Genomic DNA, 70,640 nt, shown 5'->3' on the forward strand with positions numbered 1-70,640 from the left:
GTGAAATGGCACACACACTAAAACTTATGTTAAGGATGAATAATATATCGGAGACCTTGTATATAGTTATTACTTTAAAGTATTACTTATGTATTTATGTATTTATTTTTGAGGTGAGGGAGGGGTAGAGAGAGAGAGGGAGAGAGAGAATCTTAAGCAAGCTCCATACCCAGCACAGAGCCCAATGAGATGTGGGCTCTGTCTCACTACCATGAGATCATGGCCTGGGCCAAAATCCAGAGTTGGATGCTTAACTGACTGAGCCACCCTGGTGCCCCATAAAATATATTTTATTTTTTTTTAATTTTTTAAAAATATATTTTAAATTTAACTAAGTTTATTTAAAAAAATTATCTGACCTCCCTCACTCTAGTAGCAATCATTACTGCCTTGAACTACGCCATTTAACAGTTGCCTGCTCCCAAACTCTTCCTAACCCCGGTCCTCTGAGATTTCTTCCAATTTGGGGTCTCGAAGCCCCTGTGGATTTACTTAACTCCCTTTACAGAGCACTAATTACCTTCTGAACTTAGGGCAGCAATTCTGTGAGCTTCCATTTTACCGAAGGGAACACGGATCCTCACAACGGTATATGGATTTTCAGGAAGGGGAAGAGACCATGCACCAGCCAATGTATTAGTCACTGTACAAATATTAACTCATTCAACCCTCAGAGAAAGGCACCTATTTCTACCCGATTTTTCAAATGAGTAAACTATGGCCCTGAGAAGATTCTATCTTGCCCATGTTTCCAGAGTTGGTAATTGGTGGCTCTCAGATTTCAACCCAGATATTCTGGCTCCAGAGGCAAGGTTTTCAGTCATTGCTTTGCTATCTCTCATTCTTATTAGCAGTAAAAACAAAATATTGATTATCAATAATACCTAATATAACACAGAAATGTGATCAACAGTGGTTTATATTTTCCAGAGCTTTTTGTCAGGCGTTTTCACTTACAAGAGCTCATTTATTTTTGAAAACTCATTTTGCTGAAACAGCAACTGAGGCCCAAGCACTCACAGATGGTGCCTGTGAAACGCACTGTGGGAACCCCAGACTCATTATTGCTTAATAACACAACGTAAAGAATAATAAAAGTGTCCACGGTCCTTAGAGATGAACAGTGTACTTTTATACACATTTTACACGGGATAACTGGCTCAGAGAGGCCAGCAACTCATGCAAGACAGCACTTAATCAAGTAAGAAATAGCAAAGTTACCACTTGTTTAATAGTAGTAACAACGCCTTGCTCTCCTGGGCTAAAGAAACGCTTTCCTTACAGAAACTAAACTCAGATCGCAGGGAGGTGTTCACTTCACCCAGTCCCGCTGCAGCTTCATGGCCCCGGGACAGGTGTTCGGTTGGTTTGGCAACCTAGGCACCCGTCCGAGAGTCCTGTCCCGCGGGCACCCGGGCAGGTGGGCCGCCGCGGTCGCCCCCTGCTCCGGGTCCAAGCCGGTGCTGTGTCGCCCCCACCCCCGCCCAAGGCCGCTGTGAGACGATACTGGGCTCTCTCCCAACACCTCCAAAAGCTCGGCGAACCCCACCGCTCCCAGGCGCCCTTCCAACGACCCCCTGCGTTCCTTCCCAAGCACCCCGATCCACTGTCCCGGGCCCCCTCCCCGAGCGCCTCCCTCTGCTGCCCCGCGCCTCCTCCCGGATCGCCCCCGCCGCCCCGGGACCGCTCCCCGAGCGCCCCCCATCGCCCCGGACCCCCTCCCCAAGCGCCCTGGGCTCCCTCCCCACCACCACCCCGGGCCCCCTCCCCGCCGCCCTGGGCTCCCTCCCGAGCGCCCCACCACCACCCTGGGCCCCCTCCCCGCCGCCCCGGGACCGCTCCCCGAGCGCCCCCCATCGCCCGGGACCCCCTCCCCGAGCGCCCTGGGCTCCCTTCCGGAGCGCCCCACCACCACCCCGGACCCGTCCCCGAGCGGCCCGGGCCCCCTCCCCGCACCCCTGCCGTCCGGAGCGGCCCGGGCGGGCGGCCGTGGCCGGCGCGAGGCCCCTCCCCGGCGGAGGCGCTCGGCGCGGAGGAAGCGGAGGCGGCGGCAGCGCCGAGACCTCGCCGCGCTGATGGCGTCGCCCGGGTGAGTGAGGCGCTCAGGCCGCGCCGGGGAGGGGGCTGCGGGCCGCGGGGTGGGGGCGTCCGGGTGCAGGTGCGGGCGCGGGCCGCCTTCACTGCCCCTGGCCCGCAGCCCCCAGCCCGGACCCCCGCCCGCCGGGCCCCGCGGGCCTCCAGCAGACCTTGGGCGGGCGCGGCCGGGCGGCGGGGGGGGGGGGGGGGGGGGCGGCGGGCGCGGGGGCGCGGGCCGGGGGCGGCCGGGCGGGGGGCTGGGAGCAGGGCGGGGGCGCGGCCCGGAATCCGGGAGCCGCTGGGCCCCGAGGGCCCGGAGCCCGGTCGGCCGGCGCCCCCGCCCTGCCCTGCGCAGCTGTTTTCCACTTGCTCTCCGGGAGCGGATGCCGGGCCCTCCCCCCACCCCGCGGGGCGCAGCCCGAGGGTCCCCGAGGGTCCCCGTTGGGGGGGGGGGTTCCCGGGGGTAGGGGAGGCCTCTGCCCGGCCGGCTGGGGCTTCGGGTCGGGACTCGGGTCAGGCCAGGGCCGCGGGCCCCGATAGGGTGGCAGCCCCTGTTCTGACATCACCGCTTTTAACCGCCTGGGTGATAAAATGTTCTTTCTTGAGGAAAAGATGGTGACACACAGAGTTCGTAATTTTTGAAAAAATTCCTTACTTGTGAAATAAAACCTCAGCAATGAACTGTAATTAGTTTTTGCTTCCATAATATAAGTGGTCATGAAAGCTGGGAATGACAGTTAATCCAATACCTCAGTTCACAGAGGAGGAAAATTAGCCTCAAGGTCATTGCTTTAGTTGGTAAAATTCTTTTTTTGACTACTGTCTACATTCAGAGGGTCTTAGACCTGGTGGCTGTGGTAGCAGCTCCAGTGGGGTAGAGACGGTGGGTGTCAGGCCTCTTACAGGTGGGGCTGGCTCTGTCCTCAGCCTCCACGGAGCAGGGGGTTTGTGATAACCAAGTGGTGGGTCTTTTCCATCTACCTGCAGGCTTTCTAGGTCTGGGGAGCTCTGGTCATAAAGTGCCCAGGACTCTGAGTTCATAAGTAGAATAAACACTGGCCCATCCCTCAGAAGGCCAGACTGATTCCAGTGGGTTCAAGGTCCCACCATGTTCTGGCCCCTCTTGTTGGGAGCAGGCGAGGCAGGGTGATGTCTGAGCCTGTGGTGGGGCTGCTGTCTGGTCTTCCAAACGTGATGGCCCATTTGGTGTCCCAGCACACTCCTTTTAGACCTGGGTCAGAGGTGGAGTTTATGGTGGCCTGGTAAGCCCTCTCAGAGCCAGCAGGCCCTACCTAAGTGGTGTCCCTGTAGCAGGTGGCATTAGTTTAGATTTGATATTGTACCATAGTGGGTGTCCCCATGAGTCTGCAGTTAGTACTAAACTGTAGTTTTCTGACATGTACTCATTGCAGAGCTGAGGTCACAAAACTTTAATTTTGCTTTATTTTATTTTGTAGAGAGAACTGTCACTCATTGTGGCATGTACGCATTTGGGGACAGTCCATACTTCCAGATATAACCCCTGGGTGTCTACTCTGCAGGTTTCACTGGTAGGGCAGAGTCCAGCCAGGAAGACCTGACTTCCTGGGACTTTCTCGCCTGTCTCAGTCAGCTGACCAGCAGATGTCCAGCCTGCTGGACTCGGTACTGTGGAAACTAGTCCAGGGCATCAGGGCAGGGATGGGAAGGGATCTGTGATTTCTCCTGGGCTGTTCATGGAGGCACCTCTGAATCCCATCTTCTCTCCTAAGTGAATCTCTGCAAGAGAGCTGGGAGAGAAGGAAGAGACCCTTACTGATAGGCTGGGCATTTTGCAGAAGGAAATGGTGAGAAAGCGGGCATCACAGGGAAGGATACATCTGAGGTGACCCCCAGCGCCATGAGTTTAGAGCTATGCAGAGACCAGGGTGCCTGGCCAGACTGTGGGTCTGGCCTCGTTTGTGGGCTTGCTGCCCACCGCTCACTGAGGGGGAGTCCATGTGACAGCAGCGTGGTGGGGCTGGAACACACGGAGCTCCTCACCCTGCTACCGTCAGCTCCATCCTGCCGGCCTTCACTCCTTGCTGCCCCATGGCTAGTCTTCTGTGCTCTGCCTGTGCCTTTGCTGTCAGGACTCCCGGGGGCCGGGGAGTCTGTAGTCCATTTCTGCTAATCCCAATGTGTTCTCTGCCAGATTGTGGCGTTTCTGTGGTGGTTTTTTTTTTTTTAAGTTTATTTTTGAGAGAGAAAGAGAACATGACTGGGGTGGGGGGCAGAGAGAGAGGGAGACAGAGAATCCCAAGCAGGCTCCACCCTGTCAGCACAGAGCCCAACACGGGGCTCGATCCCACAAACTGTGAGATCAGACCTGAGCTGTTGTGGAGAGTCAGATGCTTAACCGATTGAGCCACCCAGGCACCCCTGTTTCTGTGGTTTTAAATGTTGTCTAAATCAGAAGTTCTTAACCTGGGGTCCATGATTCATTGGTGGACTTTCAGGGTTCCTGTGCAGTGTCGGGAGTCAGCGAGTATGTTGGTGGGACCAGGGTCTGTAGCCTTTGTTGTCCACAGCCCATCTTGAAGGGGCTCTTACCTCAGGAGCCTTATAGCCACTCATCTACACTCACTTGGAGGGACAGCAAACCTGGATTACATGGGCAAATATATTTACATTTCAGATTGTTAATTGCAGATAATTTAAACAAAAATATAAAACAAAATCAAAATCAAATGTGATCCAAATTTCCATAAACTACCACTTTAAAATTTTTGGTGTATTTTTTTTTAGTGCTTATTTATTTTTGACAGAGAGAGACAGAGCATGAGCGGGGGAGGGGCAGAGAGAGAGGGAGACACAGAATCTGAAGCAAGCTCTAGGCTCCGAGCTGTCAGCACAGAGCCCGACATTGGGCTTAAACTCACAGACTGCGAGATCATGACCTGAGCCGAAGTCGGACGCTTAACTGACCGAGCGACCCAGGCGCCCCAAGAATCTTTTTTTTTTTTTAATTTTTTAATATTTATTTATTTTTTGAGAGAGAGAGAGAGAGAGAGAGAGACAGAGTGTGAGTGGGGGAGGGGCAGAAAGAGAGAGAGGGAGATACAGAATCTGAAGCAAGCCTCTAGGCTCTGAGCTGTCAGCACAGAGCCCGATGTGGGGCTCGAACTCACAGACTGAGAGATCATGGCCTGTACCAACTGAGCCACCCAGGCGCCCCTTGTGTATTTTTAATTAGGCTGTTCTTATCAGAGAGACAGACTTCCAGATACACCTGGAGTGTCGTTCCCTGCCCCCCACCCCCTGCCCCTGTGTCTTAACTAGGCAACTATTCTGACATTTTCCTGTGCATTTACACATTATGTTTGTTCTTTGCTCTGTCCGCCCCCGCCCCCCCCCCCCTTTTTTTTATTGTGGTAAAATACACATAACACAGTTTACTTTTCAGAGCATGTATTTGTTCTGTTTTTACTTAAATGCTCTCATGCTATTTTGCAGCTTGCTGTCCTCAGCCAACATGTCAGAACCAGGATCAGATCTACCTAAATCTTGACATTTATATCATATCATGTGACATGGTCATGTTACATAGTTAAGGAGGTTTCCAGTTTTCTCTGTAAGATGATGCCACACATCACATCTCCCCCGGACATGCACAAGTGTTTTTCTAGAGTAGGTTCAAAGAACTGGGTGTTGTGGTCAGGGGGCCTGAAACTACTGAAGTGTCCTCACAAGGGGCCACACCACCTTCCCTCTCTGCACCTCCCAACACATGACATCAGACTTTAAAAGTTTTGCTTGTCTGATGGAATTACTGAGTTAAGAACTAGGAAGCTGGGGCGCCTGGGGGACTCAGTCAGTTAAGTGTCCGACTTCAGCTCAGGTCGTGATCTCACAGTTCATGATGTTGAGCCCCACGTTGGCTCAGAGGCTGGAGCCTGCTTTGGATTCCGTGTCTCCCTCTTTCTCTGCCCCTCCCCTGCTCATGCTCTCTCTCTCTCTCTCAAAAATAAATAATAAAATCATTAAAAAAAAGTTAAAAAAAAAAGAACTAGGAAGCTAATGGCATATTCACTCACTGGGTCTTTAAAGATAGAAACTTCCTACCTGACTGCTTGTGTTCCCTCAGAAATAGTCCCAGTGGCTTTGATCCCATTGTTGACATTGGGTTCTAGCCATGTACACTCCGTAAGTGAGATGTAACACAGTGAGGCCTGTCCCCGAACAGAAGAGCAGGAGGTGAGCAAGTCTGCTGGGGTAGGTGACCCCCCATCATGCACCAGACATTTAAAAGTATCTGAGACTTTATTTTAACTGTTTATCATTCCTATCCAGGAAGATCCTCTCCTAACACCATCATTTTGTGGGGAAGGAAAGGATCTGGGGCTTCGCCTTCTGAGACGGGTTCAGCTTTCCTGCCAGAGCCTGGCCTGGTCCAGATGGGCTCTTCACACCAGGGGGGAGGAGAGGACCCACAAACACACTGTGGGGTGGAGACGCTGAGGAACTCAGGCAAGGTGTGTGTCTGCTCCAGGAGAAGTCTGTGAGGAGCTCTTTGCCCGCTCAGTGGCTGCTGTCGTTCCTGGGGAAGGGATGTGGTCTTACCAGCGGGCTGCAGACTTTGCCACCCCCTCCCCCTGCCCATTCCCCAAGGAGCCACACCAGCCCTCAGGGTGTCCCCGACTGGAGAAGAAGGGAGAGCGACGAGGGGCGTTGTAGGCAAAGCGTCCCTGGCTGTGCAGAGCAGCTCAGCAAAGCTTACCTAGCCGTGGTGGGGGGCCACGCTTGATCGGGCAGGATGGCTGTGCTGCCGGCCTCTGTCCAGCTTAGGGAAGGGCATCCTACCCAGGACCACGAGTGTCAGGGGCTTTCCAGTCAGTGAGTGTTCTTTTTTTAAAAAAATTTTTAGGGGCGCCTGGGTGGCGCAGTCGGTTAAGCGTCCGACTTCAGCCAGGTCACGATCTCGCGGTCCGTGAGTTCGAGCCCCGCGTCAGGCTCTGGGCTGATGGCTCAGAGCCTGGAGCCTGTTCCCGCTTCTGTGTCTCCCTCTGTCTCTGCCCCTCCCCCGTTCATGCTCTGTCTCTCTCTGTCCCAAAAATAAATTAAAAACGTTGAAAAAAAAAAATTAAAAAAAAAAAATTTTAAAGTTTATTTCTTTATTTTGAGAAAGAGCATGAGCAGGGGAGAGGTAGAAAGAGAGCCCAGGCAGGCTCCACACTGGCGGAACCTGACACAGGGCTCTATCCCACGAATTGAGAGATCACGACCTGAGCCAAAATCAAGAGTCGGACGCTTAACTGACTGAGCCACCCAGGCGCCCCATTAGCTGCCTTATTTCTCACAACAAGTAATGCACACACGGTACAAATCTCAAAAGGTGTGAAAGGACTTTTGTGGAAACGCAGGCATGGTGCCTAGGTCCCACCCAGGAGGCATCCTTACCCCCCGACTCCAGGGCACAGCCGGGCTCTGGGTCCTCCTTGTTTTGTTTTAAACCTGACGTGCATTTTGGAGATGTCCTGTCTCACTTTTCTCTTTGGAGTCTTGGCTTTTTCTTGTGGATTTGTAGCTTTTTGTACATGGAGAAAACCGGCCTTTTGCCATTTGTGTTACAAAGACTTCTGTTGTCGTTTGCCTTGTGACTTTATGAAGCCTTCCCGGCTCTGATTTTTAAGTCTTTAATATTTCCTTTGAGTGCACTTTTTGTTTCCTTTTCCAATTTAAATCTTAGGTCTAGTTGATACTTTGGTGAAGCGGCCAGGGTTTGCCGTTACCTTTTCCACGTTGTTTTTAGCCCCCAGACACTGTGAGCTCCCAGGGTCAGGGACCAGATTCCCTGTGGGTTTGGGGCCTGCCCCTGGGCCTCCTGCCACCCAGCGGCCTGTCTGCTCATGAGCCGGGCCTGCAGCCTTCATTTCTGGTGGCTGGTCCTGTGTCCTACTCTCCGGCAGGTTTTGTCTCTTTCATTGCTGTTCTTTTTCAGAATTTTCCTGATATTGTACAAATATTTCCCCATAGAATCAGCTTATCTGTTTTTCAGCCTAGATGCACAGACAGGTTAACTCAGGGAGCATTGACTTAGAAAATCACGTTAAGCCTTCCTTTCTCAAATAGGATACACCTCTTCATTTGTTCAAGTCTTTTATGGTCTTTGGGATCTGAAAGTTCTCATACAGATACTGCCTGTTTGCTGTGTGGATTCTTCACTCCTCTCGTTGACGTTGTAAATGTACGTTTCTAACCTGCTTGTCTACAGGATGTTGGCCGTGGGTTTTGATTCTTTTATTTGCAAGTAGATCTGGAAAACTGCCGCCCCAGTGAGAGAATTTGGGAAGCTGGGGATGCACAAATAGTTTCTTTACACTGGTCTCTTGAGATGCGGGCAGCTGTCCGGCTGTCTGCTGCCTGCACTGTCTCACACGTTCTGCCTCGTCTACTGAACCCTTCACAGAGACTTTGAATCCAGCCCTGTGTCAGTGTCTCTGGTGCTGCCACCACCCAGGTTTGACCTTTGTCACTGGACAGGCGTGCCACCTACACTCAGCACTTCCCCCCTCCCTCCTCCCCTGGAATAAAAGTGGATCTTGTCTGTGGCCTGAAAAGCTCAGCCTCACCTGTCCTGCTGCCTCCTTCTGCTCACCCTGCCCTCCTGCTCATCCTGGGCCCCCCTGCCCTGCCTGAGCTCTCCTGTGCCCCTCCCCCCACTCTGGGAGTCCCCACCCCCTTTTACCCACAGCAGCCCCAGCCCAGGCCTCAGGGCATCTTCCAGTGTGCCTTCTACTTAAAAGTTATTACTTGTCCATCTCCCCCAGCTGAGAGCAAGGATGTCTGTGTCCTTCACAGAATGATCCGAAACTCCTAGGGAAGTCCCTGGCAGGGAGTAAATGTGAGGGTAAGTCCAGGAGAACATTCACTGCCTTATATGAACTTGCTTCCCACATGTAAACTTCCCCGGACCCTCACAGCACCCTGATGAGCTGTGCGGGGCGGGGACGGCCAGCCTTGGCTCAGAGGTCAGCCCGTGTGTCTTGTGGGGTGTGACACGGCTCCTGTGTGAGCTCTCGGAGGGCTCAGAGTCACTTCCTCTCGCTCAGTGAACCCAGGACACAGCCTCGTTGCACGCAGCCCTGTTCCTGCTCCGCTTGGGGGTGCGATGATTATGGCCCCGGGAGGGGGGCTGCTGAGGGGGTGTGCTGTGATATCCCGCCATCTGCTTGCGTCCCCGCCCCTAGGCGCTGCCACAGACCCAGCTCCTCTGTTTTCTCAGCCAGTCATGCCCCTGCACATGATGAGAGTTGAACACTTCAATGTGGGTGGTCCCTGTGGAGCTGGGATGGCCTCTCCTGTGGCTTGCATGTTGTTAGAGGTTGAATCGTGTCACCTCCAAAACGTGTGTTGAGGTCTAACCCCTCATGCCTGTGAATGTGACCATTTTTTGGAAATAGGCTCCTGGCAGCTGTGATTAGTTAAAATGAGGTCATGCTGGGCTCGGTGGGCCGTCCTCCAATGACTGGTGTCCTTGCAAGTAGCAGAGAAGGGACGCACTGGGGAGAACGCTGCATCCAGCCATCAGGAGCCACACTCGTGCTCTATGAACTCTGCTGGGGATGCTGTCACAGGGGCCACAAAGAAGAGAGAAGCGTATTCCGCCACCATTCCAGACACCAGGAGTCTGGGATGAGGGTGTGGGCCCGGTTGGTGCCTCCCTGTCCCCTGGCTTCTGGTGGCTGCTGGCGATCTGTGGATTGTAGACACAGCACTGCGGTCTCTGCCTCCCCTGCCCACGTTTTCCTCGCTGTGGACCAACCACACTTTCCTAATAAGAGGACCCACCCTACCCAGTATGATCTGGTCTTAATTTAACTAATTATATCTGCAAAGACCCTATTTCTAAATAATACCACACTCAGTACTGGGGTTAGGGCTTGAACATACCTTTTTGGGGGACACATTTCTTTTTTTTATTAAAAAAATTTTTTTAACGTTTATTTATTATTGAGAGACAGAGAGAAACAGAGCGTGAGCAGGGGAGGGGCAGAGAGAGAGGGAGACATAGAATCCAAAGCAGGCTCCAAGCTGTCAGCACAGAGCCCGACATGGGGCTCGAACTCACCAACCATGAGATCATGGCCTGAGCCGAAGTCGGTTGCTTAACCAACTGAGCCACCCAGGTGCCCCTTGGGGGGGACACATTTCAACCCTAAACACACACCAGGTTGGTTTATAAAGGTTTATTACTAATTTAGTGAGGCTTCCTAGGCAGAACAACTGGCTTCGAAGTTTATTTTGTTTCGGGGGTGGTAATGGGAGGAGGGCCCCCCACCCCTCCTCCAGGGCCAAGGAAGAAGTCCCTAGGCTTACTTGTCAGCTGGCCCAGGTGTGGGGCAGGAGGGCGACTGGCGGGTCTTACAAGTTGTCAGCATAAAACAGCAAAAATTGAGCAGATTCTTTATTATCCAAAGCAATTGATAGTAGGCTGCTGGCTGCATTACAGTAAGCAAATGCACCTGTATTTCTCTCATATCCTGCTTGGGATGGTTTTCTGTGCCATCTTGCTTTACTGTCACCACCTGGTGAAGGAGTGGGGTTTGTTGCTAGGAATTAGCCCTGCTCACCAGGTTTCAACCATTTATTCTGGGCATTGAAGACCGCTGCCCGAGAAGTGTGCAGCTCTGACGGGGTGCAGGCCCGGGCCGCTGCTGTGCTTGTGACATGGGCTACAGCTCGGGGCTCCCATGAACACCTCCTGCCTAGGATGCCAGCAGTGAGAATCCAGGCTGCCTCCTATGCTTCTGGCTGACTAGGGGTGAGTCCGGTTCCCATGACCCCTCTTTGGGGTCAGTTAATTGCTGCAGTGACTCACAGAACTCAGGGAAACGTGTTACTTACTAATTACCCATTTGTTACAAAAGGAGTGATTCGGGAATAGCCAGAGGAGGATCTGCACCAGCCAGGTGTGTGGGGAGGGGCACGGAGTCTCCCTGCCCTCTCAGATCTCGTGCTCACCAACCTGGAGGCCCTCACAACCCCGTCCTTTCTGGGTTTTCTGGAGGCTTCATTACACAGGCATGAGTGATGAACTCATTGGCCACTGGTGACTGATCCAACCTCCAGCCCCTCCTGTCCCCGAACTTAAAGTTCCAATCCTGTAACCATGTGGTTAGGTCCCCAGGCCACCTGCCCCCATCCTCAGGTGCTTTCCCAAACTCACTCGTTAACATTATAAGAGGCACCTTTACACCTCACAAAGAAAATCCCAAGGGTTTTTAGGAGCTGTGTGCCAGGAATGGAGACGAACCAAATAAATTCTTTTAAATCACAGAATCACACTCTGCACAGACCTCGTCTCCAAATGTAGTTGCACAGGGGTGACAGCTTCAGCAAAGGACTTTGAACACAATTGAGGCTGTGAAAGCGTTGAAAGTAGATCGAAAGGTAAAAAGTGCCAGGCGGAGCCAAGCTTCTGATCCCTTGCCAGGCTGGGCCCTGTGTTCCGTTCACAATACAGATGTGCAGTTTGTGGACAGGAATACAGGACAGAATCCCTGTGATAATATCACTTTTGTTGCCTGCTTTCTTGTGTTGGAAGGAAAGAGTTGAGGTTCAGCTCTTGTCCCAGGAGCCCGTGTGTGGGTGGGAGGAGCCCCCGACTGTAAACGCCTGTCCTTTGGTCCGCCCCTCTCCCAGCCTGGACCTCAGACGTGTGTGTGCGGCCAGGCCATGCCTGCTTCTACTCTGGGAGCCAGTTTATACCCGTCCTGTTGTCTATTTTTAAGGTTACTTTTTTTCTTACTACAAAAGCAATGAAAACTCTCATTTTTTTATCAGCATCGGGGGCGGAGCTTAGCGGTCTGTGCTGTACAGTTGTGTTTCCAGGACTCTCCTCACAGCAGGCAGAGGATGAGACGCCCAGAGACCCGGCGTGGAGTCTCCTTCCGGACTGCGGGTGTGACTTGTTTGCTGGGGAATTAGCGGGGGCTGGATGGTCTGAGGGTCCCTTACATGGAGTTGAGTGTCCCCATGCTCCCGGAAGACACAGCAGTCTGGTCTCCCTGGGGCACCTGCACATCTTATTCTGGCCCAGACCCCTCTCATTGCATCATCTTTAAGTTCTTTTGGTTTTATTAAATCAATACATGCTTCTTTCACTTAAAGAATGTAAATAGAACAAAATAAACTTTGACATTTTTTATTAAAATAACTTGTACCTAGAGATAAATGATAAAAGTGAAAGGCCCTTTATCCAGAGTTTTCTGTTTTTAATATTTTAGCTCACTTACCATTTTCATTTCTCATGCTCTGGCTCTCGCTGCATGTGTGTTTATGTACACACACGAGTACACTCATGTGTAATCTTTCTTACGCACTAGAGAGTCAGCTACATGCAGCATCCTGTTTTCTCACCAGATCCTTTGGGGTTTCCTGAGAGCAGAGATACTCTCTTACAGCTGTGGTTCAGTCATCAACATCCATGCTTTCAACACGCATAGTGCCCACATTTCAATTCTGTCAGTTGACCCCAAAGTCTCTCCCTCCAGTTCAGGATCTAGTGTGGGGTCAGGTCCTGCATTTTGTTTTCACATCTCTCCAGCACCCTGAATCTGGAACGTTTCCTCCACCTTTGTTTTGTCCTTTGTGACTTTGGGATAACATAGTCCTCCCCTCCAGGTGACTTTCTCTTTTGGATTTGCCCCCACAATTAGACCAGGACTTTTCATTCTTAGCCGGAACACTGCCTGGTGACGTGTTCTTTCTCAGGGTGCGATGGCTGGGGCACACAGTGGCCATCTGTCATGTTGTCACTGATTTGATCACCCAGTCAGGTATTGCCCAAGTGTGCATCGTTGTAATTACTAGGTTTTTTTTTTTTTTCTCCCTGACCCCTAAGAAGCAGTCTGTGGGGAGACATTTTGAGAGAAACAGAGAGAGCGCTTGAGAGAAATAGCACGTGTGCACTCAAGGGAGGGGCAGAGAGCAAGGGAGAGCGAGAATCCCAAGCAGGCTCTGAGCTGTCAGCCCAGAGCCCGAAATGGGTCTCAAACTCACAAACCCTGAGATCATGACCTGAGCCGAAGTTGGACACTCACCGACTGAGCCCCCCAGGTGCCCCTGGCCTGAACCAGTCTTCATTGAGATTGAGATGGTCACAGAATGATACTACTCCAGCTGCAGCACTTGACTCATTGGATAGTTGTGAGCAAGAGCCCTCCTCCCTCCCCCAGTTTGTTTATGTATACCTACACGGACTCATTCAGTCCTGCTTTTCAATGGTTTTTCATTAGTTACTGTATTTATTATGCTCACACTCAGATTGTCCCAGACTTGGCCGTGGGAGCCTCTTCAAGCTGGCACCTATGTTCTGTGACCTACCAGCATTTTTTTGAGCACTTCCTTGTTTTCTGAAGATGCTCAGACTTCTTTTGTTCTTTCCCGGCCATCCCTCCAAGGAGACCTGTTGTCTTTTAGTGTGGAATGGCACGGAAGGGGGTTGGTGTGCTCACTGCCTCCCTAGAGTATCTTTGGCCCTTTTGGTGGACGGAGCTAGGAGAGAGAATGCGTATAGATGCAAACGCGTACCCACACGCTCGCGTGTAGAAATCGTGCCGTTGCGCTGGCCTCACTGGTTCCCGTGTGCCCCTGGAAGTTCTTGTTCTAGCTTCTTCTTTCCATATTTGTGTGTCCCTTCTTCACCAGTGGAACCCCTGGCTCCTGACAAAATCGGCACATTTACTCAATTTTATAATATATTTAAAATAGTTCATTCTTAAACGGACTGCACTTACCAAACTTAAAATAATTCAGGACCACCCCTGTCTGCCCACAGTGTTACTCTTGATGAATATCCTTCTAGATCTCCTTATGTACACCTGTAGGGAAATACACAAATACAATTTTATTGAAACATCATACTATACATATTGTTCTGTAACTTGACTTTTCCTCCTGCTAATGAATATATCATTAACGTCATTCTGTAACATCGTCCAACGTCTCTGTGTCCACAAGGTGCGATCCATACAGTATTTTCTAATGAGTACAGAATAAGACTGTACCATACTTCTCTGTAATCGGACTTTGATTTTAAAAGGCATCCAGTTTTTCACTATTATATGTAAAGCTGACATCAACATCTTTGTAACTAAATCTTAATTATTTCCTTAGGCTAGAAGTGGAATTACTGGTCAAAGGGTATGTATATTTTTCTGTCTTTTTGAATGACGATGTGTGCTCTGGCCTGCGGTTGCAGAGAGGGCTGGTTTTTCTCGGCCAGGGCTTCTCTGTGGTGGCTGCACGTTGGAATCACCGAGGGAGCTCTTTGAAACAGTGCTGCCCGGGCCTAGCCCCCAGGTCTGGTTTCCATGAGCTGGGGCGCGGCCAGGATTTGTAGTTTTCAAGTCCCCCCAAGAGGTTCTGACGTGCAGCCAGCTGGACAGGTAGAATCAAGTTGTGGTATTACTTCATTATTTTCATTACAGTTTTCCTTTGGAATTGTTTCAGACGCTCAGATTTGGGAGAAGTGGCCCCAGAAATAAAAGCATCTGAGAGACGGACCGCGGTGGCCATTGCAGGTAACGGGGGCCGGCACCCGCTTGGAAGCTGGTTCTGGTGGCGTCCTGGGCAGGGGCGCACAGGCCTCAGAAATAAATAAGCCTAAGGCTTTTGTTTTTCCTTTTATGAAAAGATTCCATTCAAGGGCCTTTTAACTTCATATATTCAAAGTAGGGTTCAGTTTCCAACAGGTGATTATCCCATAGTTTTCCGGGAACGTATCGTCCAATTCAAGCATGTTGTCCCTGCCACCCTGAATCTTGGCTTTGGGGGACTGTCTACTTTGTGACCTAGGCACTTCTGAGTGTTGTGTTGGGACAACAGGGATAAAGCAGAACTGTCCCAAGCAGACCGATCCGTGGTCTTCCTGGCTGTGGTTCACACGGCTGGGTCTTTTCCTCAGTGGGTTTGGGGGCTGGGGCTGGGACTGCCTCTCGTGACTTCACCTTTGAGGTATGGTGGCCACACATCAGACACCTTTTCTCTTAGAAATCCATGTTGGATCTATTGCTAATTCAGTGCTTCTTGAAATAAATATGTCCTATTGGATATCAGAGTGGTATGCAAAGATAACCCCACAAAAATATGTAAAGAAGTCTGGATTAATCAAATTCTGTTTTATTTTATTCATCCAAACAAATATTTGTTGACGACTTACCGTGTGCGGGCACTGGAGTAGGCACTGTGAATATAGTAAATAGTAGTGAATGCAGTGGCCCACGATCCATGGAGCTTCTGTTCTAGAAGGTAGGCACTGGGAGAAGTAAAGGCCAGGTCAAGCCTCACAGCAAAGTTGGGATCAAGTAGAAATTGGCCAAAGCCTTACACCTTCTCAAGATCTAGAATGTGCTGTTCGGTACAGTAGCCATTAGGCACACAACGTGTACCTTGGTCACACCAGGTATATTTCAGGTGCTTGTTGGACATGCAGACTTAGAACATTTCCTTGACCACAGGGATTTCTGTCAGAATGAGAGTTGCTCTAGAGAGACTAGGAGGCAGCATGGGGTGATTGGGGGAGGGAATCCCCTCACTGGATGCCTGTTGTGAGCCAGGTGGTTAGTCATTATTGGTCCTTTGTTTCATTGAGGAAACCAATGCTCAGAGACACTCTGCTACCTTCCTATGTCCCATCTTTAGTATCTCTCCAATGAATAAGCCTCTAGTAATTATTTTAAAAAATTTTCTTCTTGAGGTATGTGATTTCCTCTTCAGCCTGTTTCATTAATAAGACTTAAAAGCAAACTCTTCAACCTATAGGATTAAGAGGGAAGTTGTATTGAAGTGTGATGTACACCCGAAGAAGTGCCCACATTCCCAGTGTGTAACTGGAGAAATTTTCACAAACATGAACAGACCTATCTTAAGCAGCATCCAGACAAAGAAGCCAAACACGTCAGTTTCCCAGTAGTCCCCTCCCTCCCTGCCTCTTCCAGGGATACTCACACTCCCGATTTTTAAAAGCATGGATTCGTTTTATATATAATCCTCTTACAGAGTTTATTTACCTCATTTCCATCTGAGGGTGTTAATTACTTCATAGCTCATTCCTTATTTTTTAAATTTATTTTTGTAAAAAATGTTTATTTTGGGGCGCCTGGGTGGCGCAGTCGGTTAAGCGTCCGACTTCAGCCAGGTCACGATCTCGTGGTCCTTGAGTTCGAGCCCCGCGTCAGGCTCTGGGCTGATGGCTCGGAGCCTGGAGCCTGTTTCCGATTCTGTGTCTCCCTCTCTCTCTGCCCCTCCCCCGTTCATGCTTTGTCTCTCTCTGTCCCAAAAATAAATAAAAAACGTTGAAAAAAAAAATTTAAAAAAAAAAAAAAAATGTTTATTTTAAGAGAGAGAAAGAGAAAAGGGGAGGCGCAGAGAGAGAGGGAGAGAGAGAGAATCCCAAGCGGGCTCCATCCTGTCAGCACAGAGCCCAATACGGGGCTCGAACTCACAAACTGTAAGATCATGACCCGAGCCGAAATCAAGAGTCAGATGCTCAACCGACTGAGTCACCCGGGTGCCCCTTTAGCTCATTCTTTAAAAGAAATTTAAGAAAACTCTTTAAACTCTTCTCATTCTGGGAAGGTGGCAGAATAGGAAACGCCAGGAATCTGTCTCCCCACCTGCACAGCACTTGTACTGGTGGATCTGGCCATTAACTGCTTTGTAACTCTGGAGTCAGGTGGAGATTTGCCACTTCCAGGGGGAGGCTTGGGTAGTTAATCTGTAGTTAGTTTGGTAAAAGCTACGTCTCTCAGCACAATAGCAGCTCCCTGCCTGCCATTCCTAGACAGATGCAGGCTGCTGTGCACACAGTCCTGCAGCAGCTTGCACATGGCTGGCAGGAACCAGATGGAGTGGGCAGAAAGAACCCTGCCCAAATACTGGGGATCTCCGCTCTGCTGCTTACTGCTTCTGATCACAGAGGTGCAGACACAGGGTGGCCGTTGGTGTTGCTGCCCCTTCCTTATTGTTGCAAGCCCCTCCCCCTCCAGCTGAAGTGACTTCCAGGGGATTTCAAGACCAGCACCCTTCCTCCCCATTAATTTTTTGCCCTTTCCCCTTCTAGGAGCCAGACATTAGACACTAGAACATTCAAAAGCAATTGCATATGTGGGGAAATTAGATAGTGGGTGGGCATTCCCAAAGAAGATTTCAGAAAACACCTCAGAGGGCCTAAATTTCACACCTCAGTTTGCTCCTAAGCACAGAGCTCACCTACACAACCCAACAAATAATAACAAAGAGCAGCAAACCCTGGGGAAGGTGGGGGTATCTGATTTCCAGAGTTACCACATTATTAGATTCAAATGTCCAGTGTTCAATAAAGCAATCACAAGGCACACAAATAAACAGGGAAATATGACCCATTCAAAGAAAAACAAATTGAACAAAAGTGGGCACTGAAAAGATTGAGGGCAGATGTATTAGGCGAAGACTTTAAGACAATGATCCTAAAGATGCTCAGAAATCTGAAGGAAAATGTGGAGAAAGTCAAGAACATGATATGTGAACTAAACAGTAATATCAATAAAGAGCTAGAATAAGAAACTAAAAGAAATTCTGGAGCTGAAAAGAACAGTAACCAGAATGAAAACTTCACTTGTGGAATTCAGAGGTACATGGAGGCAGATGGAAGAAAGAATCTGTGAACTTAAAGATAGGACAATGGAACTTATGGAAGCTGAGGACCAGAGACAGAAAGATTGAAGAAAAGCATACAGAACCTAAGATGCCCATAGGACACCATCAGTAGGTACTCATTGTGGGCCTCCCAGAAGGAGCGGGGAGAGAGAGAGAGGGGCAGAGAGAATATTTGAAGAAATAATGGCTGAGAACTTCCTAAAAAGACCTGCATATAAAATCCAAGAAACTCAACAAAGTCCAGGTAAGATGAATTTTAAGAGACCCACACTGAGACACGTTACAATTAAACTTCAACAAGAGAAGGAGTGAGTCTTGAAGGCAGCAGCAGAGAGGCAGATCATCACATACACAGGATCCTCCAAGATCATCTCTAGATTCCTTATCAGAAACTTTGGAAGCCAGAAGACAGTGGGAATATATATTTAAAGTGCTAAAAAAAATAAAAATAAAGTGCTAAGCAAACAAAAAAAACCTATGAGCTAAGAATCCTATACCCAGCAAATCTGTCCTTCAAAAGTGAAGGAGAGGGATGCCTGGGTGGCTCATTCAGTTAAGCTTCTAACTCTTGATCTCAGCTCAGGTCTTAATCTCAAGGTCATGAGTTCAAGCCCCATATGGGGCTCTTGCTGGACATGAAGCCTACTTTTAAAAAAAGTGAAGGAGAAACAGATATTCTCAGGTAAAGAGAAGCTGAGGGAGTTGGTGACCTTACACCTGCCCTACAGGAAATGTGCCAGGGAATTTTACAGGTGAAAAGAAAGGACACTAAACAGTGACTGTATTATTGATGCATTGAGATGTAAAGATCTAAATAAAGGTAAATACATGGGCAATTATAATAGCTAATGTAACAATTCTAACAATGGTTTGTAGCTTACTTCTTATTTTCTATATGATATAAGACTAATACATTTAAAAAAATGTAATAGTAATATTACTATAACTTTGGTTTTTAACTCCAAATCTTATTTCCTGCATAACTTATGAGACTAATGCATTTGAAAGAATTAGTAGTTTATGTTCTGGGACATTCAGTGTATAAAGATGTGCTTTTGTGATATCAACAACCAAAAGAGGTGGGGGTAGAATGTAAAGGGGCAGTTTTTGGACGTATATAGGTCATATAGAAAACAAAGAGCAAAATGACAGAAGTAAGTGCCTCCTTATCAGTGGTTACTTTAAATATAAAGGCATTAAACTCTCCAATGAAAAGACAGAGATTGGCCCAACTATATGCTGTCTACAGGAGACTCACTTGAGATCCAAAGATAAAAAGAAGTTGAAAGTGACAGGATGAAGAAAGGTATTCCATGCGGATAATAACCAGTGGATAGTAGGAGTGGCTATACTAATATCAGACAAAATAGATTCCACATAAAAAAGGTTGCAAGAGACAAACAAGGGCATTGTATGTTAATAGAAGACTCAATACAGCAAGAAGATACAATAATTATAAACATGTACACACCTAATGACAGCCCATCAAAATATTTGAAACAAGAACTGATAGAAAGGAGAAATAGCTCTACAGTATGAGCTGGGAACATTAATACCCCACTCACAATAATAGATAGAACAACCAGACAGAAGACAAGAAAAGAAATAGAGGATTTAAAGAGCACAGTAAACTGTCCACATCTAACAAACATAGAGAACACTTAACCTAGCAACATGACACACATGTTCTTCTAAAGTGTACATTCACAAGTCAAGTCTACAGAGATTTTACAAAATAGATATCATAAAGTGAGCACGATGGGATGTAGTTAGAAATCAATAAAACCTAAAACTGAATAATTGTAAAAATTGTGGACACTAAACACACTTTCAACCAGGGTTTCAAGGTAGAAATCTCAAGAAAGTTAGAAAATACTTAGAGACAAATGAAAGCAGAAACACAAAACACCCAAACATGTAGGATGCAGCAAAAACAGCATTAAGAGGGAAAATTTAGAGCTATAAGAACTTACATTAAAAATAAGAAACGTGTGGGGCTCCTGGGTGGCTCAGTCGGTTAAGTGTCCAACTCTTGGTTTCAGCTCAGGTCTTGATCTCATGGCTCATGAGTTTGAGCCTTGTGTCGAGCTCTGTGCTGACAGTGCAGAGCGTGCTTGGGATTCTGTCTCCCTCTGTCTGCCCCTCCGCCACTCACTCTGTCTCTGTCTCTCTCAAAATAAATAAACTTAAAAAAAAAAAACATCTGGAGCACCTGGGTGGTTCAGTCAGTTAAGTGTCTGACTTTGGCTCAGGTCATGATCTCGTGGTTCGAGGGTTTGAGCCCTGTGTTGGGCTCTGTGCTAACAGCTTGGAGCCTGTAGCCTGCTTCGGATTCTGTGTCTTCCTCTCTCTCTGCCCCTCCCCAACTCATGCATGCTTGCTCGCTCGCTCAAAAAAATAAACATTAAAAAAATTTAAAGAAATAAGAAATACCTCAAATCAACAACATAATTTTACAACTTAAGGAACTAGAAAAAGAAGAACAAGTGAAACCCGCAGCTAGCAGGAGGAAGAAAATACTAAAGATTGTAGCAGGGATCAGTAAAACAGAGATTAGAAAAATGGTGCAGAAAATTAATGAAACCACAAATGAATTCTTGGATAAGAGCAACAACACTGACAAACTTTTAGCTACATTGACTAAGAAAAAAGGAGAAAAGACTCCTATCACTAAAATCAGAAATGGACGTGGGAGTGTGAATGGTGTGGCTGCTGGGGAAAACTGGGTGGAGCTTCCGCAAAAAAAAATAAATATAGAAATGCCATATGGCCTAGCAGTTCCATTTCTGGGCGGGGCCCAAAGAATCGAAAGCAAGGTCTGCAGGAGATCTTTATACACCTGTATCAATAGCGTCATCACGACAGCTAAAACATGAAGGTGACCCAAGTGTCCATCACCTCCTGGAGAGATTTCCCAAATGTGGTCCATCTGCACAATGGAATTTGATTCAGCCTTAAAAAGGAAGAAAATCCCACCATATGCTTTAGCATGGATGGACCATGAGGACATCATGCCAAATGAAATAAGCCAGTCACAAAAAGACAAACGCTGTGTGATTCTGTGTATGTGAGGCACGCAGAGTCGCAGAGCCCAGAACTGGTTTACAGGGACTGGGTCGGGGAGAATGGGAGTTACTATCTAGTAGGATTAGGACTCCGTATTCACAGTGCTGGTGGTAGATGGCTGCACAACAGTGAATGAACTGATTCAACACCACTCAGCTGTACACCGACAAATGTGCAAGGTAGTAAATTTTCTGTTATGTGTATTTTTTTAATGTTTATTTTTGAGAGAGAGCAAGAATGAGTGGAGGTAGGGGCAGAGAGAGAGGAAGACACGCAATTCAAACCAGTCTCCAGCTCTGAGCTGTCAGCACAGAGCCCAATGCAGGGCTCAAACCCAAGAACCGTGAGATCACAACCTGAGCCAAAATCAGATGCTTAACCAACTGAGCCACCTAGGTGCCCCTGTTCTGTGTATTTTTTTAAAAATGTTTTTAAAATTATTTTTGAAAAGGAGAGCATGAGCTAGGGAGGGGCAGAGAGAGGGGAACAGAGGATCTGAAGCAGGCCCTGTGCTGACAGCAGAGAGACGGATGTGGGGCTTGAACTCATGAACCATGAGATCATGGCCTGAGCTGAAGTCTGACGCTCAACCGGATGAGCCACCCAGGTGCCCCATGTTATATATATTTTAACACAATAAGAAAGGAGAAATTATTTTGAGAGCAGGGGAGGGGCAGAGAGGGAGAGGGAGAATCCCACGCAGGCTCCACACTGTCAGTGCAGAGCACCATGCGGGGCTCGAACTCGAACCATGTGATCATGACCTGAGCCAAAGTCAAGAGTCGAACTTTGTTTTTTTAAAATTTTTTACATTTATTTATTTTTGGTAGACAGAGACAGAGCACAAGTGGGGGAGGGGCAGGGAGAGAGGGAGACACAGAATCTGAAGCAGGGTCCAGGCTCCAAGCTGTCAGCACAGAGCCCGACATGGGGCTCGAACTCACAAACTGCGAGATCATGACCTGAGCTGAAGTCGGATGCTTAACCAACTGAGCCACCCAGGTGCCCCAAGAGTCGGACGTTTAACCAACTGAGGCACCCAGGCACCCCATCCTTTGAATGGGGTTTTTTCTTTTTTGTTTGAATTTGCGAGAGTCATTTATGTATCCTAGAAACTGGACCCGAATCGCGTATGATTTGCACGTGTTTTCCCCTATTCTGTAGGTTGTCTTTCCACTTTGTTCACAGTGCTCTTTGATGCACATGAAATTTTTATCTTCATGCAGTCCTGTCTGTTTTTTTTTTTTTTCTGTTGTTGCCTGTGCTTTGGGCATGACAGCTAAGGATCCATTGGCAGATCCAAGGTTACAAAGATTTACTCCTTTTCACTCTTATATTTAGGTCTTATAGAGTTCATCTTTGTACAGGGTGTGAGGTGGGAGTTCAACTTCATTCTCCTTCGTATACACTAATAGCCCCAAGGTGTGAAGCGGTGTCTTCGATGTCCACAGACTGTCCAGTAGCAAGCACTCCAAAACATGGTGAAAGCTCTGTGGAGTGAGTACTGGGTGCCATAATAACTGGGGAAAAGTAATTCAGTTTCGTGGGTGAGAGTCGTTCTAATCCCCCCACTGACCTATCATTTCAGTGGGAGCACCCGGCCAGCACTCTGTCCCTGTCAGCCTGGCACCCCCGGGGTTCGGAGCCTGGGCCTGTCCAGCAGGAACTATAGTGAAGAGCTTGGCCCCCCCAGGAGCAAGCCCTTGCCGGCCCCCACGTCTGCTGCTGATTGGTGCTTATATGGGCTCCCAGCGATCTTGGCCTACAGACGTCTAGGGTCCCCTGCCCCACGGTGGTTCCTGCAGTTTGATAGGCTCACCCTTTGGCCACTTTGTGCCTCCTTGACGTCACCCACCTGTAATCTGCCCTGTGCGCATCAGAGCGGTGTCCCATCCCTACCAAAAGGAGGCCCTGGCTTCTGTGAGTCTGAGGTTTACCCTGTGATTTCTGCTCACAACTGCTCTCAGAGCTACCTGGAGCCAGGCCCGGGCTCCTCTCTGTCCCGTCATCTCCTATAACTCATATTTTCTTGGAGGGCATTTTGGATTCCTTGGAAAAAATCCTTCTGATGTTTTTTCTCCACTTTGAATAAACTGATCTTTTGATGGCTCAACACAGTGGTTTGATATGTGTGACTCATCTGTCCTCCATGCTCTCGTGATTTCTCCAACCACTTTCCTGTTTCTCTTCCCTGCTCTTCACATGTGTTTCCAGAAATGCCATCAAAGAAGACTGTTTGAAAGGTCATGTTTATCTGCCTCCTGATATGGAAATCATGAGAGGAGTTAATCTGAAAATATCAGAATCTTTTCTTGATTCATAATCTTTAAAAAATATAATTTTAATTTTGGATTAGATGGTACTTTTACTTGGATCAAAAGCCAGAACAATAAAAAAGTACACACTGAAGTCTTGCTCCCACTGTCCCACGTTTGCAGTCAGGGCTGTAGGGTTTTGAGGTCTTCGTACATCTGAATGGCACTAACTGAAATACACCCTGTAGTAAAGTGTTAGTGTCAATGGACATACCCTGATGCTAGAGTTTGGGCAGATAACTGTGGACGTGGAAGTCATGGCCTTTCCCCAGGAGAGGTGCCTCATTTCCAGGGATTTCAAAAGCTCTATGATAGAATAAAAATGATGTCTGTAGGAGGTCATCTTGAAATTGAGCCAAGGAATTTGCATTGACTTATGTTTTAAATAGTTTCTAACATCAAAGATTAATCTATAAGTTTCATGAACTTATTTATATTTTATTTTTGGAAACTTGAAGTAAATTCTTTAAGATACATGTTCTAGAGCAAATCAGTGTTTCATATGTAGCTGTTACTACTTTGTGTCATATTTGGGGCTGGAAAAAAATGTACACAGGAAAAACTGAAGTTAAAAGCACTAATAATAAACAGGAACCCCCACATTCTCACTGAGACTTTTTGGTAGAAAGGTCCTAACTTGCTGATGAAAGTCCTCATGTGTGTGTTTTCTTCCAGATCTGGAATGGAGAGAAATGGAAGCAGATGACTGTGAGTCTTGTGCGGGAGGAGACAGCAGGGTTTGGGGTGGACCAGTCTGGGGAAAGGGAGCGGGTGGGTAGACTGAGAACTCACCGGGATTTTACATTGTGAACACTGGGGAGAACTTGCTGTCTTAGTGAGAAGAAGGCAGGTTCTGGGTTTAGCCTAAATTAATTTGTGTCAGTCTAAGGTGCTGATTTGATTGACACCTCATTTTCCTTTGCTTTTTTAGACGGTACAAATGAGGCTCAGGACAGTGACTTCCCAACAGGTACGTGTTTTCTCCGCTCTCACCCCTGTCCTGTCGAGGGAGGACAGCTCCTGTGTCAGAGTCTCTGCTAGCCCCTTAGCCCTCAGTGCCACCACTAACCGGGACAGTGATGGACACTAGCATCTTGGCAGGGGAAGCTGCAAGTGCAGGAACCTTACTTGTGACGAGTCCCCACAGTGGTTCTAAATTTTTTTTTTAATGTTTATTTATTTTTGAGACAGAGTCAGAGCGTGAGCAGGGGAGGGGCAGAGGGAGAGGGAGACACAGAATCCGAAGCAGGATCCAGGCTCCGAGCTGTCAGCACAGAGCCTGATGCGGGGCTCGAACCCATGAACCGCAAGATCATGACCCAAGCCGAAGTCAGACCCTCAACTGACTGACCCCCTCCCCCCAGGCACCCCCTGCTCCAACAGTGGTTCTAAAGTGCAGTGGGATCCAGGGGGGCCCTCTGGCTGTTCCAGTGGTTTCTGTGACACTCCCACCAAGGGCCACACACTAGGCATGGATGCCTGTGACATTTCTTGTTCTGGCTTTTCCCCATTGCCCATCACCACCATGCTACTTAAAAGACAAAAACCGTTGTTCCATGTCTGGGTAAGAAAAACCACGTCCCTGGTTTCATTCAGGCAAAACTCAAGAGACCTGAGCAGCACCTTTTCTATTCCTGTGTGACCCCATGCATCTCTTTTGTTTCTGCAGCAAGTTCACCAGCCCTGTGTTACTGCAGCCACATTGCACCCCCACCCCCTCCCAATGCAGGGCAGGTTCTGAAGAGAGGCGACCCCTGCAGGGGAGGAGACACCTGTGTCCCAGGGCTGAGTCCTGCTGGTCACCCAGGAGGGCCCCGGACCAGGGCTGTGCCTCCTCTCAGGGTTTATATGAACATGTGGGTAACTTCATAGGCTTTCTCTTTTGAGAAAGGAGTGGAAAAAAGCCTGCAGCTCAGTAGGATTTGCATTTTTTAATTGTTCGTTTATTGGACCATGACAGCATACTAATCCTATGCAGTATGGAAATTGGCCAGATGCCACGCCCAAGAACAGGGGCAGTGGGTGAAACCTTTCGAGGAGTTACTGTGCTGAATGTAGTGCTTGCTAAGAGTTTGTACTGTGTTGGGTGGTATTTGGGTATCTGGACAAGTAAGTGCAGACTTCTGGTAATCTCTACCAAATATTTTACCCCCATAACATTAAAACCACATTATTGGCTTCAGAGTCACAAAACTGGTTGCTAGCTATGATTTCTGTGACTCTCTATCTAGTGATAATTTCCTTTTCCCTTTAAAAATCCTCCAAGTTGTTTGTAAAACGAAAAGAATGTAACCTGGAAAATCCGAGTGACTCAGTGATTGTGTTGCCTGTGGGAAATTCCTGGTGACAGTGTGCAGGGACCCCACTGCTGGCCCAGAGTGTGGGGAAAGTCCACGGGGTCACTTGGCAGGGGTGGGGGTGTGGTCAGAGAAGGGGTCCTGCGTCCCATGTGTGGGTGCATGGCTGTGCACTCTACACGGTTCAATTGGGGCCCCAGTGTGGCTGGGTGTTATGGGTTTCAGGAGAAACCAGACATGTGGACTGGACTCTCCCAGTTCTTAAACGTGGCCCCTGGGTGTCTTCTCTCTAATGTCCAACATGTCTGGGGGTGTTTGGGTCTGGGGGTGGTGTGAGTTTGATCTCAGGCAGGCCTTGGGAGGCCGTCCCCCATCCCACCTGTAACCGGGGCCCCTGATGCGTGGGGTGAGCACTGATGTCTTCTCCCCCCACCCCCCCACAGCGGAGAGGAGCAGGCTGCAGGAGATGCTGTCGCTGCTGGGGCTGGAGACCTACCAGGCCCAGAAGCTCAGCCTCCAGGATGCCCTGCAGATCAGCAGCGACAGCATGAGAAACTGGGCCCCTCAGGCCCCCAAAGACCTGCCCTGGAATTTCCTCAGGAAGCTGCAGGCCCTCAACGCTGAGGCCAGGAACACCACCATGGTGCTGGATGTGCCCCTGGACGCCAGGCCCATGGAGAAGGAGAGCCAGATGGAAGAGGAGATTATCTACTGGGACGCGGCTGATGACATCTCCGCAGACATCTATTCCTTCTCAGAGCTGCCGACGCCTGACACGCCTGTGAACCCCTTGGACCTTCTCTGTGCCCTTCTGCTCTCCTCAGATGGTTTCCTGCAGCAGGAAATTGTGCTGAAAATGTCCCTGTGCCAGTTTGCACTCCCTCTCGTCTTGCCTGACTCGGAGAACCACTACCACACATTTCTGCTGTGGGCCCTGAGGGCTGTGGTGTGGACGTGGTGGGCGCAGCCCCTGCGGGGCGTGGGCGGCCTCCGAGAGGACAGCGCGGTGCTATCCCGGGCTCCTACCTTCGCCTTCGTGCGCATGGAGGTCAGCAGCAACTCCAAGTCACAGCTGCTCAATGCTGTGCTCAGCCCCAGCCACCGGCCACGGGACTGCTTCTGGCATCGAGACCTGAGCGTGGGCACCAACCCCCGGGAGATCGCAGATGGGCTGGTGGAAGTCTCCTGGTTCCTCCCCAGCGGCAGGGAGGACCTGGACGTGTTCCCGGAGCCCGTGGCCTTTCTGAACCTGCGGGGCGACATCGGGTCTCATTGGCTGCAGTTCAAGCTCTTGACTGAGATCTCGTCCGCCGTGTTCATCCTGACCGACAACATCAGCAGGAAGGACTACAAGCTGCTCTACTCCCTGAGGGGCTCGGCCACCAAGTACTATTTCATCCTGAGCCCCTACCGTGGGAAGCGGAACACAAACCTCAGGTTCCTGAACAAGCTCATCCCGGTGCTGAAGATGGACCACTCACATGTGCTGGTGAAGGTCAGCAGCACCGACAGCGCGGGCTTCGTGCGCAGGGTCCGCTCCATCGTGGCGCACGTGGCCCGGTCCCCCTGCAGGAGGTTGTCTGTGGAGGAGATGGCGCACGCGGCCCGTAAGCTGGGACTGAGGGTGGACGAGGACTGTGATGAGTGTCAGCGGGCAAAGCAGCGCATGGAGCGCATCACCAGGAGGATCAAAGACTGTGACGCCTACCGCAGGGACGAGCTGTGGCTGCAGGGGGACCCGTGGCGGAAGGCAGCCCAGGTGGAGAAGGAGCTGTGCCAGGCCCAGAGGGCGGGGGACCCTCCTGACAAGGGCAGGGCAGAGCTGGGGCACCGGCTGCTAGAACTTCGTGCACAGCAGAACCGCCAGGACCCCGCCTGGGGGCTGCAGGAGTTCATCGCAGGCATCAGCTGCGCCTCACTGGCTGAGAAGCAGTACTTCCTGAGGTGGATGGAGTGGGGACTGGCCCGCGTGGCCCAGCCAAGGCCGCGGCAGCCTCCTGAGACCATTCTTAGCCTCAGACCCAAGCACTGTGGCATGGTGGACTTTGGGGAGCTACTCTGGCCCGAGCCCCTGGGTGTAGAGCACTTCCTACGGGAGATGGGACAGTTTTACGAGGCAGAAAGCTGCCTGGTGGAGGCGGGGAAGCTGCCGGCCTGCCAGAGGCGGTTTGCCCACTTCCCGGGCCTGGCCCTGGAGCTGCTGTTGAAGGGGCTGCCCTTGGAGCTGATCGACGGCAGCACGCTGAGTACCCCCCTGCGCTGGGTCACGGGGCTCCTGAAGGAGCTGCACGTTCGCCTGGAGAGGAGGTCGCGCCTGGTGGTACTGTCGGCACTGGGTGCGCCGGGCACTGGGAAGTCCACGCTTCTCAACACCATGTTTGGGCTGCGTTTTGCCACGGGGCGGGGCTGTGGCCCTCGAGGGGCCTTCATGCAGCTGGTCACCGTGGCTGAGAGCTTCAGCCAGGATCTGGGCTGCGACCACATCCTGGTGATAGACTCGGGGGGCTTGATAGGCGGGGCCCTGACCGCAGCCGGGGAGAGGTTCGAGCTGGAGGCCTCCCTGGCCACTCTGCTCATGGGGCTGAGCAACGTCACCGTGGTGAGCCTGGCTGAGACGAGGGACATACCACCAGCTGTTCTGCATGCGTTTCTGAGGTTGGAGAAAACGGGGCACGTGCCCAACTATCAGTTTGTGTACCAGAACCTCCAGGATGCGTGTGCCCCCGGCCCCAGGCCTCGGGACAGAAGGCCGCTCCTGGATTCCCCCGGCGATGTGAGCAGAGCCGGTGCACAGATGGAGAAGCAGGGCGACGGCATCCGGACGCTGGCCGACCTGGCCTTTTGCGACCCTGAGAAGCAGCATGTTTGGCACATCCCTGGCCTGTGGCATGGGGTGCCTCCCATGGCTGCAGTGAGCTTGGGGTACAGCGAGGCCATTTTTGAGTTAAAGAGGTGTCTGCTGGAAAACATCAGGAATGGCCTGTCCAACCAGAACAAAAACATCCAGCAGCTCATTGAGCTGGTGAGGCGGCTCTGAGTGTTAGGAGGGGGCCTGTTCTCAAGGTGGTGTGCCTGTGGGGGCTGTGCCCGGCACCTGACCCCATGAGAAGGGAGAAGGGCAAGAGCCTGGGGGGAGGGGGCTGGGGTTCCCTAAACAGTGTTGAGAAGGAGGTGACCGCACAGACCTGCTCAGAGATGCTCTCGGGAGCCAAGGGGCCCTGGGGCAGGGTGTGGACACACAGCAAGAGTTTGTGTGCAGCTCCTTTCCAGGCCCCTGTGCTCTGGCTCCCTCTCCTTCGTCCCTGGGGTGGGGGGTAGTATCCCTGCAGCCCAGCCGGTATGGGGGGGGGGGTGAGGAAGGGGGGTTGCTGGACGCCTCCCTGATGAAGTGGAGGCAGGCCCTTCCTCCATGACCTGCTGGTCCCGACTGACCCCCATGGAGAGTCCCCCCTGGCTCCCTCCACCTCCTGCAGCTGTGTCTGCCCCGCCCCAGACTGTGAGCTCCTTGGGGATGGGGCTGTGTGTGACCCGACTCTGTACCCCCAGGGCCTGGCACAGGGCCCTGCGCACTGTAGGCGCTTAATAAATGTTTGTTAAAAGAGTGGAGTGAATGAACGTGCATGTGATAGTGACAGGCAGGTTCCTCTGTTTCCTCAAAGAGGATCATGGTGTCTAAGGAGGTTGCACACAGAGCATCTGCAATGGGGGGGGGGGGGGGGGGAGGGGGGGGGAGGGGACACCTGAGAGAAGTGTCCTACAGCTGCCCTGCTGTCCCCTGTCTTTACACAGAGGTCTGCCCTCAGGCTATTACCAGGAGCACAGAAATAAAAGTCTTCACAGCCACGCTGGGTGTGGCCATCAAGGTCCCACTTTCTAGGCTACGAAGGGAGGCCTAGAGCAGTGAAGCCCCACCCCACACACGTGGGTGGGGAGAGGGGCTGACCTGAAGGGACCCCTGCAGCTGCCAGGCTGACCCAAGCCGGACCCTGGCGTCCGCCCTTCATCTCGCTTCCTGTCTGTGGGCCAGGCTCCCTCCCCGACGTCACCTTGAGCCCCTCCACCATGGATGCTTCAGCCTGATCCTTGCCGGCTTGGCCCTCCCTGAGGCCGGGGCACCTCAGGATCCCTGGAACCCAGCCCCGCTCCCTCACCAGCTCTGGGGGTCTGCTGCTTAGGCCCTGGGGCTTCCTCCCCTCCATAAGTTGTGACTTTGGGGAAGAACTGGGCCCCCGGTGGTGACCAGGAGCTCCTCCGTGTGTTCCCTGTTCTCCTTTGCCAGACTCCACAAGGGGGCGCCCTCTGGACCGGACCGCTTTCCCAAAGCCCTTTTCTGTACTTCCAGGACGCCCAGCCTGCTGCTCCCCTGATGTTCAGTGCTGTGCCTGGGTCCTGGGAGCCTGGCTCTGGACGCACCAGATGGAAGCTGAAAACCTGACCTCTTGCTAATAAATTTAGGAAAACCGGGGCGCTTGGGGGGCTCAGTCGGTTAAACGTCCCACTTCAGCTCAGGTCATGGTCTCAAGGTTCATGAGTTCAAGCCCCCCCCCTCCCCCCCCCGTTGAGCTCTGTGCTGACAGCTTGGAGCCTGGAGCCTGCTTCGAGTTCTGTGTCTCCCTCTTTCTCTGCCCCTCCCCCACTTGCTCTCTCTCTCAAAAATAAATAAAAACATTAAAAAATATATATCATTATAAATTTAGGAAAACCTTTTCCCTTCTGAAACTCAGAACCTCTAACCTTCAGGCTCTAGAAACTCATCTCTTCAGGATCATTAACACAAATTGTACGGGGTTGGTTCACCTGGAAATACTAAAACCTCTTCTTACTTTCTTCCCGTAAAGCTGGGGAACTAGCCAGTAGCTTCTCCAGTACAGTAAGAATATCAGTCAGGATCATCATGGGTCCAAAGTTCAGGCATTGGAAACCTTGCTTAGAATTTTTGAATATCAACCATTTCCCTTAAAAATTGATTCAAGCTCTTCCTGAAATCTGAAATGAAAGTTATCCCTAGTGGCTCCTACTAAGCAAAGATTCTTAACCTTGTTGGGTCTTTCCATTGTCCAAAGATTTAATCACTGAATTCCAGATAATTATGTGTGTGCTTTTTTTTCTGGGGAAAGAGTTCAACAGACTTTCAAAAGGATGCAGGATCCAAAGTAGATTAATAACTGCTTAGTAATCAGGAAAATTATATCCCCCTGACCTAAGATGCTGTGAAATTGCAACTAGCATTTGCTACAAGTGTTTATTTTCATTTTTCTATATTTTAGAGGAGGGGGGGAACACAAGCAGGAGAGGAGCAGAGAGAGAGAGAAGGGGAAAGAGAGAGAGAATCCCAAGCAGGCTCCTCCCTGTCAGCATGGAGCCCAATGCGGGGCGGGGGGGGGGGGGGTGCTGGAGCTCACAAACTGTGAGGTTATGACCTGAGCTGAAATCAAGAGTTGGATGTTCAGTCCACTGAGTCACCCAGGTGCCCCCTTGCTAAAAGTGTTTAAACTTTTGCAAACAGACCAGTCTGAAGACAGGGTGTAACAGAATCTGAGCACGAGGTTGCCTCAGACAGGACCCCACTGGTGGGTGTACTCAGTAACTGCACCCACCCCCACCACAGCTGCCTGGGCAATGTCAGAAGACTGTCACCTCTCAGGTACAGGGACAGGAGAGGTTGTGCTGGAGCCAAGTGATTTTCCCAGAAATCTCCCCTAATCCTTTTTTAGGTGATGTTCAATTCCACGAGGGGTTCTCCTTCACACACTGAAGTCAGAGCTGCTCTTGTGATTCTAGTTTTTACAATACTTAGGCCTTGCCTAGTGACCTGGGGCTTGGAATGCTAAGTCTAAGTTTGCCCTGCCCATTCCTGGAGACATCAGCGTCTGAGGGGCCCTGAGATTTGCCACAGGGCTACTGGGCACTGATATCCTTGGAGCCAAGCTTGGTGAGGTGGAGAGCTACTCAGAGAAGGTGGACAGGCAGCTCCCAGGGGACCCTGTTAGTCAGTGATGGAGTAAATGTGCCTGGGAGTCTGCGACCAGGCACAAGAGAGCCTGCCCCTCTCCCAGGGAAGAGCTCTCAGACTGTGGGACACCTGGGCCATTGCTTCCTGCTAATTATGTTGCCCTTGAGCAAAGTTACAACTTCCCTAGGCCTTACCCCGCCACCACTAGCACCTGCTCTGGGGAGGGTGCACAAGCCTGGTGTTTGAGGAACCAGTCTGTGCTCATGGCATTGCACACCCACAAGTCTTGTGCAGAGGAAAGTGCCTATAACAGGACATCTTGTAATCAGTGGTATCTTAAACTTTGCAGCCCTTTCTATTTTATTTATTTTTAAGACAGAGACAGAGAGACAGGGCATGAGTGGGGAGTGGGGCAGAAAGAGAGGGAGACACAGAATCTGAAGCAGGCCCCAGGCTCCAAGGTGTCAGCACAGAGCCTGACATGGGGCTCAAACTCACGAGCTGTGAGATCATGACCTGAGCCGAAGTCGGACGCTCAACCGACTGAGCCACCCGGGTGCCCCAGCCCTTTCTCTTTCTTAATAGTACCTAAAGCAATGTCTTCTAATCAACATTATCTTAGACTTCTTGAAACACAGGAGGGCTGGTGTTGAGAAATCTGCACCAATGTAAACCTGATAACGGCAGCTCTCTCCAGCTCCTCAGATGTAATTAGCCCAGTTAAAAAAAAAAAAAACAAAACTTTATTTTTTTTTTCTAAATCAGTCAATAAAAAAATGATTTTGGCTATAAACTTGTCCTGAGTTCCTAAGACTTCATCCAAATTACGCCAGAGTGCAGCTTTATGGGCCCAGGGGAGTCAGGACCACAGAAGAGACCCAGGTGACCTTGATCCTGACTTTGGCGGCCTCCTGCCCACCAACCCACACTCTGTGCCCCATGGCTTTGTTCATGCTGTTGTCTGCCAGGGGCTCTTACCTGTTCCTTTCCTGGCAGACTCTGGCTGTCACCTCTCTCAGGATGGCCTCAGGTGGCAGCTCCCCCTCCATCCCACCCTCTAAGGGGTGCCTTGTCCTCATCCTTGTCTTTTCTCCTTTTACTTGTCTGCTTTTCTGCCCTCTTGTCTGGGGTCCCTGTGGGAGGCAGAGCCTCTTGCTCATTTTTGTGTCCAGATCTAGCCTGGTGTGTGAGAACCAGGGAGCAAAACTCCAGCTGCTGGCACACAGGAGGCCCGTCTACCCGGCCCGGCTGGCAGGAGACCACACCTCCTCCCTCAGCGCCCCAAAGCAGAACATCACTAACCCAGCAAACCTGCCCCTTCATCCTGGGTCCCAGCAGAGGGAGAGCGGAGGTGGGGGAACTGAGATCAGAGCCCCTCTGGCTATCTGTGCAAGAAACAGGACAATTCAAGACTCTGCTGTAACTGGATGTCAGTGGCGGTTCGGCTTAGTTCCACAATAGAGCTGAGAACCTCTGGTGAATGTTTGGCCACTAGGAGATGAATTACCAGGAGTATGAAGAACCAGATTTAGCAGAGGTTTACAAAATGCAAAACGTCAGCAGTTCTGAGTTAGGATAAGTCCAAACGAATGGGGTTGTCTCGGCTAATCCTGCATCCAACAGGAAATTATCCATCCTTGAGGCTAGATTCTGGTGACTTCCAGGAAATGAAACCACGTTCCGGGCTGGACTGCCTTCTGTAAGTCCAGCTGGGCCCAGAGTCTCTGTCTCACCCAATGTTGTCCCGCAGCCTGGCCGGCACTTTATCCTCGAATACAGGTGCACCTGTGAGTTGTGCTGGAGCCCACTGGGCTGTCTAGAGACTTGCAGCCCCCCCTCCTCTGCCTTGTGGCCTAAGAGTGGTAGGACTGGGCTAAGGCCAGGCCCCTCAGAGTGAGTGCTGCCATGGTCTTGTATCCAGTGGTAGAAAAGGGGTGTGAGAAGCACCAAACAGCCCTGTCCTCGAGAAGGATCTCTACATATCAGGTTCTGGGAGACTCCCACATAAACTTGGAGCTTAGGACTTGACCCTGGCTGCACATCAGAATCATCTAAGCAGCAGGAAAGCTTGGGGATGGCCCCCTCCACCCCAGTTCTGTACCTGTGCTGTGGGTCCCAGTAGACTCAAACAAGTAGACACTACCACTTTGAAAGCATACAGGTGACCCTAGCTCTTCCTGGTACTATCAATAGGAGAGCAAAGAGGCTCACATCTGAGAAAAAACAGGTGTACACCCTCATCTTCCCAGGATTCTGGTCTGGGGACCCAGGAGGGCCCTTTGTGTGGGTCCCTTGTTCCTAACGGTGGCTACTGCATTTCCAGGAGGTCCCCCAGGGCCAGCACTGAGCCTTCTGCACCCACCTCCAGAAATCCAGGCCATTTCCCCATCCTACATGGTTCTGAATGTTCATGCCCACCCAGGGAGGGGAGAACCCCAGATAAGGAATAATCACACACTTTGGAACAAGAAGGCTTACTACCATTGGCTGGTTCTGTGACCTCAGGTGACTCTCTGACCTCTATCTTCTTTTCTGCAAAACCTGGACAATATTGCCTCCTTTACAGGGTTTCTGGGAGAAGCAAAGTACATGAAAACACTAACCAATGGCAATTACGGAAAATTAAAACACCCATTAAGCTTTTTCCACTGGCGATTTATTTATTTATTTTTATTTTTTTTATTTTTCAACGTTTTTTATTTATTTTTGGGACAGAGAGAGACAGAGCATGAACGGGGAAGGGGCAGAGAGAGAGGGAGACACACAGAATTGGAAACAGGCTCCAGGCTCCGAGCCATCAGCCCAGAGCCTGACGCGGGGCTCGAACTCACAGACCGCGAGATCGTGACCTGGCTGAAGTCGGACGCTTAACCGACTGCGCCACCCAGGCGCCCCTCCACTGGCGATTTAAAACAATGTGAAAATTGATACTAATGCTTAAGTAAATTTTTTCAGTTATTTTAATCATGCAAACACACAAGACCCACCCTCAAACAAGGCCTAAGGGACAGTGACATGAATGAAGAGAAACATAAATTTGAGGGTGTGACTGCCTGACGCCTTGAGGATGAAATGAACCAGAGCCACCTCTGCCCAGCAGCCCTGCACTGCCGCCTGCTGCTCCAGTAGAATTCAGAAATCACCTTCTCTGGAACACCAGCCTTCCTTTCTCTGGGGAGCGTGGTGTTCCTGTGAGCCCTATTGAATCCTTCATATCAAGTTCATCTCCCTAAGCAGATGTACACGTCAGGGACTCTACCCGCAACATGGGCTCAAACTCACAACCCCAAGATCAAGAGTGGCATGCTCCACAGGCTGAGCCAGCCAGGCACCCTGGCTTTATTGTTTTTTAAAAAACATTTATTAGTTGCATTTTACAATGTAATTTTCACAACTGTCATTGTGCCCATTTTATAGATGAGAGAAACTGAAGCTCAGGAAAGGTCAAGTCACTTGCCTAAGTTGCACAGCCAGGAGCCTATAATTCACATACCAGATCCCATATTCCTCAGCATGTTGGGCAGATTTAAAACTTTTCAAATTATGAAATTATCAAACTTTATGGAAACTTTAAAAGAAAAAAAAAGTCAGTTTAAAAGGGTCCTTTGAGGGGGCGCCTGGATGGCTCAGTCCATTAAGCATCTGACTCTTAAAAAATTTTTTTTAAATGTTTATTTATTTTTGAGAGATAGAGCATGAGCAGGGGAGGGGCAGAGAGAGAGGGAGACACAGAATCTGAAGCAGGCCCCAGGATCTGAGCTGTCAGCACAGAGCCTGATGTGGGGCTCAGACCCTTGAACTGAGAGATCTTGACCTAAGCTGAAGTCAGATGCCCAACTGTGCCACCCAGGTGCCCCTAAGCATCCAACTCTTGATCTCAGCTCAGGTCTTGTTCTCAGGGGTGTGAGTTCAGGCCCCACATTGGGCTCAACGCTGGGCGTGGAGCCTACTTAAAAAAAAGGTCCTTTGGGAAAAGTTGAACGTTCTCTTATCTGGAAAGTATTGTGATTGGAGAACAGATCATTCTTCTTCTATCTCCTTATCCAGTATGCAGAGCAGTTGGGGGGCCACAGTTTAAAAATTTAGAAATAAAACATTTCTAGTGAGTTGGACATGAGAGATGCTGTCCCTTGACGAAGATTGTTTTTGAGCTTCTAGTTGTCACAGAAATCTTTATTATGGAAAATACAGTGGCTGCAAGCCAAGAGACATATCTTGGTCCCTCTGTCCCTCCCCTGTGTCATCTTGGGTAACTCACCATCCACTTTTGCCTCTATTTCCCCTCCACGTAGATGACAATCCAGTCCTCCCTACCATGAGAAACCACAGGAGTATACAAGCAGCATTAGGGTCAATGATGTAGGTCAAAAATGGCCAAACGTTGGAATTCCATATCATTCAGCCTATCAATAACAATCATTTATCCTAACAGCTCTATGAGGTAGTTGTGCTAATAAAACACATCTTCTAGATTGTGGAGCTGAGGCTCAGTTCCACAAAGACTGCCACACCTGGGCTGGACTCCAGCCCAGGCTTTTCCATTTCTGTGAGGAGTTCTGAAATAAGATACCCAGTGTTGCTATTTTCCCCCTCTGATAACAATTACTGGATACCCGATTACAGCGACAATGCTCTGGTTTGAGTATGAATTTCCTTACTATCCAGCCTTTTCTTACACATTTCCTTCCCCAAGAACCAGACACTAGGGTTTGGGCCCATGTGAAACCCTACCTATTCCCCCAAAGAACTGGGTTAAGTTTTAACCAAAACGTATTTCTTCTTTTTGTGGATACAAGCCAGAAAGGGTTTTTATTTTTTTTATTAAAAAACTTTTTAAACTGTTTGTTTTTGAGGGAGACCGAGTGTGAGCGGGGGAGGGGCAGAGAGAGAGAGGGAGACACAGAATCCGAAGCTGCTCCAGGCTCTGAGCTGTCAGATCCCAGGGCTCGAACCCACGAAACACGAGATCATGACCTGAGCTCAAGTCAGACGCTTAAATGAGCCACCCAGGCGCCCCTTTCCTTTTCTTTTAAAATAATATTATTTGGAGGCAGAACTCAGCAGCCTGATTTCTAGAATCTGGGGACGAGCTCCGCTCACATCCGAGTCCCAAGGGCTCCGGTGAGAGCGCGGTACGTCCAGGTCCGGCGAACGCCAAGCTGTCCCGGAGCCCCTTTCCCTGCCGGAGCGAGCTCCAGGAGGGCGAGACCTCACCTCCGCACCACCCACGTTCCGAACCTGAACCACCGCGCACACGCCGACCGTGGCAGGCCGAGGAGAGGTGCATGGCTAGGCGTTCCTGGGCTGCTTGTTGCGGGAAAGTCCACCTCCCAGCATCGCTCCCAGAGGAGGAGCCCGCCGACCTGCCACCGAAGTCAGGCAGCGCCCGGGCTGGAGAGACCTCGCCTACCTGCCTGCGGGGCCGCCCTGGCCGAGAGACCCAGACCTTCGGCAGCCTCTCCCGGGACAAGCAGCAAGCATGCGAGCTGACCCGCTCCGACTGAGAAGCCCCACCCGTCTTGCTGCGGCTCTGCGGTCTCTCACCGCAGGGGAGGTCCCGCCCCGACATAGAGACCCTGCCCACTAGCGGGCCTGCCCACGAAGACAAGCCCCGCCCCAGCCGGGAGGCAAGGCCCCACCCCCGCAGACAGCTTCTTGCCCCGATCGGGAGACCCCGCAATTCCGCGGGGTCGAACCCGGACAAGCGCGGGATCCGATTTGGTCTCGTCTGCCATCGTAGCCTCCCGAGGGTTGACCTTTGCCCTGAACTCGCCCCGCCCCGTCTTCCCCTCCCGGCGCCGTGGTACATCCGGCGCGTTGCGCTTGGCCCAAGATGGCGGCGCCCATGTGCTTCCGCGGGCTCAGGCTGCGGGTGAGTGAGCGACGCTGGCGGGGTCCTGCGGTTCGTGGTCGGGGCCTTAGTCTCCGTGTCACGTGCTCCTTATCTCACAGGTGCTGTCTTGGAGCCGAGAGCTGCCGTGCTCCTGGTGCGCCCTGCACACGTCCGCGGTCTGCACTAAGGTGAGCACGGCCGGGCGCGTGGGCGGTGTGGCAGCGGCTTGGGTCGGTGGGTGATCTCAGTGTCACGGCCCCTCCCTGCTTCTAGAACCGGGCGGCCCGAGTCAGAGTGGGCAAGGGGGACAAGCCGGTGACTTACGAGGAGGCGCACGCTCCGCACTACATCGCCCACCGCAAGGGCTGGCTGTCGCTGCATACAGGTGAGGGGGCAGCGGGGGCCGCTGTGCTGGGGGCTGTGGGAAGGAGAAGTTCTCGGCTGCGGCCTGTGACACAGAGTGAGATAAACACGTTCAAGAGGCTTCTTTCAGCTCCTACTTTTTCACAGGTTTTATTTCCAGATTTCATATTCGTGAGTTGTGTGCGGCGTGTGCTGTCACCCTCATTCTTAGACGGGGCAGAGCAGCGACCTCTCGTACTCCTTCTCCGCTGAGGTTGAGCGAGGCTTTGCCTTCTTGTTTCAGCGTCCGTGCTGTAAACAAGTGTTCTTTTTGAGATCTGCTAGTCCTCCGTTTTTACGATTTTGTGCTTTTCGTCGGTGATTGCACCGCCTTAAAATAGCCCAGATGCTGAACCGTGAAGCACAAGAAGGGTGTGACGCACATTGCAGAGAAAATCTGCGCGTCGGGTGGGCTTTCTTCAGGCTGAGTTACAATGCTGCTGGCAGAGAGTTCAGTGTTAATCGCCGTTTGTATTTTTTTTTTTTTTAATTTATTTTTGGGACAGAGAGAGACAGAGCATGAACGGGGGAGGGGCAGAGAGAGAGGGAGACACAGAATCGGAAACAGGCTCCAGGCTCCGAGCCATCAGCCCAGAGCCTGACGCGGGGCTCGAACTCACGGACCGCGAGATCGTGACCTGGCTGAAGTCGGACGCTTAACCGACTGTGCCACCCAGGCGCCCCAATCGCCGTTTGTATTAAACAAGGTGTCTTTAAACAGAAACATGTGAAACAAAGTTACGTATTGATGTGTTGACCAAAATATCTTAATCAAGGGCATACAGAAACGTAACCCTGTATTTCCCCCAGGAGCGATGGTTCAATGTTCCCTACTTCGTTGTTCATGGTGATTTTATAGAATATAACCATTAGCTGATTAGGATCAGCTGTATTTTCTTCATTATGAGGGTTCTCAGCTTTTGGATGTGTTGAGATCCATCTGTCTAGAAAACTTACTTAAAATACACATGACTGCCCTCCACCCTGTTCAGGTTCTGGTCCTAAGGTCTGGGGATGGGTGTGGATGCTCTAAGATGTGCAGGAGTTGCTGGAGCTATACTGAGAATCCACTGGTTGAGGCTGCATACCTGGCTGGTGAGAGAGCTCATGGCCCCTATCTCTGAAGCTGGTGGCCTCATCTCTCGGGACCAAAGGGTGGCCAGTGCTTCCATAAGGAGCCCAGAAAGAGTGTGAAAGGGCTAGACAAAAAGGATCATCTGGGTTTTGTGCCCTGTTAAGGCCTTGCTCTTCCATTTTGTAAAACAAGGATAACCAATAATATCTACTTCACAGGATTTGTTCAGGAATTTAATGAAATAATGTACTTTGAACCAAAAAAAATTTTTTTTAAATATAATTTACTGTCAAATTGGCTTACATACAACACCCAGTGCTCATCCCAACAAGTGCCCACCTCAATGCCCATCACCCATTCCCCCCCCCCAGCCCCCCCATCCACCCTGTTTGTTCTCTGTATTTAAGAGTCTCTTGTGGTTTGCCTCCCTCCCTGTCTGTAACTTTTTCCCCCCTTCCCTTCTCCTCTGGTCTTCCGTTAAGTTTCTCAAGTTCCACATATCAGTGAAAACATGTGATATCTGTCCTTCTCTCACTGACTTACTTCACTCAGCATAATACCCTCCAGTTCCATCCACTTTGCTGCAAATGGCATGATTTCATTTTTTCTCATTGCCAAGTAGTATTCCATTGTATATATATAAACCACATCTTCTTTTTTTTTTTTAATTTTTTTTTCAACGTTTTTTATTTATTTTTGGGACAGAGAGAGACAGAGCATGAACGGGGGAGGGGCAGAGAGAGAGGGAGACACAGAATCGGAAACAGGCTCCAGGCTCCGAGCCATCGCCCAGAGCCCGACGCGGGGCTCGAACTCACGGACCGCGAGATCGTGACCTGGCTGAAGTCGGACGCTTAACCGACTGCGCCACCCAGGCGCCCCTAAACCACATCTTCTTTATCCATTCGTCAGTTGATGGACATTTAGGCTCTTTCCATAATTTGGCTATTGTTGAAAGTGCTGCTATAAACATTGGGTACATGTGCCCCTATGCATCAGCACTCCCGTATCCCTTGGGTAAATTCCTAGTAGTGCTGTTGCTGGGTTGTAGGGTAGGTCTATTTTTAATTTTTTGAGGAACCTCCACACTGTTTTCCAGAGTGGCTGCACCAGTTTGCATTCCCACCAACAGTGCAAGAAGGTTCCCATTTCTCCACATCCTCTCCAGCCTCTATAGTCTCCTGATTTGTTCATTTTAGCCACTCTGACTGGCGTGAGGTGGTATCTCAGTGTGGCTTTGATTTGTATTTCCCTGATGATGAGTGGCGTTAAGCATCTTTTCATGTGTCTGTTGGCCATCTGGATGTCTTCTTTGGAGAAATGTTCATGTCTTCTGCCCATTTCTTCATGGGGTTATTTGTTTTTTTGGGTGCTGAGTTTGGTAAGTTCTTTATAGATTTTGGATACTAACTCTTTATCCGATATGTCATTTGCAAATATCTTTTCCCATTCCGTCGGTTGCCTTTGAGTTTTGTTGATTGTTTCCTTTGCAGTGAGGAAGCTTTTTATCTTGATGAGGTCCCAATAGTTCATTTTTGCTTTTAATTCCCTTGCCTTTGGAGATGTGTTGAGCAAGAAATTGCTGTGGCTGAGGAGGTTGTTGCCTACTTTCTGCTCTAGGGTTTTGATGGTTTCCTGTCTCACATTTAGGTCTTTCATCCATTTTGAATTTATTTTTGTGAATGGTGTAAGAAAGTGGTCTAGTTTCATTCTTCTGCATGTTGCTGTCCAGTTCTCCCAGCACCATTTGCTGAAGAGACTGTCTTCTTTCCATTGGATGCTTTTTCCTGCTTTGTCAAAGATTAGTTGACCATATGTTTGTGGGTCCAATTCTGGGTTCTCTATTCTATTCCATTGGTCTATGTGTCTGTTTTTGTGCCAATACCATGATTACAACTTTGTAGTAGAGGCTAAAGTCTGGGATTGTGATGCCTCCTGCTTTGGTTTTCTTCTTTAATAAACTTTGGCTATTTGGGGTCTTTTGTGGTTCCATACAAATTTTAGGATTGTTTGTTTTAGCTTTGAGAAGAATGCTGGTGCAGTTTTGATTGGGATTGCATTGAATGTGTAGATTGCTTTGGGTAGTATTGACCTTTTAACAATATTTATTCTTCCAATCCATGAGCATGGGATGGTTTTCCATTTCTTTGTGTCTTCTTCAATTTTCTTCATAAGCTTTCTGTAGTTTTCAGCATATAGAGCTTTTACATATTTGGTTAGGTTTATTCCTAGGTATTTTATGGTTCTTGGTGCAGTTGTAAATGGGATCAGTTTTTTTCTCTTTCTGTTGTTTCATTATTGGTATATAAAAATGCAGCCGATTTCTGTACATTGATTTTGTACCCTCTGACTTTGCTGAATTCATGTATCAGTTCTAGCAGTCTTTTGGTGGAGTCTTTCGGGTTTTCCGTATAGGGAATCGTATCATCTGTGAAAAGTGAAAGTTTGACTTCTTCTTTGCCAGTTTTGGTGCCTTTTGTTTCATTTTGTTGTCTGATTGCTAATGCTAGCACTTCCAACACTATGTTAAACAACAGCAGTGAGAGTGGACATCCCTGTCGTGTTCCTGACCTCAGGGGGAAAGCTCTCAGTTTTTCCCCATTGAGGATGATGTTAGCTATGGGCTTTTCATCTATGGCTCTTATGATCTTTAAGTATGTTCCTTCCATCCCGACTTTCTTGCGGGTTTTTATTTAGAAAGGATGCTGTATTTTGTCAAATGCTTTTTCTGCATCGATTGACTGGATCATATGGTTCTCCTCCTTTGTTTTATTAATGTGATGTATCACATTGATTTGCGAATGTTGAACCAGTTCTGCAGCCCAGGAATGAATCCCATTTGATCATGGTGAATAATTCGTTTTATGTGTTGTTGAATTTGATTTGCTAGTATTTCATTGAGAATTTTTGCATCCATGTTCATCAGGGATATTGGCCTGTAATTCTCCTTTTTTGTGGGGTCTTTGGTTTGGGAATCAAGGTAATGCTGGCTTCATAGAATGAGTCTGGAAGTTTTCCTTCCGTTTCTGTTTTTTGGAACATCTTGAGAAGGATAGGTATTAACTATGCTTTAAATGTCTGGTAGAATTCTGTTGGAAGCCATGTGGTCTAGGACCCTTATTTGTTGGCAGATTTTTGATAACTGATTGAATTTCTTCACTAGTTATGGGTCTGTTCAAATTTTCTGTTTCTTTCTGTTTGAGTTTTGATAGTTGTGGGTATCCAGGAATTTGTCCATTTCTTCCAGGTTGTCCAGTTTGTTGGCATATAATTTTTCATAGTGTTCTCTGATAATTGCTTCTATTTCTGAGTGATTGGTTGTGATAAATCCATTTTCATTCATGATTTTATCTCTTTGGATCCTCTCTCTTTTCGAGAAGTCTGGCTAGGGGTTTATCAATTTTGTTTATTTTTTCAAAAAACCAACTCTTGGTTCTATTGATCTATTGATATATATATATATTTTTTACTCTATATTGTTTATTTGTGCTCTGATCTTTATTGTTTCTCTTCCCCTGCTGGGTTTGGGTTTCTCTGTTGTTCTGCTTCTAGTTCTTTTAGGTGTGCTGTTAGATTTTTGTGTTTGGGATCTTTCTTGTTTCTTGAGATAGGCCTGGATTGCAATGTATTTTCCTCCTAGGGCTGCCTTTGATGCATCCCAAAGGGTTTGGATTGTTGTGTTTTTGTTTTCATTTGTTTCCATGTATTTTTAAATTTCTTCTTTAATTGCCTGGTTGACCCATTCGTTCTTTAGTAGGATGTTCTTTAACCTCCATGCATTTGGAGGTTTCTCAAACTTTGCCTTGTGATTAATTTCAAGTTTCATGGCATTGTGATCTGAAAGTGTGCATGGTATGATCTCAATTCTTTCATATTTATTGAAGGCTGTTTTGTGACCCAGTATGTGATCTATCTTGGAGAATGTTCCCTGTGCACTCGAGAAGAATGTATATTCTGTTGCTGCAGGATGAAAAGTTCTAAATGTATCTGTCAAGTCCATCTGGTCCAGTGTATCATTCAGGGCCATTGTTTCTTTATTGATTTTCTGTCTAGGTGACCTGTCCATTGTTGTAAGTGGAGTGTTAAAGCCCCTGCAGTTACCACATTCTTATCAATAAGGTTGTTTATGTTTGTGATTAGTTGTTTTATCTATTTGGGTGCTGCTGAATTCAGTGCATAGACATTTATAATTGTTAGCTCTTCCTGATGGATAGACCCTGTAATTATTATATACTTCCCTTTTTCCTCTCTTGTTACAGCCTTCAGTTTAAAATCTAGTTTGTCTGATAGAAGTATGGGTACTCCAGCTTTCTTTTGACTTCCAGTAGCATGATAGATAGTTCTCCATCCCCTCAGTTTCAATCTGAAGGTGTCCTCAGGTCTAAAATGGGTCTCTTGTAAACAGCAAATAGATGGGTCTTCTTTTTTTTATCCACTCTGATACCCTATGTCGTTTGGTTGGAGCACTTAGTTCATTTACATTCAGTGTTATTATTGAAAGATATGGGTTTAGAGTTTTTGTATTATCCGTAGATTTCATGCTTGTAGTGATGTCTCTGGTCCTTTGTGGTCTTTGCAGCATTTCACTCAGTGTCCCCCTTAGGATCTCTTGTACGGCTGGTTTAGCGGTGATGAATTCCTTCAGTTTTTGTTCATTTGGGAAGACTTTTATCTCTCCTATTCTGAATGACAGGCTTGCTGGATAAAGGATTCTTGGCTGCATATTTTTCCTGTTCATCACATTGAATATTTCCTATACTCTATTCTGGCCTGCCAAGTTTCAGTAGATAGGCCTGCTACTACCCTTATGTGTCTACCCTTGTAGGTTAAGGCCTGTTTATCCCTGATTGCTTTCAGAATTCTCTCTTTAACTTTGTATTTTGCCAGTTTCACTATGATATGTCGTGCAGAAGATCTATTCAAGTTACGTCCGAAGGGTGATTCGGATGCCTCCTGGATTTCAATTCTGTTTCCTTCCCCAGATGGGAGAAGTTCTCAGCTATGATTTCATCAAATACAGCTTCTGTCCCTTTCTCTCTCTCTTCTTCTGGACCTCCTATGATACAGATATTGTTTCGTTTCACTGAGTCACTTAGTACTGTAATTCTCCCCTTGTGATCCAGAATTTTTTTATCTTTCTTTTTCTCAGTTTCATCCTTTTCCATAATTTTATCTTCTGTTTCGTTTAATCTCCCCTCTGCCTCTTCAGTCCTTGCTGTCACTGCCTCTAGTTTATTTTGCACCTCATTTATTGCATTTTTTAAATTCATCATAACTATTTTTTAGTTCCTTGATCTTGGCAGCAATAGATTCTCTGCTGTCTTGTATGCTTTTTTCAAGCCCAGCGATTAATCTTATGACTGTTATTTTATCTTGTTCAGTTATGTTGTTTATATCTGTTTTGATCAATTCTTTAGCTATCATTTCTTCCTGGAATTTCTTTTGAGGAGAATTCTTCCATTTCATCATTTTGGCTAGTTTTCTGTCCCTTATGTGTTTTAAAACGTTTTTATGTGTCCTGCACCTGTGAGCACTACTATATTAAAGAGGGGTGATACACTGTCCAGGGCCTGGCCCTTCAGGAGGTGTTTTTTGGAGTGTGTTACTTGCTCTCTGTTGTTGTGACTTTGGTTACCTTATCTCCCTACTCATAATGATGTTTTGGACCCTCCATCAGGTGTGCTTTGATTTGTTTGCTGAAGTAGCCCTTAATAGGAAAACAAAAAACAAACAGAAAACAAAAACAAACACACAAAAAAACCCCCAAAAACAAAAAACTGGAAACACCAGCTACAAGTAAACAGCAGGGTGGAGGTGGTGCTGATTGAAGAGGCCTTATCCCATACAAAGAAATGACAGGGACAGGGAAAAAGAAAAAATAAAAATTGACCAGACAGAGAAACTATACGGCTTAATCCAGAGAGAGGGAAAGGAAAATAAAAAAAGGAGGTGTAGAACATGTATCAACAGAATAGATTAAATGTGTCTGCTTAAACAAACCAACAACCAGAATAACCCGATTGGAGGAGGGAAGATATGAGAAGGAAAAAAGGAAGAACATATCTATATAATAAGAATTGTCTGAGAATTAATCCAGGCAGTGCAGCAGCACAGGTCTGGAGGAGCAGCTATCTGTCTGGTCTTCAGCATCAAGCCCTCTCCAGTATCCAGTAGATTCGTAGTTACCCGGCACAGAGGGGCGTGGTTTCGTGTAGGTGGGTCCCGCCTCCACTGGGGGTCCCGCCTCCACTGGGGGCCCCCGCTGTCCGATCCCTGAGGACCCACCTTGGTGGTGATGGGGAGAAAAATGGCGACATCCCAGTCTCTCCTCCACAGACTGGGTGTCCCAAACCACTCTGTTCGAGCCGTCCTCACTGTGCCACGGGTGCAAAAGAGGTGGTTTGCCCCGCTCCGCTGACTCCTGTGCCTCCCTGGTGCTTGGCTGGGATTCAAACTCCTGCTCCATGCACCCCAGTACTGGGGGAGTGCCACTTGGCACCGCCTGATATATGGTCTCTGGCTGGCAGGCACAGGCAGTCTTTGTGCTTTGAGCGGATGTATGTCTTCTTCCCACAGCACTCCAGGGAGGGGATCGCTTTCTCCTACTGCAGACTTTGTCTCTGACCTAGCCACCAGTCTGGGGCAGGCTCCCCTCCTCCCCAGGTGCGTGGTCAGGGCAGCCAGCCCCCAGAGAAAGCCCCCGCAGTTAGAAAGTGGATCTCTTCCTCCTGGTCTATCATTTTCTCTTGTCCAAATACAGTCCTATGCTTCCCCAGCCTCTGTTTCTCTTCCCTTTGTCTCTCTGCAGAAGGGGATCCTTCCACTCGGTTCATTTTCTCTCTCCCAGTTCACAATCATGCACCTATGGCCTGTCAGGTTGTCCCAGTGGGTCCCTGGAAGCTACTTTGTCACTTTGCCTTCCGGACTCTTCGAGTTCAAAGTCCTTTGGCTTCAACACTGCTTTGTTTGAGAGACGAGGGAACTTTGAGTCCCCTTCTCTGCCATGTTGGCCCCCCTGTACTTTGGACTTTAAAGTGGTACTCTTTTTATTTCACTTATGGAAAAAAAGAGAAGAAGCCAGGGTGGGGGGTGGAACTGACTGTCAAGTGCTCTTGGATGTTACCTCCGGAGGTTTTTGCTGATTCTTCACGGTGCCCTTCTCTCTTCAGGTAACCTGGATGGGGAGGACCATGCTGCAGAGCGAACGGTGGAGGATGTTTTCCTTCGAAAGTTCATGCTGGGCACTTTTCCAGGGTGTCTGGCTGACCAGGTTATCCTGAAGCGCCGGGCTAATCAGGTGGAGATCTGTGCCCTGGTCCTGAGGCAGCTGCCTGCATACAAGTTCTACTTCCTGGTGGGTTATAGTGAAACTCTGCTCTCCCACTTTTACAAATGTCCTGTCCGTCTGCACCTCCAAACTGTGCCCTCCAAGGTTGTGTACAAGTACATCTAGCACAGTCACCTTTTTTGCATCAGGCTTGAGCCTGCCAAGGACAGGAATGTGTGGGAAAGGGGTGAAGTGGGAATGGGGAAAATGTATCCCTTCAGTTAACTGAGGATTCGTTTTCAAAGCTGCTGTTGAATAAATAGACTTTCCATGTTGTCTTGCCTCTTGGTTTGTCTTTACTCTTTAGAGAACTGGAATAGAGTCCTTTTGAGGGTGGTCCAAGGCTCCCAGACAGGCCAGGCCACCAGTTGTTCGAAGTTTGGGTAACAGCTGCAATGCAATGATTATCTTGTGCCAATCACTTTATCAGGAACTTTACTGAAAGTTCTTTGTTTTCTCTCAAAATGGAAAGATCCGTTTTTGGTGATTATAAAATAATGTTGAGTTTAAAAAATTTTAAACAATATCTACATGTGTCGACCATGAAAGTTTCTTGTAATTCTCCCACAGAGAGAACGACTGGGTACAGTTTATTTGCAGATGATCTCCCCTCCCTCCCCCCCCCCCCCCCCCCGGCCACCTAGAAACACCCTAATGCGTACCCATTGGTTTATTACACAAGCTTTCAACAGAGCAGTGACTCTGTGCCACAGATTCTTCTGAGTGCTCGGAATCCATCAGTGAACAAAACATTCTGTTCCAGGATCCCTGCCTCCATGGCACTTGTGTCTCTGTGGAGGTGGGCATGACTCCAAGCAGGTGAGGGAGGTAGACCTATAGGTCAGTGGGAGAGAGCATTTCAGAAAGTGGCATTTGCAAAAACTGCACGTGGTGCTGGGTGGTGGGGCAGGAATTGCTGACCAATTTCGCTCTGACCCTGACCTTGACCCTCACCTTGATACACTTAACCTTGAACTTCAGCCTCACATATCCTACTCCCAACTCTGACCTTGACTTATTACCCTCTGATTCTACCCTAAAGCTCTACTCTCACTCCAACAGAAATGCTGTCTCTAGTCCTACCTACCACTTGATCATCACTCAACTTCACTCTTGCCTGAGGGTCTCAGTGGGATCCTCCTGGCATCATGTCTGACTCTGACACTGACTTTGATCATGTCCCTCATATAACCCTCTCAGTTTGAGTTTCTGAAAACATCATTCTAATGCTATCTGATCCTTACCGTGACCCTGACTGACCTCATCGTAACTCCCAAGTTAGGAGTTGCTTGCTTTGACTCTGACCATAATCCTGATCCAGATTCTTATGACCTTGACCATAAAACTGAAAGTCATTTAAATTTGACCCTATCCCTGATCTTCCTTCAGTGATAAAGTGGACTCTGACTTTCACCTTGAAAGTCAACCATCACCCAGACTCTCCCTTGCACAGATCTGACCCTATTCTTAACCCTGATTGTAACCCTGATTCTAACAGTCAACAGCCTTTGATTGATAAGACTGATTGTCATTCAGGCCCTGAGATACCTTCACACCCTGCTGACAAAGCTCAACCTTGACCTGATTCTGACCCTTCTGACCTCCACTCTGACACTGACCATGACCCTGGATTTCATGTGAATTTGACCCTCACCATCCTCCTGATTCTCACCATAACACTTTGACCCTTACCCTAAAAGTGATCTGACTGAACCTCAGCTGGATTTGATCATGTCCCTGACCCTCATGACCCTGATCAACCCACATACCATGAAACTTCACCTAACTCTGACCTTGACCCTGAACCTTATTCAAATCCGTAACTGACACAGGTCCAGACTGTGACCCTGATGTGCAGCCTTGCTTTGATAATCACCATTACTCACCCAGATCTTGACCCTGATCCAGTTTTTAATTGAAATATATTTGACATATTGTATAAATTTAAGGTGTATCAACTTAACATGTACATCTTAAATGTATCAAGTTAACATGTACACCTTAAATGTACATATGTATCTTGATACATATCATGATTGCAACAATTAGCTCTGTCATATTACAGAATTATTCTGTCTTTTTAGTTGTTGGAATAATGAAGTTCTACATTCCTAGTAAGTTTGTTGATTATAATACAACATTGTCTATATTCACTGTATTGTGCATTGTATCTCTAGGGCTCATTTAATCTTCATTGTAAATTTGTACCCTGAGACAAAAACTGCCCAGTCCCCTTCCCTCCTCTGCCCCTGGTAACCACCATTTCACTCTGTTTTGTGAGTTTGGCTTTTTTAGATTCCACATATAAGTGATATCCTACAGTATTTGTCTTTGTCCATCTGAATTATTTCATTTAGCGTAATTTCCACAAGGCCTATCCATGCTGTTGCAAATGGCAGGATGTCCTCTTTTCTCATTGCTGAATAATATTCCATGTGTACCACATCTTTATCCATTGATTTGTTGATGGGAGGGTGGTTGTTTCCATATTGGCTATTGTGAACAAATACTGCAGTAAATATGAGAGTGCATATCTCTCTTCAAAATCCTGTTTTTATTTCCTTTGTGTATATACCCAGACATGGAATCACTGGATCATTGGTAGGTCTACTTTTAATTTTTTTTATAAACCTTATATTGTTTTCCACTGTGGTTGAAACATGCACACCAGCAGTGTGAAAGAGGTCCCTTTTCTCCATGTCCTTGTCAGCAATTTTTTATATCCTGTCTTCTTGATAATAGGTGTTCTGACAGGTGTGTGGTGATGTCTCATTATGGTTTTGATTTGCATTTCCCTGATAGTGATGTGGAGCATCTTTTCACGCACCTGTTGGCTATTTGGATATGTTTTTTGGAAAAGGGTCTGGTTCTACCCATTTTCCAATTTGGATTGTTTGTTTCATTTTGTTAGTAGATTCTTTGTACAAAAGGTTTTAAGTTTCATGGAGCCCTATTTGTTCATTTTCACTTTTGTCTTTTGTGCTTTTGGTGTCATGGTCAAGAAATCATTGCCAAAACAAATGTTAAGGAGCTTCTTCCCTACATTTACTTCTAGGAGCTTTATAGTACCAGGTCCTTATGTTCAAGTCTTTAATCTACTCAACTGTAAGACAGGGGTCCAATTTCATTGCTCTCAATGTGCTCATCCAGTTTTCCCTACCTTATTATTTTTTTAATTTTTTAAAAAATGTTTTTATTTAATTAAATGTTTTTTAATTTTTTAAAAAATGTTTTTGAGACAGAGAGAGACAGAGCATGAACAGGGGAGGGGCAGAGAGAGAGGGAGACACAGAATCTGAAGCAGGCTCCAGGCTCTGAGCTGTCAGCACAGAGCCCGACGTGGGGCTTGAACTCACAGACTGTGAGATCACGACCTGAGCTGAAGTTGGACGCTCACCCAGGCACCCCACCCCACCTTATTTGTTGACAAAACTGTTCTTTACCCATTGTGTGTTCTTGGCTTTCTTGTTGAATATTTTGTGGCTGTATAAGCAGGGGTTCAGTTCTTTGCTTTCTATTCCATTCCGTCGGTCTATGTGTCTATTTTTGTCTGTGTATGCAGTAACATACTGTTTTTATTAGTAAAGATTTGTAGTATAGTTTGAAGCCAGGAAGTGTGGTATCTCTGGCTCTGTTCTTTTTTGCTCAAGATTGCTTTGGTTATTCTGGGTCTTTTTGATTTCAAAAAGATTTTAGGACTGTTTTTTCTATTTCTGTGAAAAATGCCTTTGGTGTTTTGATGGGGATTGCATTGAATCTGTAGATGGCTTTGGGTAGAATGGACATTTTAACAATACAAGTTCTTCTGATCCATGAACACAGGATGTCTTTCCATTTGTTTGTCTTTCCATTTCTTTGATTTATTTCAGCAAAGTCTTGTAGTTTTCATTGTGCAGGACTTCCACATCCTAGCTTAAATTTATTCCTAAGTATGTTATTATTTTATATGCTATTCTGAATGGGATAGTTATCTTTATTTCTTTTTCAGATGTTTCATTGTTAGTGTATAAGAATGCAACTGATTTCTGTTAAGTTGATTTTGTGTCCCACAACCTGACTGAAATCATTGATTAGTTCTAACAGTTTTTGGGTTGAGCCTTTCAGATGTTTTAAATACAGACTCATATTATCAGCGGATAGTGACAGGTTCACTTTTTCCTTCAAGATTTGGATGCCTGTTATTTCTTTGTCTTGCCTATTTGCTTTGGCTCGGACTTCTAATACCGTGTTGAATACTATGATACTATATTAGGACTTCTTATACTATATTGAATAAGAGTGGTGTGTGTGTGAACATCCTTGTCTTGTGCCTGATCCTTGAGGAAAAACTTTCAATTTTCACCACTGAGTGTACTGTTAGCTGTGAGCTCATAACATATGGCCTTTAATATATTGAGGTGTTTCCTTCTATATTCAATCTGCTGAGGGTTTTTATGAAATTATGTATTTTGTCACATGCTTTTTCTGCATCTATTAAGATGATCATATGATTTTTTCTTTTCTTCTTTTATAATTTTTTAAAGTTTACTTATTCTGAGACAGAGTGCAAGTTGGGGAGGGGTAGACAGAGAGAGGATCCCAAGCAAGCTCTGTAGGGTCAGCACAGAGCCTGATGTGGGGCTCAAACCTATGAAAATGTGGGATTGTGACCTGAGCCAAAATCGAGAGTTAGATGCTCAACTGACTGAGCCACCCAGGTGCCCCCTTTATAGGTGTTCTTGAATTCAGTTTGCTAATATGTTGTTGAGTTTTTGCATCTGTATTCATCAGAGATGATGATCTATATAGTTTTCTTTTCTCTGGCTTTGGTATCAGGGCAGTGCTGGCTTTGCAGGATGAATTTGGAAGTGCTTCTTCCCAATTTTTTGGAAGAGTTTGAGAAGAATTGGCATTAATTCTTCTTTGAATGTGTTAGAATCACCAGTGAACCCGTCTCATCCTGGGGGAGGTTTCTGTGTTGGGAGGTTTTTGATCACTGATTCAATCTCTTTATTTGTTACAAGTCTGTTCAGATTTTTTATTTCTTCCTGATGCAGTTTTGAAACGTTGTTTCTAGGAATGTATCCATTTCTTCTAAGTTATCTAACTTTTTTTGGCTTATAATTGTTCAGAATAGTTTCACAATCCTGTTTTTCTGCAGTCTCAGTTGTAATATCTCCTTTTCACTCTTAATTTTGAGTCTTTTCTGTTTTTTTCTTAGTCTAGCTAAAGATTTGTTGATTTTATTTATCTTATTGAAGAACCAGTTCTCATTTATATCAACCCTTCCTCATCCCTATTTTACTTATTTCTGCTCTGAGCATTATTATTTTCTTCCTTCTGCTAACTTTGGGCTTAATTGGTTCTTTTTTTTTTTTTTTTTCTAGTTCCTTGAGAAGTAAAGATAGGTTGCTTATTTGAGATGTTTACAATTTCCTGATGTATGCACCTGTCACTTTAAATTTTCAGAGATGCTGTTTTTTGCTGCATCCCATACCTTCTGATATGGTGTGTTTCCTTTTTTATTTCTTTTGAGATACTTTTTTGTTTTCCTTCTGATTTCTCCTTTGACCCATTGATTGTTCAGGGCATGCTGTTAGCTGCCACATATTTGTGGATTTCCCAGCTTGTCTCTTGTTGATTCCTAGTTTCACAGCATTGTGGTAAGAAAAGATAGTTGGTACGATTTCAGTCTTGTCAAAGTAGCTAAGATTTGTTGTGTGTCCTGTCATGTGGTCCATTCTGGAGAATGTTCCATGGGCACTTGAGGATAGTGTGCGTTCTGCTGCTGTTGAGTCTCATTTTTAAAAAAAATTTTTAATGTTTATTCATTTTTGAGAGAGCTAGAGACAGAGTGTGAGCAAGGGAGGAGCAGAGAGAGAAGGAGACAGAATCCGAAGCAGGTTCCAGGCTCTGAGCTGTCAGCACAGAGCCTGATGCGGGGCTTGAACCCACAAATTGTGAGATCATAACCTGTGCCAAAGTCAGACACTTAACCTACTGAGCCACCCAGACATCCCTGGTTCTCATGTTTTAATCCATGCAGCCATTCTGCCCATTGATTGGTGGCTTCAGTTCATTTATATTTAGAGTGATTATTTATATGTAAGAACTCAATACTGCTACCTCACATTTTGTCTTCTGCTTGTCTTGTATTTCCTTTGTTATCCCCCCCCCCCCCTTTGTTTCTGTCTACCTCTGTGAAGGGCTGGCTTTCCATAGTATGTACTTTGGTCTCCCCTTTTCTTGTTTTGTGACTCTAGAGTTTTGTTTTGTTGTTACCATGTGGATTACGAAAAACATCTGTTAGATAAAATAATCCTTTTTACACTGATAGCACCTTATTTCCATTCCCTATGAAGTTTCCACCCTTTCACTCTTCCTCCTTTATTTTTGATGTTACAATGTACCTCCTTTTTTTTTTTTTTAATATTGTTTATTTACTTACTTTGAGAGAGAGAGAGAGAGTGGGTGAGCGTGTGAGTGGGAAGGGCAGAGAGAGAGGAGAGAGAATCCCAAGCTGGTTCCACACTGTGAACACAGAGCCTGGTGTGGGGCTCGAACTCACAACACGAGTCAAAACTGTGAGATCATGACATGAGCCAAAATCAAGAGTCGGCCGCTTAACCGACTGAATCACCCAGGTGCCCCAAAATGTGCTTCTTTTTATGCTGTGAATTCCCTGAGGAGTTATAGTGGCTTCAGTTATTTTTAATGCTTTTTTCCATTAGCCTCCAAACTATAATTAAGTTGTTAACACATCATTCTAATATAAGAGTTCCCACTTTCTAATTGTGTTAATTTTTTGCCTTTACTAGTGTATTATGTACTTTCATTTGAATTTATGTCAGTCATCAATGTCTTTTCATTTCATCTGAAGAACCCCGTTCAGCATTTCCTTCAAGGCTAGTCTCGTGGTGGTGAGCTTTCTCAGCTTTTGTGTGTCTAGCAAGGCCTCTATTTCTCCTTTATATCTGAAGGGTAACTTGGCTTAATAAAGTATTCTTGGCTAGCACTTTTTATCATTTATTACTCAATAGGACATTCCACTCTCTCCTGGCCTATAGTTTCTTCTGAGAAATTTGCTGATAGCCAAATGGGAACTCCTTTGTAGGTTACTGTCTTTTGTTTCCTGTTTGCTTTTAAGATGTTTTCTTTATGTTTGATTTTTGACAGTTTCATTATAACATCAAATATAATGAATGACTTTCCTTGGAGACGATCTATCTGCATTCAGATAATATGGTGTTCTATTAGTTTCTTGGACTTACATGTTCAATTCCTTCCAGGTTTGGGAAGTTCTTTGTTATCCTCTAAATACATTCTCTGCTACCTTGTCCCTCTCTTCTCTTCTGGCACACCAGTTGTTCTTATATTTGCTTTCTTATCAGACACCATAGCACTTTTTACAAATGTTAATTCTCTCTCCTGAATCATTCTCCTTCCCATCCCCAAGTCCCTTGTCATTTCTTCCATCTGACATTACCTAACCTATTACCTAACCTCTCTAATGAGTCCATATTGTTCACTGAAGTCTTCAACTCCAGAATTTCTGTTTGGTTATTTTTTAATATTTCAATCTCTTTGGTAAATAACTCCTTCTGTTCTTTAATTTTATATCTGAGTTCCTTGAATTACCCTTCTGGGCTTTCTTGTAGCTCGTTGAATCTCTCTGTCACAGATATTTTGGATTCTTTATCAGTTAGACTGCAATATTCCATGCTTGGGAGCTGGGTTACTGGAGAATTATCTTCTTTTTGTGACACTGCATTACTGTGATTTTTCACACTGTTTGATGACACTATGATGCCAATTGTTGGCCGCCCTAATGAGTGTATGATGACACTCCAGTGCTTAGCATTGGAGGTAGTAAACACCTTCCTTAATTAAGAGACTATGTTTACTTTGTTACAGTTCAACCTGCTGGCAATTAGAAACCTTTCTTTTGTTTTACAGAAGGTGGCACTATTGCTTAAGTTTTTGTTTTCTCTCCCTGAGTTGGCTCTTAGGGCTGCAGCAGAGTGGGGACAGGTACCTGGGGCTGTCCACATCCTGGTAGGGGAATCCTGCATTGGGGGGACTCCCAGATGTCCATTGTCACATATCCTGAAGCACACAGCAGGAAACATGTTCCTCCAATGCCTTTTGTTATCCTCGTCTGCTGCCTCTTTCCTTTTCCTCCAATGTCCAGTCATGAACTCACTCACCACTTTCACTTTCCACCTGCGCTGGCTGAGAGGCAGGTTGTCACCAGTATTGCCCTGGGAAGGGGCCAACTCGAGTTCTTCCTTCTCCTCTGCCTCCAAACCCATCTCTACCCTGCTTCAGTGGTGTGCCTGGTTTTCCCATCAGGCTGGCTGGGCTTCCAGAAATTGTCTCCAGTGAGTGTCTCCCTGTTTTGTAGTTTCCAGTTGTGCTTCCCCCAATTAACAAGTAAGGGTGGGGCAGGCTCCTCAACTTTCTTGGATCTGCAATCTCCTTCAAGGTCCTGTCCACTCACTTTCTGATGCACAGGTGGGTAGAAATCTGGGTGTCCTGGTGTGATGAGCAGAGGCACTTCTGTTTGGTTATGAATGTCAAATTAGTTGTAAATAAAAGGGGAGAGGAAAAAAGGAAGACTCTTACCATCATGATGCTGATGTCACATTTGGCCCTTATCCTGACCCTACACTCACCCTAACCTTGATCCTAAACATGACCTTCACCTTGAAAATGACCTGACTTTGACCTTCACCCTGATATTGACATTGTAGGTTATCCTTAACCTGCTTCTGAATCTGGCATTCACCATACCTACTCAGAATTGACCCTTACCTTCACTTTGACTCTGATCTATTCTCATCCTGAACCTGAATTATACCCAACTCTCACAGTAATCCTGACTCTAATGTTCAAATTGAGTCATAATTTGACATTCACTCAGGCAATTTACCTAAAACTGACCCTGAAGCACTGATTATGACCTTGACCCAGATCGTGAAACTTACCCTGACCCTGCTTCCTGTGATGCCTACTTTCACACCAACCTTGACCTTTAGGGTGACCTTGACCCTCACCCTCCCACCCCCCCGACTCTGCACCTAATCTCAACCTGATCTGACCCTAGCCCTCACCTCCACACAAATTTGCCCCTGAACTTGACCCTCACCTTCACTCTTGCATTGGTTTTCCATGGCTGGCATGAATTACCATCAATATAGTGGCTTAAAGTGACATGGGTGTATTTGTCACTGTTTTGCAGGTCAGAAGTCAAACCTAGGTCTCGCTGAGTTAAAATCAAGGTTTCAGCAGGGCTGCATTCCTTTCTAGAAGCATTTCAGATGCAGGAAAGGACTGTGAGCCATGGAAAGCAGGAGTCCTCCACAAGGTAGACAAGGCTAGCAAAGGCAATCTCCCCTTGAGCCTCCAGAAGGAACACAGCCCTGCTGACCCACACTAGACGTCTGAGCTGCACAGCTGTAAGATAATAAATTTCTATTGTTTCAGGCCACCAAGTTTGTGGAAATTTGTTCAAGCTTCAATAGAAAACTAATGCAGTACTCAACCTCTAGGTGTTAAAAGTCTCTTTTCTTTTGCATTTGTAAAACTAATGTGGGTTGAGTCCCACTCAGTAGGAACATTGGCTTATGCCAGCATATTCCGGCCCTCACTGTGTGTGGCCCCCTCTGTAGACTCGTCTACAGCATTCATCACACACTCTAATGGAGGAGTGACTTAATGGCTTTTCATTTAATCTCTGCCTCCCTGTGTCCCCAGATGGCAGGCTCTGTGAGGACAGTATGTGGCATGGTGCACACAAGCACAGAGCAGGTCTTGGAGAACCCCTTTGCAGGGCTCCACCTGGGCTTCTGGTCCCCAGCTTTCCTTCCCATCCTAAGTGTAGCTGTCCTGTGTGACTCTTCCAGAGCTGATCTCTGCTAATGCCCTCCTTAGAGAAGGTGTGGCCCAGCTTTCCTGTCAGGAGGCCTGAGGAAGGGGATAAATGGGAGCATGTGGGGTCCTGGGCCAGCACAGACATGGTTGTGTGTAACAGGTTGTGTATTCTCGTTTGCCCGGGCTCTGCCCTGAAGGGAGCAGAGAGGAGGGCTCATGGGAAACCTGCTTGGGTCCCTGTCTCCCACTTGCCTGTGCAGTGGTGCGTTAATAAATGTGTAATAACTTGCTCTCCCGGAAGAGGGCGTGGCAGGCCTCTGCTGGTTACTGTGGTGTAAACATTCCCACATGGGTGATTTCAAGACACTAGTCCATGTCCCTGAAAGTGGAGTTGGAAAGTCTGGGATGTCTTCTCTGGCACCAACCAATTCTCCAATTCTCTAATTCTCCAACAACAACTGGGAGACCAGCAATTCAATTCTGTTGTGACATTAACTGCTCATATTTATCATCAGATTCCACAAGTTAAAGGGCTCAGGGATTGCCATGCCCAGTAGGCAGTGGGCTCAGGGTGGGGTTGGCAAGTTATGAGTTTCAGAGTCAGATTGACTTGGGCTGGGGTCTTGGCCCCACCAATCCATCCTCCTCCCACAAGTGGCTGTGACGACAGTAAGAATGCTCAGTTTCTGGCAGCCACTGTGTTGGCAGAAATGGTGATGGGGAGGAAGAGAAATCGACCCTATCCTGCTGGGAAGCACCGCAAAGGCAGGGGCTGCCCTCACAGGACACTCTCACTTCTAGAGCTTGGTCTTCCATAGTCCCCAACTCGAGGACCTTCTTCCTTGGGGGTGAGCTCAGCTCTTTTACCTGTGGGTCATTAGCTTCTATCTCACCCTGTCTATGACAATCTGTAGCAGAGTGCTGATGGTTGGAGGACCCTTCCCATGCTCTGGACACACAGCCCTAGCAGACTACCACTGTCAGTGATATAATTTGCTTGTGGCAACAGTTGCAGCCACAGCATCCCTAGGGTGTGGCTCAGTGCATGTGAGCACAGAGCAGATCTCAGAGAACCCCACTGCAGCGTTCCACCTGGCCTACACTGATTAAGACCATTGTTCACTCAGTGGACAAAGGTTTACTGAGTGATGCACCATGATCTATCCTGTGCTCTGAGGACACTAAGAGGATCCCTCTTGGTGGTGGCTATTGAGGAGTTCCACTGCACCATGATGTCAGCCTGTTACTAAGGGAAGGATGGCAACTTGACCTGGATGAGCCAAGAAAGACTCAGCAGAGAAGCCGAGCTGAGATTTGAAGGGATTTTCCAGGCAACAGGGGACAAGGCACCAATGTGGAAGGAACTGCGTGTCTATGAGTTTTGGGGAGGTATCCAAGGATTGGGAAAGCAATTGTGGAAACAGGTTTTATCAGGTTCCACCTTCCTTTCAAAGAACACCCTAGTTGTGTGGCCATCTTTATATCCCAAAGTGGCTGCCTGATCATGTTTCTTGAAGAGGTTCATATGACCTCTCAGAAAATAAATGTTGGCAAGGATGGAGAGAAACTGGAACACTTGCATATTGCTGGTAGGAATGTAAAATGTTTCAGCTGTTGTAGAAAATGGTCTGGTGGTTTCTGAAAAAGTTAAACATATACCAATTACCATATGATGCAGCAACTCCACATTTTAAAATTTAAATTTAAGTTAGTTAACATACAGTGTATTATTGGCCTCAGAAGTAGAACCCAGTGATTCATCTCTTACCTATGACACCCAATGCTCACCCCAAAAAGTGCCCTCCTTAATGCCCATCACCCATTTAACCCATGCCCCCACCCGCCACCCATCCAGCAACCCTCAGTTTGTTCTCTGTATTTAAGAGTCTCTTATGGTTTGCCTCCCCCCCTCCCTCTCTCTCCCTTTTTTAAAGTTTATTTGAGAGAGAGAGAGAGAGAGAGAGAGAGAGAGAGAGAGAGAGAGAGAGAGAGAGAAGGGGCAGAGAGAGAGGGAGACACAGAACCTGAAGCAGGCTCCAGGGTCCAAGCTGTCAGCACAGAACCTGACACGGGGCTCGAACTTGTGAACCAAGAGATCATGACCTGAGCTGAAGTCAGATGTTCAATCAACTGAGCGACCTAGGCGCCCCCTTCTCTGTTTTTATTTTATTTTTCCTTCCCTTCCCCTATGCTCATCTGTTCAATTTCTTAAATTCCACATAAGAGTGAAATCATTTTGGTATCTGCCTTTCTCTGAGTGACTTATTTTGCTTAGCATAATACACTCTAGATCCATCTGCATTGTTGCAAATGGCAAGATTTCATTATTTTGCATCACTGAGTAGTATTCCATTGTATACATATACCACATCTTCTTTATCCATTCATCAGTCGATGGACATTTGGGTTCTTTCCATAATTTGGCTATTGTTGATAGTGCTGGTATAGACATTGGAGTGCATGTGCCCCTTTGAATCAGCATTTTTGTATCCTTTGGATAAATACCTAGTACTGCAATTGCTGGGTCATAGGGTGAGTTCTATTTTTGATTTTTTGAGGAACCTCCATACTGTTTTCCAGGGTGGCTGCACCAGTTTGCATTCCCACCAGCAGTGCAAAAGTGTTCCTCTTTGTCTTCATCCTTGCCAACATCGGTTGTTTCCTGAGTTGTTGATTGTAGACATTCTGACACAGGTATGAGGTGACATCTTATTGTGGTTTTGATTTGTATTTCTCTGATTATGAGTGAGTTTTAGCATCATTTCATGTGTCTGTTAGCCATCTGGATGCCTTTAGTTTTATTGATTGTTTCCTTCACTGTGCAGAAGCTTTTTATATTGATGAAGTCCCTATAGTTCATTTTTTGCTTCTATTTCCCTTGCCTCTGGAGACATGTGTAGTAAGAAGTTGCTATGGCCAAGGTCAAAGAGGTTGATGCCTGTTTTCTCCTGTAGCATTTTAATGGTTTCTTGTCTCACATTTAGGTCTTTCATCCATTTTGAATTTGTTTTTGTGTATGGTGTAAGAAAGTGGTCCAGTTTCATTCTTCTGCATGTTGTTGTCCAGTTTTCCCAGCACCATTTGATGAAGACACTTGTCTTTTTTCCCATTGGAAACTCTTTCTTGCTTTGTTGAAGATTAGTTGGCCATTATTTGTGGGTTCATTTCTGCGTTCTCTATCCTATTCCATTGATCTATATGTCTGTTTTTGTGCCAATACCATACTGTCTTGATGATTACAGCTTTGTGATATAGCTTGAAGTCTGGAATTGTGATGCCTCAAGCTTTGGGTTTCTTTTTCAACATTACTTTGGCTATTTGGGGTCTTTTCGGGTTCCATACAAAATTTAGGATTGTTTGTTCTAGCTCTGTGAAGAATGCTGGTGTTCTTTTGATAGGGATTGCATTGAATATATAGATTGCCTTGGGTAGTATTGATATTTTAACAATATTTATTCTTCCAATCCATGAGCATGGAATGTTTTTCCATTTATTTGTGCCTTCTTTGGTTTCTTTCTTAAGCTTTCTATAGTTTTCAGCATACAGATCTTACCTCTTTGGTTAGGTTTATTCCCAGGTATCTTATGGTTTTGGTGCAATTGTAAAAGGGATCGATTCCTTGATATCTCTTTCTGCTGCTTTATTATTGGTGTATAGAACTGCAGCTGATTTCTGCACATTGATTTTACATCCTGTGACATTGCCGAATTCATGTATCAGCTCTGGCAGTTTTTTGGCGGAGTCTTTTGGGTTTTCCATGTAGAGTATCATGTCATCTGCAAAGAGTGAGAGTTTGACTTCTTCCTTGCTGATTTGGATGCCTTTTATTTAGTTTTGTTGTCTGATTGCTGAGGCTAGGACTTCCAGTACTATGCTGAACAGCAGTGGTGAGAGTGGACATATTGTCATGTTCCTGATCTTAGGGTAAAACTTTTAGTTTTTCCTGATTGAGGATATTAGCTGTGGGCCTTTCATATATGGCTTTTATGATGTTGAGGTGTGTTCCTTCTATCCCTACTTTCTTGAAGGTTTTTATCAAGAAAATATGCTGTATTTTGTCAAATGCTTTAGTTCATCCATTGAAAGGGTCATATGGTTCTTATCCTGTATTTTATTAATGTGGTGTTCACATCGATTAACTTGCAAATATTGAACCAGACCTGCAGCCCAAGAATAAATTCATATGATCATGGTAAATAATTATTTTCAGGTACTGTTGAATTTGATTTGCTACTATCCTTTTGAGAATTTTTGCATCCATGTTCATCAGGGGTATTGGCCTGTAATTCTCCCTTTTAGTGAGGTCTTTGTCTGGTTTGAGAATCAAGGTAATGCTGGCTTCATAGAATGGGTTTGTAAGCGGGGCGCCTGGGTGGCGCAGTCGGTTAAGCGTCCGACTTCAGCCAGGTCACGATCTCGCGGTCCGTGAGTTCGAGCCCCGCGTCGGGCTCTGGGCCGATGGCTCGGAGCCTGGAGCCTGTTTCCCATTCTGTGTCTCCCTCTCTCTCTGCCCCTCCCCCGTTCATGCTCTGTCTCTCTCTGTCCCAAAAACTAAATAAAAAACATTGAAAAAAAAATAGAATGGGTTTGTAAGCTTTCTTTCCATTTCTTTTTCTTTTTTGGGGGGGAGGTTTGAAGAGAATAGGTATTAACCTCTTTAAATGTCTGGTAGAATTCTCTTGGAAGCCATATGACCTAAAGACTCTTATTTGTTGGGAGATTTTTGATAACTGGTTCAATTTCTTTCCTGGTTATGGGCCGGTTCAAATTTTCTATTTCTTCCTGTTTCAGTTTTGGTAGTGTGTGTCTAGGAATTTGTCCATTTCTTCCAGATTGTCTAGTTTGTTGCCATATAATTTTTCATAGTATTTTCTTATAATTGTTTCTATTTCTGTGGTGTTGGTTGTGATTTCTCCTCTTTCATTTGTGATTTTATCTATTTGGGTTCTCTCTCTTTTATTCTTGAGAAGTCTGGCTAGGGATTTATCAATTTTGTTTATTCTTTAAAAAAAACCACCTCTTAATTTTATTGATCTGTTCCACTGTTGTTGTTTTATTGTAGTCTATATTGTTTATTTCTGCTCTAATATTTATTATTTCCCTTCTTGTAGCTTTGGGCTTTATTAGCTGCTTCTTTTCTAGCTCCTTTAGGTGTAAGGTTAGGTTGTGTATTTCGGACCTTTCTTGTTTCTTGAGATAGACCTGAAATGCAATGTACTTTCCTCTTAGGACTCCCTTTGCTGCATCCTAAACTGTTTGGAGTCATGTTTTCATTTTCATTGCTTCCATGTATTTGTAAATTTCTTTAACTTCATGGTTAACCCATTCATTCATTCTTTAGTAGGATGTTCTTTAACCTCCATGTATTTGAGGGCTTTCCAAATTTGTTCCTGTGGTTGATTTCAAGTTTTATAGCATTGTGATCTGAAAATATGAATGGTATATCTCCATCTTTTTGTACCTATTGAAGGCTGATTTGTGACCTAATATGTGATCTATTCTGGAGAATGTTCCATGTACATTTGAGAAGAATGTGTATTCTGCTGCTTTAGGATGAAATGTTCTGAATATATCCCTCAAGTCCATCTGGTCCAGTGTGTCATTCAGAGCCATTGTTTCCTTGTTAATTTTCTGCTTAGATGATCTGACCGTTGTTTTAAGTGGAGTATTAAAGTCTCCTACGATAATGGTATTATTATCAACAAATTTGCTTATGTTTGTGATTAATTGTTTTATATATTTTGGTGTTTCAAGTTGGGTGCATAAATATTTACAATTGTTAACTCTTCTTGATGGACAGACACCTTAATTTTGATATAATGCCCTTCTTTATCTTTTCTAACAGTCTTTGTTTTGAAATCTAGTTTGTCTGATTTAAGTATCGCTACTCTGACTTTCTTTTGACATCCATTAGCACGATAGATGGTTCTCCATCCCCTCACTTTCAATCTGTAGGTGTCCTTAGGTCTAAAATGAATATTTGTAGGCAGCATATAGATGGATTTTTTTAAAAAAATTCATTCTGATACCCTATGTCTTTTGATTGGGACATTCAGTCCATTTACATTTAGAGTGATTATTGAAAGATATGAATTTAGTGCCATGTGTTACCTGTAGATTTTGTGTTTCTGGTGATCTCTGGTCCTTTGTACTCTGCTGCTTTTCACTCAGAAAGTCCCTCTTAGAATTTCTTGCAGGGCTGGTTTAGTGGTCACAAACTTGTTTTTGTTTGTCTGGGAAAGTCTTTATTTCTCCTTCTATTCTGAATGACAGCCTTTCTGGATAAAGGATTCTTGGCTGCATATTTTTCCAATTCATCACATTTAATAGTTCCTGCCATTCCCTTCTGGTGTGCCAAATTTCAGTGAACATCTGTTACTAACCTTATGTGTGTACCCTTGTAGGTTAAGGACCTTTTGTCCCTGGCTGCTTTCAGAATGCTCTCTTTATCTTTGTATTTTGCAAATTACTCTATGACATGTTGTGGTGTTGACCTGTTTTGTTGATTTTCAAGGGAGTTCTCTGTGTCTCTTGGACTTGGATGCCTGTTTCCTTCCCCAGATTAGGGAAGTTCTCAACAACTATAATTTGTTCAAATAAATCTTCTCCTTTTTTTTGCTCTTCTTCTGGGACTCCTATGGTACAGATATTGTTTGTTTCATGGAATCACTTAGTTCTCTAATTTTCCTTTTGTAATCTAGTAGTTTCCCTAGCCCTCTTTTTTTTCCAGCTTCATCATTTTTCCATAATTTCATCTTCTAATTCACCTGTTTTCTCAATACTTGCTGTCACTGTATCTAGTTCATTTTATATCTCAGCTATAGCATTTTAAAATTCATCCTGACTTGGGGCACCTGGGTGGCTCAGTCGGTTAAGTGTCCAACTTCAGCTTAGGTCATAATCTCACAGTTGGTGAGTTTGAACTCTACGTCAGGCTCTGTGTTGATAACTTGGAGGCTGGAGCCTGCTTTGGATTCTGTGTCTCCTACTCTCTCTGCCCCTCCCCCACTCATGCTGTCTCTCAAAAATGAATAAATGTTAAAAAAATAAAAAACTTAAAATTCATCCTGACTAGTTCTTAAGGTCTTTGATCTCTGCAAGATGGGTTTCTCTGGTGTCTTCTATGCTTTTTTTTTTCAAGCCAGCTATTAGTCTTATAACTGTTGTTCTAAATTCTTGTTCAGATATATTGTTTATATCTGTTTTGAGAAAGTCTTTGGCTATGATTTATTCTTGACCTTTCTTTTGGGGAGAATTCCTCTGACTTGTCGTTTTGACTAAGTTTCTGTCTTTTGCATGTTTTTATGTTTTTTTTTACTTTTATTATTTTTATTTTTTTAAAACTCTTTTTATTTTTTATTTTTAAATATGAAATTTATTGTCAAATTGGTTTCCATACAACACCCAGTGCTCATCCCCAAAGGTGCCCTCCTCAGTACCCATCACCCACTCTCCCCTCCCTCCCACGCCCCATCAACCCTCAGTTTGTTCTCAGTTTTTAAGAGTCTCTTATGCTTTGGCTCTCTCCCTCTCTAACCTCTTTTTTTCCCCTCCCCCATAGACTTCTGTTAAGTTTCTCAGGATCCACATAAGAGTGAAAACATATGGTATCTCTCTTTCTCTATATGACTTATTTCACTTAGCATAACACTCTCCAGTTCCATCCATGTTACTACAAAGGGCCATATTTAATTCTTTCTCATTGCCACATAGTATTCCATTGTGTATATAGACCACAATTTCTTTATCTATTCATCAGTTGATGGACATTTAGGCTCTTTCCATAATTTGGCTATTGTTGAGAGTGCTGCTATAAACATTGGGGTACAAGTGCCCCTATGCATCAGCACTCCTGTATCCCTTGGATAAATTCCTAGCAGTGCTATTGCTGGGTCATAGGGTAGAATAGAATAGAAACCCCAGAACTAGACCCACAAAAGTATGGCCAGCTAATCTTTGACAAAGCAGGAAAGAATATCCAATGGAAAAAAGACAGTCTCTTTAACAAATAGTGCTGGGAGAACTGGACAGCAACATGCAGAAGGATGAAACTTGGCCACTTTCTTACACCATTCACAAAAACAAACTCAAAATGGATAAAGGACCTGAATGTGAGACAGGAAACCATCAAAACCCTAGAGGAGAAAGCAGGAAAAAACCTCTCTGACCTCAGCCGCAGCAATTTCTTACTTGACACATCCCCAAGGGCAAGGGAATTAAAAGCAAAAATGAACTATTGGGACCTCATGAAGATAAAAAGCTTCTGCACAGCAAAGGAAACAACCAACAAAACTAAAACACAACCAACGGAATGGGAAAAGATATTTGCAAATGACATATGGGACAAAGGGCTAGTATCCAAAATCTATAAAGAGCTCACCAAACTCCACACCCAAAAAACAAATAATCCAGTGAAGAAATGGTCAGAAAACATGAATAGACACTTCTCTGAAGAAGACATCCAGATGGCCAACAGGAACATGAAAAGATGCTCAACTACGCTCCTCATCAGGGAAATATAAATCAAAACCACATTCAGATATCACCTCACACCAGTCAGAGTGGCTAAAATGAACAAATCAGGAGACTATAGTGTCACGGCCGGCGCGACAAACACTGAGGTCAGGGTTCTGAGGGTAGGGGAATGTAAGAAAAGAAGAGAGAAGAGAAAGTTTGGGAACAGGAGGGTCCCCTGGGCTGATGGCCCAAGTGATGGCTTTATTGTTGCTGTACACAATCTTTTATAATATAAGACTCTTATGGATCAGGTCATTCTAAGAATAAACAGGTTTCACATGATCACTGTCAGCCAAAACATTTAGTTCTGTGTACCTTGTGAACTTTCTGAACAGGTCACAAGACCTTGTTGATAGATTGCTAGCAAAACACAGTTCCCATGTTTGTGTCTATCTGACTCGGGGTAGAAAAAGGGAGGTAGTATTACTGTCAACACCTGCAGACCACAGGCTTCAGGAATTAACTTTCTCAGCCTTGAGAAAGGCTTTCGTATGCGCTTGAAAGTGGGGGAATGGGAGGGGGAACCACCGGGTTGGCTTAAGTCAACAGGGAACGTTGCTCGACCCGGTCTCAGCCTGGCACCGGGGCCCGGCCCCCCACATGTCCCCCTATTGTTTGTAATTGCAACATATACATCCTGGCCTGGTATGTGGTAAAGGCAGTAAGACCCCATCTCCAGAAATAACACAGCAAGACAAGTATAACAGATATTACGGAAACCATTCCAATAAAGATCCAAAAGGAATGTTGAAGAATATTAAATGGATTAAACCCATTAAGTTGGTGCAGTATGGTTTCAGCGAGATCTCCAGGGTCAGGGAAACTGAGTGAGCTACTTATAACAGCATTTATCTCTTCTTGTAGCTGTAAGAGGTTTAAGCTAGTATTAGCATCATGCCAAACCCCTTGTAAATGACGACGCACTTGTCCCCATGTCACATTGGTATACTCTAAAGGGGTAACACAGATATGCTTATATGCATCATGACAAATTAAAGAAAGTCTGGTACACAAAACAGCAAACTGATTACCAAGATACATTAATGTTTTTTGTAGTGCCTTTAATTGGGCTTTTAATTTATGGTCTATTCATTCTTGAGTGGCAAACACCTTGGATACATTATGAGTCAATTTATTTACATGGGATGCCATTTGGGCACTTTCATGTAAGGATATTACAGATACAGTTGCAGAGGCAATTACAGTCACTGCTGCTATGAGCAATTAAGAGTCCAAGAAACCGTTTGGTCCTGCGCAGCTGTTTACTGATTTCTAAGGCCAATTGTATCCCATAATTAGGATACCAAGGTCCTGTAACATTTATTGGCAACATCCAATAGGGAGGTTGTAAGACCAGATAAACCTTTATTTTACTTCTAGAGGGTCCATCTACCGGTAGACAATTGGTCAAAACACAAGCAGGACACGTCAGTCGGTATAACTGATGACCATCTTCTTTTACTGGAGTAATAGTTCCATCTCCAACAATCAGATAGTAGAGTGGAGGAACACAGGCATGCAATTGCAAAACTGGAGAAACATAATATTTTGGAAAACTAAAGCTGTCATTAGTATATATTTTATCAAAGGTAGTATATAACTTCCAAAGATTAGAATGAATTTTTTCTTTAGGGGATTGCAAAATGGTTTGTGGGATAATCTTGTGGTGTACCTGTACCTCGCTAGGAGGTGGATCTATGACCCTGGGATCAAGAGTCTCATGCTCTACCGACTGAGCTAGCTGGGCCTTTTGGGGATAATCTGTAATGGTATAGCTTATGTCTTTAGGAGTCATCCTCAAAGAAGAGGATTGGGCACATATACCCCAAGGTGAGTCCCCAGTAAGGCCTTGACCAGCTGAGGGACATATAGGAAGATTCTGAGGGGGATCACGCGGTCCAAAAAACATCCATTCTCCTAATAATTTTCTCTTTTGCCAATAAGCGGCAACAGAGCGGGGTACCCGTTCAGAAAGACGCTTGTCATTTTGCCACATAGTATAAGTAATAGACCGCCCTACTGGTTTCGTACCCAAACACCCATAAGTAAGTTTGTACGGCATAGACTCCCTTTGTAGGCAGATGGGTACTCCTGTAGAGAGTGCCGTCCAATTTATAGAGGCCGACACAGTGGGCAAAAACCCTGTGTCTTCCCCTCCCATAAAGGTGAGGTTGGTGTATACTTTGGGTGTGGGGTCTTTTTATGTTACAGGTTGTACTGTAGGAGGACCTACCATGTATGCCCAATAGAGAGTAGACTTCCCAGTTGTATTGAGAATGTACAGGCATGTCAAGAAGACATGTGTGGCCATTACCTCTCTACCTGAGGCCATCACTACATCAGTGGCCTGGGTCAGCAGGTTTTTTTATTTATTTATTTATTTATTTATTTATTTATTTATTTATTTATTTATTTTTTAATATATGAAATTTACTGTCAAATTGGTTTCCATACAACACCCAGTGCTCATCCCAAAAGGTGCCCTCCTCAATACCCATCACCCACCCTGCCCTCCCTCCCACCCCCCATCAACCCTCAGTTTGTTCTCAGTTTTTAACAGTCTCTTATGCTTTGGCTCTCTCCCACTCTAACCTCTTTTTTTTTTTTTTTTCCCTTCCCCTCCCCCATGGGTTTCTGTTACGTTTCTCAGGATCCACATAAGAGTGAAACCATATGGTATCTGTCTTTCTCTGTATGGCTTATTTCACTTAGCATCACACTCTCCAGTTCCATCCACGTTGCTACAAAAGGCCATATTTCATTTTTTCTCATTGCCACGTAGTATTCCATTGTGTATATAAACCACAATTTCTTTATCCATTCATCAGTTGATGGACATTTAGGCTCTTTCCATAATTTGGCTATTGTTGAGAGTGCTGCTATAAACATTGGGGTACAAGTGCCTCTATGCATCAGTACTCCTGTATCCCTTGGATAAATTCCTAGCAGTGCTATTGCTGGGTCATAGGGTAGGTCTATTTTTAATTTTCTGAGGAACCTCCACACTGCTTTCCAGAGTGGCTGCACCAATTTGCATTCCCACCAACAGTGCAAGAGGGTTCCCGTCTCTCCACATCCTCTCCAGCATCTATAGTCTCCTGATTTCTTCATTTTGGCCACTCTGACTGGCGTGAGGTGGTATCTGAGTGTGGTTTTGATTTGTATTTCCCTGATGAGGAGCGACGTCGAACATCTTTTCATGTGCCTGTTGGCCATCCGGATGTCTTCTTTAGAGAAGTGTCTATTCATGTTTTCTGCCCATTTCTTCACTGGGTTATTTGTTTTTCGGGTGTGGAGTTTGGTGAGCTCTTTATAGATTTTGGATACTAGCCCTTTGTCCCATATGTCATTTGCAAATATCTTTTCCCATTCCGTTGGTTGCCTTTTAGTTTTGTTGGTTGTTTCCTTTGCTGTGCAGAAGCTTTTTATCTTCATAAGGTCCCAGTAATTCACTTTTGCTTTTAATTCCCTTGCCTTTGGGGATGTGCCGAGTAAAAGATTGCTACGGCTGAGGTCAGAGAGGTCTTTTCCTGCTTTCTCCTCTAAGGTTTTGATGGTTTCCTGTCTCACATTCAGGTCCTTGATCCATTTTGAGTTTATTTTTGTGAATGGTGTGAGAAAGTGGTCTAGTTTCAACCTTCTGCATGTTGCTGTCCAGTTCTCCCAGCACCATTTGTTAAAGAGACTGTCTTTTTTCCATTGGATGTTCTTTCCTGCTTTGTCAAAAATGAGTTGGCCATACGTTTGTGGGTCTAGTTCTGGGGTTTCTATTCGATTCCATTGGTCTATGTGTCTGTTTTTATGCCAATACCATGCTGTCTTGATGATGACAGCTTTGTAGTAGAGGCTAAAGTCTGGGATTGTGATGCCTCCTGCTTTGGTCTTCTTCTTCAAAATTACTTTGGCTATTCGGGGCCTTTTGTGGTTCCATATGAATTTTAGGATTGCTTGTTCTAGTTTCAAGAAGAATGCTGGTGCAATTTTGATTGGGATTGCATTGAATGTGTAGATAGCTTTGGGTAGTATTGACATTTTGACAATATTTATTCTTCCAATCCATGAGCAGGGAATGTCTTTCCATTTCTTTATATCTTCTTCAATTACCTGCATAAGCTTTCTATAGTTTTCAGCATACAGATCTTTTACATCTTTGGTTAGATTTATTCCTAGGTATTTTATGCTTCTTGGTGCTATTGTGAATGGGATCAGTTTCTTTATTTGTCTTTCTGTTGCTTCATTGTTAGTGTATAAGAATGCAACTGATTTCTGTACATTGATTTTGTATCCTGCAACTTTGCTGAATTCATGTATCAGTTCTAGCAGACTTTTGGTGGAGTCTATCGGATTTTCCATGTATAATATCATGTCATCTGCAAAAAGCGAAAGCTTGACTTCATCTTTGCCAATTTGGATGCCTTTGATTTCCTTTTGTTGTCTGATTGCTGATGCTAGAACTTCCAGCACTATATTAAACAGCAGCGGTGAGAGTGGGCATCCCTGTCGTGTTCCTGATCTCAGGGAAAAAGCTCTCAGTTTTTCCCCATTGAGGATGATGTTAGCTGTGGGCTTTTCATAAATGGCTTTTATGATCTTTAAGTATGTTCCTTCTATCCCGACTTTCTCAAGGGTTTTTATTAAGAAAGGGTGCTGGATTTTGTCAAAGGCCTTTTCTGCATCGATTGACAGGATCATATGGTTCTTCTCTTTTTTTTTGTTAATGTGATGTATCACGTTGATCGATTTGCGAATGTTGAACCAGCCCTGCATCCCAGGAATGAATCCCACTTGATCATGGTGAATAATTCTTTTTATATGCTGTTGAATTCGATTTGCTAGTATCTTATTGAGAATTTTTGCATCCATATTCATCAGGGATATTGGCCTGTAGTTCTCTTTTTTTACTGGGTCTCTGTCTGGTTTAGGAATCAAAGTAATACTGGCTTCATAGAATGAGTCTGGAAGTTTTCCTTCCCTTTCTATTTCTTGGAATAGCTTGAGAAGGATAGGTATTATCTCTGCTTTAAACGTCTGGTAGAACTCCCCTGGGAAGCCATCTGGTCCTGGACTCTTATTTGTTGGGAGATTTTTGATAACTGATTCAATTTCTTCGCTGGTTATGGGTCTGTTCAAGCTTTCTATTTCCTCCTGATTGAGTTTTGGAAGAGTGTGGGTGTTTAGGAATTTGTCCATTTCTTCAAGGTTGTCCAATTTGTTGGCATATAATTTTTCATAGTATTCCCTGATAATTGTTTGTATCTCTGAGGGATTGGTTGTAATATTTCCATTTTCATTCATGATTTTATCTATTTGGGTCATCTCCCTTTTCTTTTTGAGAAGCCTGGCTAGAGGTTTGTCAATTTTGTTTATTTTTTCAAAAAACCAACTCTTGGTTTCGTTGATCTGCTCTACAGTTTTTTTAGATTCTATATTGTTTATTTCTGCTCTGATCTTTATGATTTCTCTTCTTCTGCTGGGTTTAGGCTGCCTTTGCTGTTTTGCTTCTATTTCCTTTAGGTGTGCTGTTAGATTTTGTATTTGGGATTTTTCTTGTTTCTTGAGATAGGCCTGGATTGCAATGTATTTTCCTCTCAGGACTGCCTTCGCTGCGTCCCAAAGCGTTTGGATTGTTGTATTTTCATTTTCGTTTGTTTCCATATATTTTTTAATTTCTTCTCTAATTGCCTGGTTGACCCACTCATTCGTTAGTAGGGTGTTCTTTAACCTCCATGCTTTTGGAGGTTTTCCAGACTTTTTCCTGTGGTTGATTTCAAGCTTCATAGCATTGTGGTCTGAAAGTATGCATGGTATAATTTCAATTCCTGTAAACTTATGAAGGGCTGTTTTGTGACCCAGTATATGATCTATCTTGGAGAATGTTCCATGTGCACTCGAGAAGAAAGTATATTCTGTTGCTTTGGGATGCAGAGTTCTAAATATATCTGTCAAGTCCATCTGATCCAATGTATCATTCAGGGCCCTTGTTTCTTTATTGACTGTGTGTCTAGATGATCTATCCATTTCTGTAAGTGGGGTGTTAAAGTCCCCTGCAATGACCACATTCTTATCAATAAGGTTGCTTATGTTTATGAGTAACTGTTTTATATATCTGGGGGCTCCAGTATTTGGCGCATAGACATTTATAATTGTTAGCTCTTCCTGATGGATAGACCCTGTAATTATTATATAATGCCCTTCTTCATCTCTTGTTACAGCCTTTAATTTAAAGTCTAGTTTGTCTGATATAAGTATGGCTACTCCAGCTTTCTT

The 70,640-nt window shown here is 46.1% G+C and overlaps 2 protein-coding genes across 7 annotated transcripts; both read left to right on the forward strand.

The window, feature by feature from the left end:
• The first annotated feature begins 1,508 nt into the window (after positions 1–1,508).
• URGCP (upregulator of cell proliferation) lies at positions 1,509–29,015 on the forward strand. Of its 5 annotated transcripts, XM_058725712.1 has the most exons (7): positions 2,074–2,089; positions 11,375–11,998; positions 14,215–14,241; positions 14,551–14,621; positions 23,793–23,825; positions 24,049–24,087; positions 25,858–29,015. In XM_058725712.1, exons 2-7 carry the CDS (start codon positions 11,856–11,858, stop codon positions 28,449–28,451), a joined length of 2,907 nt encoding a protein of 968 aa, XP_058581695.1. In that variant the 5' UTR covers positions 2,074–2,089; positions 11,375–11,855; the 3' UTR covers positions 28,452–29,015. The 5 variants fall into 5 exon arrangements, with proteins under 5 accessions (XP_058581697.1, XP_058581696.1, XP_058581700.1 ...); XM_058725714.1 differs by lacking the exon at positions 11,375–11,998 and having other exon boundaries at positions 1,509–2,089; XM_058725717.1 differs by having other exon boundaries at positions 1,949–2,089; positions 11,881–14,241.
• Positions 29,016–36,975: 7,960 nt separating this feature from the next.
• On the forward strand, positions 36,976–46,287 carry MRPS24 (mitochondrial ribosomal protein S24). Of its 2 annotated transcripts, none has more exons than XM_058725718.1 (4): positions 36,976–37,239; positions 37,290–37,388; positions 37,474–37,585; positions 45,847–46,287. In XM_058725718.1, the coding sequence occupies exons 1-4, from the start codon at positions 37,201–37,203 to the stop codon at positions 46,128–46,130; spliced, it is 534 nt and encodes a 177-aa protein (XP_058581701.1). In that variant the 5' UTR covers positions 36,976–37,200; the 3' UTR covers positions 46,131–46,287. The 2 variants fall into 2 exon arrangements, with proteins under 2 accessions (XP_058581701.1, XP_058581702.1); XM_058725719.1 differs by having other exon boundaries at positions 36,978–37,239; positions 37,320–37,388.
• Positions 46,288–70,640: the final 24,353 nt, after the last annotated feature.

Source organism: Neofelis nebulosa, chromosome 4, assembly GCF_028018385.1.
Source record: "Neofelis nebulosa isolate mNeoNeb1 chromosome 4, mNeoNeb1.pri, whole genome shotgun sequence".
Taxonomy (NCBI): domain Eukaryota; kingdom Metazoa; phylum Chordata; class Mammalia; order Carnivora; family Felidae; genus Neofelis; species Neofelis nebulosa.

Coding starts and splice junctions, on each gene's coding strand:
- URGCP (XM_058725712.1), top strand. CDS start 11,856: ATGAAAACTCTCATTTTTTTATCAGCATCGGGGGCGGAGCTTAGCGGT. Junction 11,999..14,214: donor AGTCTCCTTCCGGACTGCGG/GTGTGACTTGTT, acceptor TTATTTCCTTAG/GCTAGAAGTGGAATTACTGG. Junction 24,088..25,857: donor GGACAGTGACTTCCCAACAG/GTACGTGTTTTC, acceptor ACCCCCCCACAG/CGGAGAGGAGCAGGCTGCAG.
- MRPS24 (XM_058725718.1), top strand. CDS start 37,201: ATGGCGGCGCCCATGTGCTTCCGCGGGCTCAGGCTGCGG. Junction 37,389..37,473: donor CGTCCGCGGTCTGCACTAAG/GTGAGCACGGCC, acceptor CCCTGCTTCTAG/AACCGGGCGGCCCGAGTCAG. Junction 37,586..45,846: donor CTGGCTGTCGCTGCATACAG/GTGAGGGGGCAG, acceptor TTCTCTCTTCAG/GTAACCTGGATGGGGAGGAC.